General features: G+C 46.8%; 1 long non-coding RNA gene across 1 annotated transcript; it reads right to left on the bottom strand.

Moving 5' to 3' along the window:
* Positions 1 to 50,304: 50,304 nt before the first annotated feature.
* LOC141048999 (uncharacterized) lies at positions 50,305 to 70,260 on the bottom strand. The gene is made up of 3 exons (XR_012220228.1): positions 70,132 to 70,260; positions 50,550 to 50,717; positions 50,305 to 50,468 (listed from the first exon to the last, which is right to left on the bottom strand). It is a non-coding gene; the product is annotated as an uncharacterized lncRNA (long non-coding RNA).
* Positions 70,261 to 72,089: the final 1,829 nt, after the last annotated feature.

The following is a 72,089-nucleotide window of genomic DNA, read 5'->3' as shown; positions in this document are numbered from 1 at the left end:
GATGAGAGACTCTCTATTTTACAAAAAACTTTTTCGCCAAGGGACTAGAATTTATATTAAAAAACAATTATTTTACATTTGATAATGAGTTTTACCATCAAACGAATGGGACCGCGATGGGCTCGAAAGTAGCACCTACGTTTGCGAATCTTTTTATGGGGGTTTTTGAAGAAATATTTGTTTTTAATGAAATTTGGCAAAAATATATTGTATTTTATAAGAGATTTATTGATCACCTATTTTTTATTTGGGACAATACAGAAAACAATATTAATGATTTTATCCAACAAATGAACAACAACAACTGGGGTATCTCCTTTACTGCTTTTTATGATGTTTTTAGCATTAACTTTTTAGATGTCACTCTTTTCGTAGAAAATAACAAGATCTGTAGTAAAACCTTTTTTAAGAAAGTTGACTCTAATAGCTATATCCACTTCAGCAGTGGGCACTATCCTAAATGGCTGAAAAATATCCCCAACAATCAATTTCGCCGTATCAGAAAGAATGGTACCACTGATACTGATTTTAAACACCAGTCTGCTATTCTCAGAAAAAAATTTTTAACCCAGAAATATCCCTCGCATCTGGTAAAACGAGCCTATAAAAATTCTATGAAATTGAAACAGACAGCGCTATTAGAGAATAATGTTAAAAATTGTACTGATAATAAATTTTGCATGAATTTTATAACTCAATATAGCAATCAACACAAGCAAATCAAACACTATTAAAGGGGCTTTTAAATGTGGTACTAAGAACTGTTTATGCTGCCAGAGTATTGGGCATAAGATGATGGATATTATCTCCTTTTCCACTAAAGAGAAATTCAATATACCCTACTTCCTAAACTGTAATTCTGAATTTGTTATTTATATGATTGAATGCCCCTGCGGAAAGCAATACGTAGGAAGAACTACACAACAACTTCATCTCCGTCTGAATTCCCACAGACACAACATAAAAAAAGGTCTTCTTACCCATGGTCTTTCGAGACATTATACCTTAGTTCATAATAAAGATTTGAATAAGTTAAAAATTATTCCTATTGATCATATCCCTGCTCATATTCCAAATAGGATTATGAAATTAAACAGGAAAGAGGTATATTGGATCTATAAATTAAGAAGCCTAAAACCACAGTGTCTTAATGAGATCACAGAGGTTTTTATTTAATTTATTAATAGAGTTCGTTATATGTATTTATATATTTTTTTAATACTTATGGATGTCTTTTAATATTTATTTTTCTGTGGGAGTTTTTAAAGAATTTCACCATAAAATACCTGATGGGTTGATTAGTTAATTGGTACAAAAGATCTTATTCATGTTTTAAAAGGGAAGTATTTTTAATGTGCTTTTATTATATTTATTTCCATCATACTCCTTTATGTCTAGTAAGCCCCTTAAATTTAGAGACTTATTAACTATTAGTGCTCCACAGTAATTGGAATAAACCGATGGTGCTGCGGTTAGAAAATTAGGTGAGTAACCTAGACCCTGTTTGTTTGTTTTTTTTTGTTTTTTTCTCTTCCAGTTTTTTCTATTCCATTCTCCACTCAGAGAAATAGCAGTTCTACAGAGCATTAATTCCTTCCCTCTTTCTGGACTTGTCTTTGGTCCCAGTAAAATAAATACTGGTATATTTATTTATGTTTTTTTTTTTTTTTTGTTTTTTAATAATATTCAACTCAGAAATAATTGTATATTACCAATCATTCCATTGTCCTAAAGAAATCATCCTCTGACATGATTTGCTATCCTCAGGTGGTGTTAATAATGCTGCTGAAGGAGTGATTTTTTTTTTATTTTTTGGTATGTGACCTATACTAGCACTGGTCACTGTATAATTTGACTCTGTGCTGGAGTTTTTAACAGCCATGTGGTATTTGGAGATGCGCTGTGTGCTCCTCCTGTGGTACGATCCTGAAGGTGTATGCAATGTTGCAGGTGTGGAGCACATTGTCCTTCCAACTCTGCCACTGAGCTTTGGCAAATGATTGATTCCCCCCCTTTTTTTTTTTTCTCTCTCCTTTTCCCTTTATTCTAATTCATCATTAAATAGGAATAATAAGCCGAACCAAAATTTTTAAAAAAAATATATATATTCCATATTTTTTATTAATAAAACATTTATTCTTAATTGATTAAAATTTTAGATCCTTGTAATTTAATTTTTAACTAATGGTTTATTTCAACATATGTCTCTTCCACATTGGATACACTTGCAGGAATCTGTTAGCATAGCCGAGTGGTCTAATTGTCAGGCAGCAGATCTGGAGGAAGCTGAGGCATATCTCTAGGAGCTTGTGTCCGAGATTTGCTTTTCTTGCTCAGTATATATGTGTTTTTTAATTTTCCTTATATATTTTTTTTTTTCCTTTTGTTCAACAACCTGTGAAATTAAAATAGACATGTCAATATAAGAACAGCTTCTAACTATTACTATGAATTTTTATACTGTCTGCTAACTATGAACTTTGACATGTGTCATCTGACTGTTTGGAGCTCATTTTTTTTTTTAAATCTGTGTGTACTTAATGCACCACCTATGTATGCTTCATGTGGTATTTCCTGAAGAAGAGGTTGCAAAAAACCTTGAAATGCGAAGAATAAACCACTGTCAAACTTTATTAACCTTCTGGAATTTCATTTGGGCAGCGCGGACGAAATCCACGTATTCCTTAGTGTCAGTGCATGGCTTACCATCAGGTTTCACTCCCTCCTCCACTGATGGAGGCACATTCAACACATTAACATTAGCATTCACAGTAGAGTCATGACATTCTTGGGGAGATGGACTTGGGGGTTCAGTGGCCACATACTGAGACACTAGCCGCCCCAAATCGGTCCCAAGCAACACATTGCCAGGAATATTTGGCGCTACTCCCACCTCCAGCATTCCCCTCCCGGCGCCCCAGTCCAAAAACACCTTGGCGACGAGCAGCGCCGGTTCAACGCCTCCAATTCCTGAGATGGAAAGGGTTTTCCCAGGCACCAAGTCTTGAGGGGGCACCACCTCAGGACGTACCAGGGTTCGTTCAGCGCCTGTGTCCTGCAGTCCCATGACCGGTGAGCGGCCGATGGTGACGGGTTGGTAATTGTCCAGGGACCTCCCACCACCCCCTCCCACACACAAAACAGTGGACAGTTTCTGGGACAGGGATAGGGCCTTATGGCGCTGGGGACACGCAGCCTTAAAGTGTCCCGGCTGGTTGCAATGATGACAACTAGAGTTGAGCGAAACGGGTCTAAAAAATTTCAAAAGTTGCCGACTTTTGGCAAAGTCGGGTTTCATGAAACGAAACCCGACCCTAGGATGAGGTCGGCCACGAGGTCGGCGACTTACGCGCCAAAGTCGCGTTTCAAAAGTTTGTTTTGTGCTCTTTTTCAGCCAATCAGGATCCACGGACACTGTGGGCAACGTGATGACATAAGCAGGGGTCACCACCATCTTTCAGACGGGCATGCAAGTGATTGGCTTGCTTTGGTGGGCGTCACAGGGGGTATAAAAGGGCGTGCACACCGACCGCCATCTTACTTCTGCCGATATCAGTATAGGGAGAGGCTGCTGCTGATTCTGTAGGGAGAGCGTTAGGCAGGGAAGAAGACAAAAAAACTGCTTCTGCTGCTAGCGATTTGGCCTGCACAACACACCAGTCACTGGTGTATCAGTGGTGTTGGTTGTTGGGCTGCCTTCTAAGGCTTCCTGACATTCCTGCATTGCTGTTTACCCACTGCTCCGCAAACTGCTTTTTTAAAAGCAATCCCAATTTTTTTTTTTGTCCTGCTGAGAAGAAAAAAAAACTGCTTCTGCTGCTAGCGATTTGGCCTGTACAACACACCAGTCACTGTGTGTGCAGTGCAAGGGGAGGCTATATTGTGGTGTATCAGTGGTGTTGGTTGTTGGGCTGCCTTTTAAGGCTTCCTGACAGGCTGGCATTGCTGTTTACCCACTGCTCTGCAAACTGCTTTTTTAAAAGCAATCCAATCTCCCTTATCCTCTAGTCACTTTTGTCACAGCTGTGCCATCGAGAATGTGACATAGCGCTCAGATATCAGTGGGCCTCACACAATCCAAAAGTGTCCAGTGTCCACAAGTGTGTGCAGAAATTCAAAATCTCCTTTATCCTCTAGTCACTTTGGTCACAGCTGTGCCATCGAGCCTGTCACATAGCGCTCAGATATTCATTGGGCCTCACACAATCCAAAAGTGTCGAGTGTCCACAAGTGTGTGCAGAAATTCAAAATCTCCCTTATCCTCTAGTCACTTTTGTCACAGCTGTGCCATCGAGCCTGTGACATAGCGCTCAGATATCAGTGGGCCTCACACAATCCAAAAGTGTCCAGTGTCCACAAGTGTGTGCAGAAATTCAAAATCTCCCTTATCCTCTAGTCACTTTGGTCACAGCTGTGCCATCGAGCCTGTCACATAGCGCTCAGATATTCATTGGGCCTCACACAATCCAAAAGTGTCCAGTGTCCACAAGTGTGTGCAGAAATTCAAAATCTCCCTTATCCTCTCGTCACTTTTGTCACAGCTATGCCATCGAGCCTGTCACATAGCGCTCAGATATCAGTGGGCCTCACACAATCCAAAAGTGTCCAGTGTCCACAAGTGTGTGCAGAAATTCAAAATCTCCCTTATCCTCTCGTCACTTTTGTCACAGCTGTACCATCGAGCCTGTGACATAGCGCTCAGATATAAGTGGGCCTCACACAATCCAAAAGTGTCCAGTGTCCACAAGTGTGTGCAGAAATTCAAAATCTCCTTTATCCTCTAGTCACTTTGGTCACAGCTGTGCCATCGAGCCTGTCACATAGCGCTCAGATATTCATTGGGCCTCACACAATCCAAAAGTGTCCAGTGTCCACAAGTGTGTGCAGAAATTCAAAATCTCCTTTATCCTCTAGTCACTTTGGTCACAGCTGTGCCATTGAGCCTGTCACATAGCGCTCAGATATTCATTGGGCCTCACACAATCCAAAAGTGTCCAGTGTCCACAAGTGTGTGCAGAAATTCAAAATCTCCCTTATCCTCTCGTCACTTTTGTCACAGCTGTGCCATCGAGCCTGTGACATAGCGCTCAGATATTCATTGGGCCTCACACAATCCAAAAGTGTCCAGTGTCCACAAGTGTGTGCAGAAATTCAAAATCTCCCTTATCCTCTAGTCACTTTGGTCACAGCTGTGCCATCGAGCCTGTCACATAGCGCTCAGATATCAGTGGGCCTCACACAATCCAAAAGTGTCCAGTGTCCACAAGTGTCTGCAGAAATTCAAAATCTCCATTATCCTCTAGTCACTTTGGTCACAGCTGTGCCATCGAGCCTGTCACATAGCGCTCAGATATTCAATGGGCCTCACACAATCCAAAAGTGTCCAGTGTCCACAAGTGTGTGCAGAAATTCAAAATCTCCCTTATCCTCTCGTCACTTTTGTCACAGCTGTGCCATCGAGCCTGTCACATAGCGCTCAGATATCAGTGGGCCTCACACAATCCAAAAGTGTCCAGTGTCCACAAGTGTGTGCAGAAATTCAAAATCTCCATTATCCTCTCGTCACTTTTGTCACAGCTGTACCATCGAGCCTGTGACATAGCGCTCAGATATAAGTGGGCCTCACACAATCCAAAAGTGTCCAGTGTCCACAAGTGTGTGCAGAAATTCAAAATCTCCTTTATCCTCTAGTCACTTTGGTCACAGCTGTGCCATCAAGCCTGTCACATAGCGCTCAGATATTCATTGGGCCTCACACAATCCAAAAGTGTCCAGTGTCCACAAGTGTGTGCAGAAATTCAAAATCTCCTTTATCCTCTAGTCACTTTGGTCACAGCTGTGCCATCGAGCCTGTCACATAGCGCTCAGATATTCATTGGGCCTCACAGAATCCAAAAGTGTCCAGTGTCCACAAGTGTGTGCAGAAATTCAAAATCTCCTTTATCCTCTCGTCACTTTTGTCACAGCTGTGCCATCGAGCCTGTGACATAGCGCTCAGATATTCATTGGGCCTCACACAATCCAAAAGTGTCCAGTGTCCACAAGTGTGTGCAGAAATTCAAAATCTCCCTTATCCTCTAGTCACTTTGGTCACAGCTGTGCCATCGAGCCTGTCACATAGCGCTCAGATATCAGTGGGCCTCACACAATCCAAAAGTGTCCAGTGTCCACAAGTGTCTGCAGAAATTCAAAATCTCCATTATCCTCTAGTCACTTTGGTCACAGCTGTGCCATCGAGCCTGTCACATAGCGCTCAGATATTCATTGGGCCTCACACAATCCAAAAGTGGCCAGTGTCCACAAGTGTGTGCAGAAATTCAAAATCTCCCTTATCCTCTCGTCACTTTTGTCACAGCTGTGCCATCGAGCCTGTGACATAGCGCTCAGATATCAGTGGGCCTCACACAATCCAAAAGTGTCCAGTGTCCACAAGTGTGTGCAGAAATTGAAAATCTCCCTTATCCTCTAGTCACTTTGGTCACAGCTGTGCCATCGAGCCTGTCACATAAGCGCTCAGATATCAGTGGGCCTCACACAATCCAAAAGTGTCCAGTGTCCACAAGTGTGTGCAGAAATTCAAAATCTCCTTTATCCTCTAGTCACTTTGGTCACAGCTGTGCCATCGAGCCTGTCACATAGCGCTCAGATATTCATTGGGCCTCACACAATCCAAAAGTGTCCAGTGTCCACAAGTGTGTGCAGAAATTCAAAATCTCCTTTATCCTCTAGTCACTTTGGTCACAGCTGTGCCATCGAGCCTGTCACATAGCGCTCAGATATCAGTGGGCCTCACACAATCCAAAAGTGTCCAGTGTCCACAAGTGTGTGCAGAAATTCAAAATCTCCCTTATCCTCTAGTCACTTTTGTCACAGCTGTGCCATCGAGCCTGTGACATAGCGCTCAGATATCAGTGGGCCTCACACAATCCAAAAGTGTCCAGTGTCCACAAGTGTGTGCAGAAATTGAAAATCTCCCTTATCCTCTAGTCACTTTGGTCACAGCTGTGCCATCGAGCCTGTCACATAGCGCTCAGATATCAGTGGGCCTCACACAATCCAAAAGTGTCCAGTGTCCACAAGTGTGTGCAGAAATTCAAAATCTCCATTATCCTCTCGTCACTTTTGTCACAGCTGTACCATCGAGCCTGTGACATAGCGCTCAGATATAAGTGGGCCTCACACAATCCAAAAGTGTCCAGTGTCCACAAGTGTGTGCAGAAATTCAAAATCTCCTTTATCCTCTAGTCACTTTGGTCACAGCTGTGCCATCAAGCCTGTCACATAGCGCTCAGATATTCATTGGGCCTCACACAATCCAAAAGTGTCCAGTGTCCACAAGTGTGTGCAGAAATTCAAAATCTCCTTTATCCTCTAGTCACTTTGGTCACAGCTGTGCCATCGAGCCTGTCACATAGCGCTCAGATATTCATTGGGCCTCACACAATCCAAAAGTGTCCAGTGTCCACAAGTGTGTGCAGAAATTCAAAATCTCCTTTATCCTCTCGTCACTTTTGTCACAGCTGTGCCATCGAGCCTGTGACATAGCGCTCAGATATTCATTGGGCCTCACACAATCCAAAAGTGTCCAGTGTCCACAAGTGTGTGCAGAAATTCAAAATCTCCTTTATCCTCTCGTCACTTTTGTCACAGCTGTGCCATCGAGCCTGTGACATAGCGCTCAGATATTCATTGGGCCTCACACAATCCAAAAGTGTCCAGTGTCCACAAGTGTGTGCAGAAATTCAAAATCTCCCTTATCCTCTAGTCACTTTGGTCACAGCTGTGCCATCGAGCCTGTGACATAGCGCTCAGATACTCATTGGGCCTCACACAATCCAAAAGTGTCCAGTGTCCACAAGTGTGTGCAGAAATTCAAAATCTCCTTTATCCTCTCGTCACTTTTGTCACAGCTGTGCCATCGAGCCTGTGACATAGCGCTCAGATATTCATTGGGCCTCACACAATCCAAAAGTGTCCAGTGTCCACAAGTGTGTGCAGAAATTCAAAATCTCCTTTATCCTCTCGTCACTTTTGTCACAGCTGTGCCATCGAGCCTGTGACATAGCGCTCAGATATTCATTGGGCCTCACACAATCCAAAAGTGTCCAGTGTCCACAAGTGTGTGCAGAAATTCAAAATCTCCTTTATCCTCTAGTCACTTTGGTCACAGCTGTGCCATCGAGCCTGTCACATAGCGCTCAGATATTCATTGGGCCTCACACAATCCAAAAGTGTCCAGTGTCCACAAGTGTGTGCAGAAATTCAAAATCTCCTTTATCCTCTAGTCACTTTGGTCACAGCTGTGCCATCGAGCCTGTCACATAGCGCTCAGATATCAGTGGGCCTCACACAATCCAAAAGTGTCCAGTGTCCACAAGTGTGTGCAGAAATTCAAAATCTCCCTTATCCTCTAGTCACTTTTGTCACAGCTGTGCCATCGAGCCTGTCACATAGCGCTCAGATATTCATTGGGCCTCACACAATCCAAAAGTGGCCAGTGTCCACAAGTGTGTGCAGAAATTCAAAATCTCCCTTATCCTCTCGTCACTTTTGTCACAGCTGTGCCATCGAGCCTGTGACATAGCGCTCAGATATCAGTGGGCCTCACACAATCCAAAAGTGTCCAGTGTCCACAAGTGTGTGCAGAAATTGAAAATCTCCCTTATCCTCTAGTCACTTTGGTCACAGCTGTGCCATCGAGCCTGTCACATAGCGCTCAGATATCAGTGGGCCTCACACAATCCAAAAGTGTCCAGTGTCCACAAGTGTGTGCAGAAATTCAAAATCTCCTTTATCCTCTATTCACTTTGGTCACAGCTGTGCCATCGAGCCTGTCACATAGCGCTCAGATATTCATTGGGCCTCACACAATCCAAAAGTGTCCAGTGTCCACAAGTGTGTGCAGAAATTCAAAATCTCCTTTATCCTCTAGTCACTTTGGTCACAGCTGTGCCATCGAGCCTGTCACATAGCGCTCAGATATCAGTGGGCCTCACACAATCCAAAAGTGTCCAGTGTCCACAAGTGTGTGCAGAAATTCAAAATCTCCCTTATCCTCTAGTCACTTTTGTCACAGCTGTGCCATCGAGCCTGTGACATAGCGCTCAGATATCAGTGGGCCTCACACAATCTAAAAGTGTTCAGTGTCCACAAGTGTGTGCAGAAATTGAAAATCTCCCTTATCCTCTAGTCACTTTGGTCACAGCTGTGCCATCGAGCCTCTCACATAGCGCTCAGATATCAGTGGGCCTCACACAATCCAAAAGTGTCCAGTGTCCACAAGTGTCTGCAGAAATTCAAAATCTCCCTAATCCTCTCGTCACTTTTGTCACAGCTGTACCATCGAGCCTGTCGCATAGCGCTCAGATATTCATTGGGCCTCACACAATCCAAAAGTGTCCAGTGTCCACAAGTGTGTGCAGAAATTCAAAATCTCCTTTATCCTCTAGTCACTTTGGTCACAGCTGTGCCATCGAGCCTGTCACATAGCGCTCAGATATTCATTGGGCCTCACACAATCCAAAAGTGTCCAGTGTCCACAAGTGTGTGCAGAAATTCAAAATCTCATTTATCCTCTAGTCACTTTGGTCACAGCTGTGCCATCGAGCCTGTCACATAGCGCTCAGATATCAGTGGGCCTCACACAATCCAAAAGTGTCCAGTGTCCACAAGTGTCTGCAGAAATTCAAAATCTTCCTTATCCTCTCGTCACTTTTGTCACAGCTGTGCCATCGAGCCTGTCACATAGCGCTCAGATATCAGTGGGCCTCACACAATCCAAAAGTGTCCAGTGTCCACAAGTGTCTGCAGAAATTCAAAATCTCCCCTGTCCTATAGACACCTTGTACCTTGTTTTACATTACTATATAGTTTGTTGGATTTTGTCTACATTTCTACCAAAAATGAGGAAAGCTGGTGGAAGAGGCCGTGGAATTGGGCGGGGGTTGGCAGCTGGTAATGATGGTGTTGGTGGTGGATCTGATGGTAGTGGCAAGAGCAAAATAGGACCGAATGCAGGAGGTGTTGAGCCTGCGTCATCGTCTGGCTATATAAGGCCTCGAACGCTTAGTTTTCTAGGAGTTTTGCAAACCGCTTTTAAAGCCAGAGGATCAGGAAAAAGTTTTGTCTTACATTGCTGACTCAGCCTCCAGCTCTATCGCCTCCTCTTCTTCAGTTGTAAAAAGTAAAAGCACTGAGTCGTCATTGGAGGCTCATGTTCATGAACCACACCTTTCCTTGTGTCCTTCACCCCAACCAAGATTGAAGGATGACGCAGGCCATACTACTGATTACTCCATGGAGCTGTTTTCACATACCATGCCTGGATTATCAAGTCAAATGGTGAATTACCCAGGCCAAGATGAATCTGACGTGGAGTGCACTGATGCACATCCGCTGATGGATGATTCTGCTGGTACATTCACTCAGAGCACTACATTGTCCTCGCAGTGTACAGAGCCAGAATCTGACCCTGATGAGACTCAGGTGCCCCTTCCCGCACACTATACCACCATACACGGTGACACAGAGGAAGGTGCACATGACATAGAAGAGGAGGTGATGGATGACCCAGTTGTTGACCCAGATTGGCATCCATTGGGGGAAGAGGGTGCTGCTTCCAATAGCTCAGATGAGGAGCATCCACAGCAGACATCGACATCGCAACAGCTGTTATCTGGCAGGCCCGGAGCACTCCAAAGACAGGTTCCAAACATCAAAAGAGTTGCTGGACAGCTTGTCCAGAGGGTCAAAAGATCACAGCGTGCTAGGCCGCAAAATGTCTGCCAAAGTAGGAAGAGTGCATTGTGGCACTTTTTTGACCAAAATCCTCATGATCAGGCCAAGGTTATCTGTAAGAAGTGCGCAAAGACCTTTAGCCGAGGGAAAAATCTGAAAAATTTGAATACCAGTTGCATGCTTAGACATTTAACCAGCATGCACTTGCAAGCGTGGACACAACACCAAACCTCAAGTGCCACATGTGCAACTGATCACAACGAAGGTAGTCAGCAACGCTACATTGTTTGCCCCACTGTAAGCCCACCGGTTAGCACAGCAGCAAATGTTGAGGTGTCGTTGCAAGGCCACAGCAGTCAGGGAATCCCACTGTTATATCAACGAAAGACTGATTCTAGGCCATCAGAAAGAACACCAACTCCATCACCATCATCAACCCTCTCTCAGTCCGCCCTGTCCACCGCTACTTCCACCATATGCAGCTCTCAAGTCCAGTTCACCCTCCCAGACACTATGAGTAGGTCAAGAAAGTACTCAGTCTCTCATCCGCGTACACTGGGTTTGAACGCCCACATTGCCAAACTAATCTCGTTTGAGATGATGCCCTTTCGGTTGGTGGAAAGCACAGCTTTCCGCGAACTCATGGCCTATGCAGTACCACGCTATGACCTACCCAGTCGCCACTTCTTCTCTCGCAAAGCCATCCCAGCCCTCCACCATCATGTGAAAGACCGCATTGTCCATGCACTCAAGCAGTCAGTGAGCGGAAAGGTGCACCTCACAACTGATGCATGGTCCAGTCGGCATGGCCAGGGCCGTTACGTGTCCATCACTGCGCACTGGGTTAATATGGTGGATGCAGGGTCCACAGGGGACAGCGGTTGTGGGACAGTGCTGCCTAGCCCACGGTATAGGAAACAGTTGGCTGTAGGCGTTCGACCCTCCTCCTCCTCCAGAAGCGAAAGCTCGTCCACAGAGCGCAGTCGTACGAGCACTCCATCTGCAGCTGCCACTGTTGCACACGATGTGTCCCCCTATCGAGCAGCTAGTGGAAAGCGTCAGCAGGCTGTGTTGCAGATGATGTGTTTGGGCAACAGACACACCGCCGAGGTGCTGGCCGAGTACTTGAAGCGACAAACTGAGTCATGGCTGGGCAGTGTACATCTTGAGGCAGGCAAGGTAGTTAGTGATAACGGCCGTAATTTTGTGGCAGCCATAGCCCTTTCAAAACTCAGCCATATAACTTGCTTGGCTCACACCTTGAACCTGGTGGTGCAGTGCTTCCTCAAAAATTATCCGGAGTTAACAGCCCTGCTCCAGAAGGTGCGAAGACTGTGCGCGCACATCCGCCGGTCACCTGTACACTCCGTTCGTATGCAGAAGCTGCAGCGATTGCTCCAACTTCCCAACCACCGCCTCATTATTGACATTGCAACAAGGTGGAACTCCACCCTGCACATGGTGGGGCGGCTGTGCGAGCAGAGGCAGGCCATAATGCATTTGTGGGAGGATACATGGCCAGGCACTTTGAGAGCAGACATGGAGTTGACAGGTGTGCAGTGGTCGAAGCTGAAAGACCTCTGTAAAGTCCTTCAGTGTTTTGAGGAATGCACATGGCTGGTAAGCGCAGACGACGCCATCCTAAGCATGAGCATCCCACTTATGCGTCTGCTCATGCAAACTTTGACGCACCTTAAGGAGCAGGCGTCTGCAGCCAATGTTGATGAGGAGGAAGAGGAGGAGGGAATCCTTGATGACATTCAGCCATTGTCTGCTCAGGGACCTCTCCTGGACGAGGTGGAGGAAGAAGAGGAGGAGGAGGAGGATGATGGGGATGATTACTTAGGGGAGGAGGATGCATCTCGTGGGGCAAGTGAAAACGTTGGCGTGGCAAGGTCTGGTACAGGGTTTGTGCGTGACTGGAGGGATGTGGATTTGCCAGAAAGTGCTCCTCCACCCAGCACTCGCAGTGCATCATTGACACCGGGAACATTGGCCCACATGTCAGATTATGCCTTGCAGATCCTAAAAAGGGACCCCCGCATTGCCAAAATGATGAACGATGATGACTACTGGTTGGCCAGCATCCTGGATCCACGCTATAAAGGCAAATTACAAAACATCATGCCACAGGAGAACCTTGACCTAATATTGGCTAATAAACAAGCAACTCTGGTAAATCGGTTGCTTGAGGCATTCCCAGCACACAGCAGCGGTGATGGTTCTCACACGAGCTGTACGGGCCGGGGGCAGCTTGGCAGAGGTGTTCGTGGTGCACACAGCAGAAGTGGCGTTGGAGACAGGGGTTTCATGACAATGTTGTGGACTGATTTTTCAAATACCGCTCACACAACTGGTAATACTGCATCGATGGAAAGTGACAGGAGACAGCAGTTGTCAACTGTGGTTACAAACTACTTTTCCTCCCATATCGATGTTCTCCCACACAAGTCATTCCCCTTTGACTATTGGGCCGCTAAACTGGACACCTGGCCTGAATTGGCCCCAATATGCCTTACAGGAGCTCGCTTGCCCAGCTGCAAGTGTGCTATCGGAAAGAGTCTTCAGTGCAACTGGATCAATCCTGACAGAAAAAAGGATCCGTCTGTCAACCCAAAATGTGGATGATCTAACCTTCATTAAAATGAACCATGCATGGGTTTCCAAGGATTTTGTCCCACCTTCCCCTGATGACACATAGGGTGACAGAAAAATGGCTTGCTTTGGTCCACCTCTTCCTGGGACTTGATCTATTTCGCCTTTTGCATCAGCTGAATGTCCAACATCAACATATGCCACTTTCTAAAACTCCCTAACTGTGCTGCATCCCCTCCCCATGGCCGGGGTCACCACCTAGCGCACGACACCGTGCGAGTGCCGTTGCCCTGGACAGGTGGGTAGGCCGACTCTTGGGTGAGGGCACTGGCACAGGGTCCCTCATAGTGCAATCAAGTGTCTCTGACGGTGGTGGTTCACACCCGCCGTCAGACACACCACCGTACTATGAGGGGCCCAGTGCCAGTACCGACGCCCACGAGTGGGCCCCCCTTGCTTGGACAGGGCCCCAGCATTTGCAATCTTTACCTCTCCCTGCTCCTCCGCTGTGTAATCTGGGCCGTCAAATCCATACTGTGCCTGACACCGTCTGAGCCTGCCTCCTGATGTACAGACATATATTTTGAATGTGTACGCTATCCATACATGTTATCCGGGGATACGGTACCCTTTCTAACCTTTGTGCAATCACGTGCAATCCATACTGGGCCTAACACCGTATGAGCCTGCCTCCTGATGTACAGACATATATTTTGAATGTGTACACTATCCATACATGTTATCCGGGGATACGGTACCCTTTCTAAACTTTGTGCAATCACGTGCAATCCATACTGGGCCTAACACCGTCTGAGCCTGCCTCCTGATGTATAGACATATATTTTGAATGTGTACGCTATCCATACATGTTATCCAGGGATACGGTACCCTTTCTAACCTTTGTGCAATCACGTGCAATCCATACTGGGCCTAACACCGTCTGAGCCTGCCTCCTGATGTACAGACATATATTTTGAATGTGTACGCTTTCCATACATGTTATCCGGGGATACGGTACCCTTTCTAACCTTTGTGCAATCACGTGCAATCCATACTGGGCCTAACACCGTCTGAGCCTGCCTCCTGATGTACAGACATATATTTTGAATGTGTACGCTATCCATACATGTTATCCGGGGATACGGTACGCTTTCTAACCTTTGTGCAATCACGTGCAATCCATACTGGGCCTAACACCGTCTGAGCCTGCCTCCTGATGTATAGACATATATTTTGAATGTGTACGCTATCCATACATGTTATTCAGGGATACGGTACCCTTTCTAACCTTTGTGCAATCACGTGCAATCCATACTGGGCCTAACACCGTCTGAGCCTGCCTCCTGATGTACAGACATATATTTTGAATGTGTACGCTATCCATACATGTTATCTGGGGATACGGTACCCTTTCTAACCTTTGTGCAATCACGTGCAATCCATACTGGGCCAAACACCGTCTGAGCCTGCCTCCTGATGTATAGACATATATTTTGAATGTGTACGCTATCCATACATGTTATCCGGGGATACGGTACCCTTTCTAACCTTTGTGCAATCACGTGCAATCCATACTGGGCCTAACACCGTCTGAGCCTGCCTCCTGATGTACAGACATATATTTTGAATGTGTACGCTATCCATACATGTTATCCGGGGATACGGTACCCTTTCTAACCTTTGTGCAATCACGTGCAATCCATACTGGGCCTAACACCGTCTGAGCCTGCCTCCTGATGTACAGACATATATTTTGAATGTGTACACTATCCATACATGTTATCCGGGGATACGGTACCCTTTCTAACCTTTGTGCAATCACGTGCAATCCATACTGGGCCTAACACCGTCTGAGCCTGCCTCCTGATGTATAGACATATATTTTGAATGTGTACGCTATCCATACATGTTATCCAGGGATACGGTACCCTTTCTAACCTTTGTGCAATCACGTGCAATCCATACTGGGCCTAACACCGTCTGAGCCTGCCTCCTGATGTACAGACATATATTTTGAATGTGTACGCTATCCATACATGTTATCCAGGGATACGGTACCCTTTCTAACCTTTGTGCAATCACGTGCAATCCATACTGGGCCTAACACCATCTGAGCCTGCCTCCTGATGTACAGACATATATTTTGAATGTGTACGCTATCCATACATGTTATCTGGGGATACGGTACCCTTTCTAACCTTTGTGCAATCACGTGCAATCCATACTGGGCCTAACACCGTCTGAGCCTGCCTCCTGATGTATAGACATATATTTTGAATGTGTACGCTATCCATACATGTTATCCGGGGATACGGTACCCTTTCTAACCTTTGTGCAATCACGTGCAATCCATACTGGGCCTAACACCATCTGAGCCTGCCTCCTGATGTACAGACATATATTTTGAATGTGTACGCTATCCATACATGTTATCCGGGGATACGGTACCCTTTCTAACCTTTGTGCAATCACGTGCAATCCATACTGGGCCTAACACCATCTGAGCCTGCCTCCTGATGTACAGACATATATTTTGAATGTGTACGCTATCCATACATGTTATCCGGGGATACGGTACCCTTTCTAACCTTTGTGCAATCACGTGCAATCCATACTGGGCCTAAAACCGTCTGAGCCTGCCTCCTGATGTATAGACATATATTTTGAATGTGTACGCTATCCATACATGTTATCCGGGGATACGGTACCTTTTCTAACCTTTGTGCAATCACGTGCAATCCATACTGGGCCTAACACCGTCTGAGCCTGCCTCCTGATGTACAGACATATATTTTGAATGTGTACGCTATCCATACATGTTATCCAGGGATACGGTACCCTTTCTAACCTTTGTGCAATCACGTGCAATCCATACTGGGCCTAACACCATCTGAGCCTGCCTCCTGATGTACAGACATATATTTTGAATGTGTACGCTATCCATACATGTTATCCGGGGATACGGTACCCTTTCTAACCTTTGTGCAATCACGTGCAATCCATACTGGGCCTAAAACCGTCTGAGCCTGCCTCCTGATGTATAGACATATATTTTGAATGTGTACGCTATCCATACATGTTATCCGGGGATACGGTACCCTTTCTAACCTTTGTGCAATCACGTGCAATCCATACTGGGCCTAACACCGTCTGAGCCTGCCTCCTGATGTACAGACATATATTTTGAATGTGTACGCTATCCATACATGTTATCCGGGGATACAGTACCCTTTCTAACCTTTGTGCAATCACGTGCAATCCATACTGGGCCTAACACCGTCTGAGCCTGCCTCCTGATGTATAGACATATATTTTGAATGTGTACGCTATCCATACATGTTATCCGGGGATACGGTACCTTTACTAACCTTTGTGCAATCACGTGCAATCCATACTGGGCCTAACACCGTCTGAGCCTGCCTCCTGATGTACAGACATATATTTTGAATGTGTACGCTATCCATACATGTTATCCGGGGATACGGTACCCTTTCTAACCTTTGTGCAATCACGTGCAATCCATACTGGGCCTAACACCGTCTGAGCCTGCCTCCTGATGTACAGACATATATTTTGAATGTGTACGCTATCCATACATGTTATCCAGGGATACGGTACCCTTTCTAACCTTTGTGCAATCACGTGCAATCCATACTGGGCCTAACACCGTCTGAGCCTGCCTCCTGATGTACAGACATATATTTTGAATGTGTACGCTATCCATACATGTTATCTGGGGATACGGTACCCTTTCTAACCTTTGTGCAATCACGTGCAATCCATACTGGGCCTAACACCGTCTGAGCCTGCCTCCTGATGTATAGACATATATTTTGAATGTGTACGCTATCCATACATGTTATCCGGGGATACGGTACCCTTTCTAACCTTTGTGCAATCACGTGCAATCCATACTGGGCCTAACACCATCTGAGCCTGCCTCCTGATGTACAGACATATATTTGGAATGTGTACGCTATCCATACATGTTATCCGGGGATACGGTACCCTTTCTAACCTTTGTGCAATCACGTGCAATCCATACTGGGCCTAACACCGTCTGAGCCTGCCTCCTGATGTACAGACATATATTTTGAATGTGTACGCTATCCATACATGTTATCCGGGGATACGGTACCCTTTCTAACCTTTGTGCAATCACGTGCAATCCATACTGGGCCTAAAACCGTCTGAGCCTGCCTCCTGATGTATAGACATATATTTTGAATGTGTACGCTATCCATACATGTTATCCGGGGATACGGTACCTTTTCTAACCTTTGTGCAATCACGTGCAATCCATACTGGGCCTAACACCGTCTGAGCCTGCCTCCTGATGTACAGACATATATTTTGAATGTGTACGCTATCCATACATGTTATCCAGGGATACGGTACCCTTTCTAACCTTTGTGCAATCACGTGCAATCCATACTGGGCCTAACACCATCTGAGCCTGCCTCCTGATGTACAGACATATATTTTGAATGTGTACGCTATCCATACATGTTATCCGGGGATACGGTACCCTTTCTAACCTTTGTGCAATCACGTGCAATCCATACTGGGCCTAACACCGTCTGAGCCTGCCTCCTGATGTACAGACATATATTTTGAATGTGTACGCTATCCATACATGTTATCCGGGGATACGGTACCCTTTCTAACCTTTGTGCAATCACGTGCAATCCATACTGGGCCTAAAACCGTCTGAGCCTGCCTCCTGATGTATAGACATATATTTTGAATGTGTACGCTATCCATACATGTTATCCGGGGATACGGTACCTTTTCTAACCTTTGTGCAATCACGTGCAATCCATACTGGGCCTAACACCGTCTGAGCCTGCCTCCTGATGTACAGACATATATTTTGAATGTGTACGCTATCCATACATGTTATCCAGGGATACGGTACCCTTTCTAACCTTTGTGCAATCACGTGCAATCCATACTGGGCCTAACACCATCTGAGCCTGCCTCCTGATGTACAGACATATATTTTGAATGTGTACGCTATCCATACATGTTATCCGGGGATACGGTACCCTTTCTAACCTTTGTGCAATCACGTGCAATCCATACTGGGCCTAACACCGTCTGAGCCTGCCTCCTGATGTACAGACATATATTTTGAATGTGTACGCTATCCATACATGTTATCCAGGGATACGGTACCCTTTCTAACCTTTGTGCAATCACGTGCAATCCATACTGGGCCTAACACTGTCTGAGCTTGCCTCCTGATGTACAGACATATATTTTGAATGTTTACGCTATCCATACATGTTATCTGGGGATACGGTACCCTTTCTAACCTTTGTGCAATCACGTGCAATCCATACTGGGCCTAACACCGTCTGAGCCTGCCTCCTGATGTATAGACATATATTTTGAATGTGTACGCTATCCATACATGTTATCCGGGGATACGGTACCCTTTCTAACCTTTGTGCAATCACGTGCAATCCATACTGGGCCTAACACCATCTGAGCCTGCCTCCTGATGTACAGACATATATTTTGAATGTGTACGCTATCCATACATGTTATCCGGGGATACGGTACCCTTTCTAACCTTTGTGCAATCACGTGCAATCCATACTGGGCCTAACACCGTCTGAGCCTGCCTCCTGATGTACAGACATATATTTTGAATGTGTACGCTATCCATACATGTTATCCGGGGATACGGTACCCTTTCTAACCTTTGTGCAATCACGTGCAATCCATACTGGGCCTAAAACCGTCTGAGCCTGCCTCCTGATGTATAGACATATATTTTGAATGTGTACGCTATCCATACATGTTATCCGGGGATACGGTACCTTTTCTAACCTTTGTGCAATCACGTGCAATCCATACTGGGCCTAACACCGTCTGAGCCTGCCTCCTGATGTACAGACATATATTTTGAATGTGTACGCTATCCATACATGTTATCCAGGGATACGGTACCCTTTCTAACCTTTGTGCAATCACGTGCAATCCATACTGGGCCTAACACCATCTGAGCCTGCCTCCTGATGTACAGACATATATTTTGAATGTGTACGCTATCCATACATGTTATCCGGGGATACGGTACCCTTTCTAACCTTTGTGCAATCACGTGCAATCCATACTGGGCCTAACACCGTCTGAGCCTGCCTCCTGATGTACAGACATATATTTTGAATGTGTACGCTATCCATACATGTTATCCAGGGATACGGTACCCTTTCTAACCTTTGTGCAATCACGTGCAATCCATACTGGGCCTAACACCATCTGAGCCTGCCTCCTGATGTACAGAGATATATTTTGAATGTGTACGCTATCCATACATGTTATCCGGGGATACGGTACCCTTTCTAACCTTTGTGCAATCACGTGCAATCCATACTGGGCCTAACACCGTCTGAGCCTGCCTCCTGATGTATAGACATATATTTTGAATGTGTACGCTATCCATACATGTTATCCGGGGATACGGTACCCTTTCTAACCTTTGTGCAATCACGTGCAATCCATACTGGGCCTAACACCGTCTGAGCCTGCCTCCTGATGTACAGACATATATTTTGAATGTGTACGCTATCCATACATGTTATCCGGGGATACAGTACCCTTTCTAACCTTTGTGCAATCACGTGCAATCCATACTGGGCCTAACACCGTCTGAGCCTGCCTCCTGATGTATAGACATATATTTTGAATGTGTACGCTATCCATACATGTTATCCGGGGATACGGTACCTTTTCTAACCTTTGTGCAATCACGTGCAATCCATACTGGGCCTAACACCGTCTGAGCCTGCCTCCTGATGTACAGACATATATTTTGAATGTGTACGCTATCATACATGTTATCCAGGGATACGGTACCCTTTCTAACCTTTGTGAAATCACGTGCAATACATACTGGGCCTAACACCGTCTGAGCCTGCCTCCTGATGTACAGACATATATTTTGAATGTGTACGCTATCCATACATGTTATCCAGGGATACGGTACCCTTTCTAACCTTTGTGCAATCACGTGCAATCCATACTGGGCCTAACACCGTCTGAGCCTGCCTCCTGATGTATAGACATATATCTTGAATGTGTACGCTATCCATACATGTTATCCAGGGATTCGGTACCCTTTCTAACCTTTGTGCAATCACGTGCAATCCATACTGGGCCTAACACCGTCTGAGCCTGCCTCCTGATGTATAGACATAGATTTTGAATGTGTACGCTATCCATACATGTTATCCGGGGATACGGTACCCTTTCTAACCTTTGTGCAATCACGTGCAATCCATACTGGGCGTGAGAACGGCTGGCGAGCTGTTAAGCAAGCTACAGCACCTGTGGTTTGCACACGTAAGTTTTTCATTTTTTCAGGAATGACGGTTAGGCCTAATTCCGGAACTGTGGTTGACCTGCACTTACTGGGAAATCATTGTTCGCGGGTAATAATTGTCATCAGTGATCCCCATCACTTACGTTGTTCAGCGGGTTATCTGCACCTGTAAGCGAGTAACGCTGGCCTTTTCAGTGTAGCGCACATGCAGCCACGGACATGTAATGGCATGACACACCAGTTATTGGCCAATTTCATGTGCCAGAGCCTCACGTGTCCCTCTAGTAAGCCGGACTCGGACCGCGGGGCATGACGGAGTCTCGTTCGTTAACGGAATTAAGCTTGCAATGTGTGCATCTGTTCTGTAGCTGGCATGGTTGAGGTTTCCCAGGTGGAGTCGAATTTAACCGTAGGCTCCACTCCTGGTGGTGCCCTTCTGGACATTCCTTTAAGGTTCAGCTTTGCAACCATACTGCCCACGTAAAACAAACACTTTGCCTTCATGAACGCTGTTTGGAGGGTCATGACTCGTGGGAATAACGCCGCCCAATCAGTTAACCTGCTAGAGAGATCGTTCGTTGCTCCCAAGCATGACATCACACTCCCTAGGAAGAAGGTAATGCCACTGTGGCGACCGTACTCCTGGGGGCGACACAAGTGCACTGATGCCCAGCCACTGCTCGATGAATCTGCTGGTACATTGACCCAGACCACTACATTCCCCTCGCACGCTACTCGGCCTGAATCTGACCCTGATGAAACTCAGGTTACCCTTCCCATATACAGTTCCATCTTACACGGTGACAAAGAGGAAGCTGCAGATGAAAGTGCAGGTTCGGCCCACCCGCCATCAGACACACCACCGTACTATCAGGGGCCCTGTGCCAGTGCCGTCGCCAATGAGTGGGCCCCCCCCTGCTTGCTCAGGATCACAGCACTTGCAAAGTTGAAATACTGTGCAGTGAGATGGAAGATGGGGACGACGAGGAGTCCAGACAAGTACAGGGATTCCCTAGTGAGGAGACTTATTTGATTGTTTTCAATGTTGGGACAGCAATTTTTGGGGAGCACTATACTCTGGAGAATGATAGATGGTGCCCACCATACACTGGAACATTCCAAAGGTGGACATCAGACACTGGAGCAGCATTTACAGGGCCCATTATACACTAGAGCAGTAGAAATGGGGCCCATTATGTTTGGAGCATTATTTGGGCCCATAAGACAGTGGAGCTTCATCCATGGGGACCAACATATACTGTAGCATTATGTGGAGCTCATCATATACTGTTTCAAACATTATATGGGACCAATAATTCTGTATGGAGAAATAGATGGGCCTCGTCATGAGATGTAAAAAGTGAAGTATTTTTCATTGTACTATACCGCTATTTCTCTGCCGTATCGGAGCATGATGAGTTGTGGTATGTGTTAAAGGGGTGCTCTTTCGCCCAGGGCACATGAAAACCTGGAGCCAGCCCTACCCCCCCACAACTTTAGCCAAATATCCCCCATTTTTCAGTGCGTAACTTGTATTATGAAGTTAATTAAGGTTGACAAGCTTAAGTAAGAAGAATTGATGCTTTTGGCATTCAAATGGGCACTGTAGGTGTGTTTCCTGTCCTCCTCTCACTGCCGACTTTTATTCCCCATTGACTTACATTGGGTTTCGTGTTTTGGGACGACCCCGACTTTTCCCTATAATCGGACGATCTTGCTCGACCCAACTTTTGGAAAAGTCGGGTTTCATGAAACGAAACGCGACCCTAAAAAACCAAAAGTCGCTCAACTCTAATGACAACGTCTGGTGTTGTGAGTTCATTTTCCCCTTCGTCACTGAGGTCTGGTGAACTCCCTATTCTGGTAAAGGAAGGTAATGAGCCTGATCATCAGGCACCTGAGCCTAATGAGGATGACTGGCTGAATGGAGTCACGGACTGGATATAAGGCTGCCGACGCCCTTCTGCCCTGCGGGTCATTTCTCTGTGGACTTCTAGGACACCAGTCTGATTCCTGCTCCTCTAAAGCTAAGTTTTCTGCTTTGCCTGTTAGCTTTTGTGTTTTGTTTTTGTTTTCCTTGCTTTTCTGGATTCTGCCTTTCCCTGCTGGGGTGAGCTGAGTCTCCTTTTGCCTGTTGCTCTGTCTTCAGAATATTCCTGAGTACTGACATAGCTTTTTTGAAGCCTAGTGTCTTCAGGGCCTTTTTTACTGTCAGTCTGTTGGCTCTTATTTTCATAGGGTTTTTCACGGATTGCAGACAGCAGCCTTCCTGTCCTTTCCTATCTAGTTAGCTTGGGCCCTGTCTTTGCTCAGTCTATCTTTCTGTCTGTGTTAGTGTTTTCATCTTGCTTCACCGTCATTATATGTTGGGGGCTGCCTATTGCTTTGGGGTCTACTCTGGAGCAGTATAGATTTCCCCATTCTTTCTTTAGGCCTATTTAATTCTCCGGCTGTGATCGAGGGGTCTAGGGCATCGTAGGAACCCCCCACGGCTACTGCTAGTTGTTGTGGATAAGATCAGGGGTCTGCAATCCGATAGTTGCCAACCTCTCTGGTTTTCTGGACTTAGCTAGCATTTCTGTTTTCGCCTCCTACGGTGACTCAATCATAACAGTCTGGATTCTACTCCTGGCCTGGAGAGGGCAGCAGGGGGTACACCCCTTGCACTCTGGGGGCTGGGGGGACAGGGGTAGAATTGGGCTTACCCCCTCTCCAGGTGCTGCTGGCAGGCTTCTTTGGCTCAGACGCCCTGTTGTTGGCATACTCGTCTGCCAGGTCGGCTGTAGCAGAAGCCCCCTTTGGTTTCCGGTCACGGAGGAACCGCATGTGGTCGGTCCAGGTGTCCTTTGAGCCCCGCTGCAGGCTCCGGAACTTCCTGCGTTACGACTCCGGGGTGAGGTTGTAGTGCTGGATCAGGGCCCGCTTGATGCTGTTGTAGTCCTGCTCCTCCCCGGCAGGTAAGTCCCCCAAAGCTTCCAGGGACTTACCCCTCAAACGGGGGGTCAGGTACCTTGCCCACTGATCCAGGGCCAGATGGTGTTGGAAGCAGGTTCTCTCAAAGGCCAGCAGAAAGGAATCCAGGTCTCCATCCTTTTCAAGCAGGGGGAAGTCCTCCGCCCGGACCTTGGAAGCCTTGGTCTCCGGTGGGGCTGGAGCATCCAGCGGGAGCCTGTGCTGAGACATCTCCAGTCGGTGATGGCACTCCGCAGCTTCACAGCGTTCTGCAGCCTGCAGCACACGTTCTGCATGCTCACACTCTGCTGCTTTCTCTGCCGCCACCAGGAGTCTGTCATGGGCGGCGGCGATACCAGCCTCGAGCTGTGCCATAGCTGCTTGGAAAAGGGCCTCCGATCTGGACAGGCTGAGGCGGGCTGGTTGTGGACAGTCCACTGCGGGACTGAGCACGGGGGTCTGGCTCCTTGAGGAGCCCTGCCTGAGCTCCCCCTCACCTTCATTGGTATTGTCCTCCACCACCTCCTCATAGACCACAACATTGGCCTCCCCTTTGTCTTACTCCTGGTGCCTTCCTCCATCTTGGGAACCTCAGGTTACTGACACAGCTGCAACCCTGACCTCACACACAACTTATTATATTTACACTCTGAGTGTCAGGTGCTGGGCTGACCTTAAGGACCCAGCAGTGAAAGTTACCGCTGGTAGTCATTAGTTTCTGGGACTAGGGGTCCCACGCACACTATTACTCTGAACCCACCTCCGCCACGACTGTGGAGGGAAAGACCGGTTCCTCCCACGTCACGAATGTGACATAACTACACAGGCACAGCTCTCCGGTGCCCCCTTTGTCTCTCAGGTCAGTAAGGGAACTGCACCTAGAGCAAATGGCCACTGGGGAGGATGTCCTGTTACCCACTGGGTATTCTAAGATCCGTAATCAGAGTAAAAGCATCAGCCCAAGATTAATTTTATGGTTTAATTGCCTTAAGGGCGCACTAGATAATTACAGAAATATACAGTAAGCTATACAACAGAATTACAGTGGATTTGCAGTCAGAGTAAAATATAACAATAATGGTACAAGACTTAGATATTAAGCTGGAGGTCAATTTACCAGGTTGTAGGTTGCATGTGGATTCCGGGAGCTCTGCAGTCCACAGGTGCAAGAATCTTAGTTGCTGGACAGACCCCAAAGCGTGGGCCGCTGCTCCCTTGGCAGGTCTGTCCCCAGTTCCTTCTTAGATCATCATCTGGTTCTTCTGTGTGAGTGAGGCTGTCTGCCGTGTGCTCCCAGTTCTTAAGCATGCTGGGTTCCTCCCCCCTGTGTCAGAGGGTGGGCAAATAATCTCCACCCTTTAGCTCCCTGCACAACTTATTCCCAATATCTAAGAAAAGGGGTAACTTCCTCCAGGATGATCGGATCAGCACACTAGAGGTACCAGTGAATGTGGTTTGTTTTGTCTGTCGTGTGGAGAGCAAACATGGCCCCATTGGGTCGCTGTGGAGGGCCAATCTCTATATCTCAGGTCCCAGAGCCCTCACAGACTCAGGAGTCACACTGCCAGATGCGCGATTTCCTCAGGGTCACGCGGATTTTTTTTATGAGTCTGTAGCTCGAAAGGTGTGCTCATAATCCATGATCCTAGAATGGAATCGGAGTGGCTGGGAGAGACAATGGATGTGTATTTCTGTGTCCAGCTGACAGTTATATTCTAATTGAAGCCCCCAGGCACCTTCTTCCTACCCAATGCTGGCGTGGCTCCTACTCAAGCTTTGAAGTTCTGTTTTGGCCTTCTCATTATCATACTAAAAGACCTTGCTATTTAACATTGGAGCACTAAATCCTGCTTTCTTTAATATGCTTACAGGCCATGAGGGGGTAGGAGCAGTTAGCTCCTTCATCACAGACATCATTTTTAAAACAGCCTGCTGCCACTTACCACTAGCTGTTCGATAGTGGGATACTTCGTGTGCAACACTGACAGATGTGGATGGAGTGCTCGTGCGACTGCGCTCTGTCGACGAGCTTTTGCTTCTGGAGGAGGAGGAGGGTCGAACACCTACAGCCAACTGTTTCCTATACTGTGGGCTAGGCAGCACTGTTCCACCACCGCTGTCCCCTGTGGAGCCTGCATCTACCACATTAACCCAGTGCGCAGTGATGGACACGTAACGGCCCTGACCATGCCTACTGGCCCATGCATCTGTTGTGAGGTGCACCTTTCCACTCACTGATTGTTTTAGTGCATGGACAATGCGGTCTTTCACATGCCAGTGGAGGGCAGGGATGGCTTTTCTACAAAAGAAGTGCAAACTGGGTAGGTCATAGCGTGGGACAGCGTAGGCCATGAGCTCTTGGAAAGCTTCGCTTTCAACCAAACGGAAGGGCATCATCTCTAATGAGATCAGTTTGGCAATGTAGGCATTAAAAGCCAGCGTACGTGGATGAGAGGATGAGTACTTTCTTGTCCTACTGAGAGTGTCTGGTAGGGTGAGCTGGACTTGAGAGCTGCATATGGGGGAACTAGCATTGGACATGACGGACTGAGAAGGGATTAGTGATGGTGAGGGTGTTGATGGCCTAGATTCAGTGTTTCCTCATGAAAATATTGTGATTCCCTGACTGCTTTGGCCTAGCGACGACACCTCAACATTTCTTGATGGTGGTGTGCTTACCGGTGGGCTTACAGTGGGGGAAGCGATGGAGCATTGCCGGCTAACTTCAGTCGGAGCAGGTGCACATGTGTGCTACCTGAGCTTTTGTAGTCCGTCCAAGCTTGCAAGTGCATATTGTTTAAATGTCTAAGCATGCAACTGGTATTCAAATGTCATAGATTTTTCCCTCTGCTAAAGGTCCTTCGGCACTTCTTACAGATAACCTCTGCGTCATCAGTAGGATTTTGTTCAAAAAAGTGCCACACTGCACTCTTCCTACTATGGTACGAATTTTCAGGGCTTGCACGCTGCGCTAATTTGACCGTCTGGCCAAGCTGCCCTTGCAACTCTTTTAGTTTTGTTACCAAATTTTTTGACAGCTATGTGCCTGCCGGATAACTGCTCTGCGATGACGATGTCTGCTGCGGATCCTTCTCCTGTTCTGACCTATTGTCACCGGCACCCTCTTCCCCCAATGGATGCCAATCCGGGTCAGCAACTGGGTCATCCATGACCTCGTCTTCAATGTCATCTGCACCTTCCTCTGTGTCACCGTGTAAGGTGGTATAGTATGCAGGAAGGGGCACCTGAGTTTCATCAGGGTCTGATTCGGGCTCAGTAGACTGCGAGGGCATTGTAGTGCTGTGGGTGAATGTACCAGCAGAATCATTTAGCAGTGGCTGTGCATCAGTGCACTCAATGTCAGATTCATCTTGGACTGGGGAATTCAGGATTTGACTTGATAACCCAGGAATGGTATGTGAAAAGAGCTCCATGGAGTAATCTGAAGTGTGTGCTGTGGCATCCTTCACTTTTGGTGTGGGTGAAGGACACAAGGAAAGATGCTGTTCCTGACCAGAAGCCTGCACTGATGACTCAGTGCTTGCAGTTTTTGTAACTTCAGAAGAGGAGGCAATAGAGCTGGAGGCTGTTTCGGCAATGAAAGCCAAAACCTGTTCCTGATGCTCTGGCTTTAAAAGCGGTTTACCTTCTCCCAGAAAAGGGAACTTTAAAGGCCTTCTTGTGCCGGACGATGACCAGGCTCAACACCTCCTGCCTTAGCTGCTATTGTGCTTATGCCAGAACCAGCCGATGCACCACCACCACCATCATTACCAGCTTCGCCCCCCCCGCCCACATCCTCGGCCTCTTCCACCACACTTCCTCATGTTTGGGAAAATGTACCCAAAAATACAGCAGAGAAATGGTACTGTATGAGGAGCGTACAGCTGTGTAAGGTGTATGTAAAAAGTGAACTCGCGGTATATATTTTGTGAGTCACAGACGCTCACTCAGTATGTATTTCACCATAATCCAACAAGCAGATATACGGTACTGTATCAGAAGTGTACACCTGTATACGTTGTTGGTGAAACTGTCAATCTCCGTATATGTATTTACGGAGTGTCACACACACACGCTGACTCTGTATAGATGTGACCGTAATAAGAACAGCAGATATACAATACTGTTTGAGAATCGGACAGCTCAATACGGTGTATGGAGAAATGGAAATGTCCGTATGTGTATTTATGGAGTCTCACACACACACGCTGACTCTGTGTAGATGTGACCATAATAAGAACAGCAGATATCCGATACTGTTTGAGAATCAGACACCTCTATACGGTGTATGTATGGAAAAATGTTAATCTCCGTGTATTTTTTTACGAAATCACACACATATAGCATGTATTTATCCGTGATACCAGCCAGTACATGGTAGTGTGTCAGGAGCGTACACCTCTATACAGTGTGTGCAAAAATTTACGCTCAGTAACTACTGTGCAGAAAAAAAGGAATAAAAGTATTTTTGCTTTGAAAAAAGCAGTCTGCACAGCAGTGTGCACACAGCAGTGCAGCTATCAGGTAGCCTTATAAGGCAGCCTAATAACCACTAGCGCTGCTGTACACAAAAGTGTGAAAAAATGAATGCTTGATAACTGTGCAGAGAGAAGGAATAAAAGTATTTTTGCTTTTAAAAAAGCACTCTGCACAGCAGTTTGCAAACAGCAATGCAGCTATCAGGGATCCTTATAAGGCTAGTTTCACACTAGCGTTTTTGAGCGCAGCGACGGCCTGCGCACGGCCGCCGCTAAGCCCCTCCCCCTGCCGTGCCTCCCCGGTAGCTCCGCCTACCGGCGCATGAAGCTGCATGCACCCTGCGTCCCCTATCTTTATCACTGGGGGCACAGGCCGTGTACAGTATGCGTTTGGCGGCGCATGCGCATTTTTGACAGTGCGCGGGTGCAACCAAACTGCAGCAGGTTGCGTTTGGCGCAGGTCGGCGCACCGTCAAAAGGACGCATGCGCCGCCAAACGCATACTGCGCACGGCCTGCGCCCCCAGTGATAAAGATAGGGGACGCAGGGCGCATGCAGCGTCATGCTCCGGTAGGTGGAGCTACCGGCGGAGGCGCAGCAGGGGGCGGGGCTTAGCGGCGGCCGTGCGCAGGTCGTTGCTGCGCTCAAAAATGCTAGTGTGAAACTAGCCTAAGGCAGCCTAATCACCAACAGAGCTGCTGCACACAAATATATCCTTCCCTGTCACTGCACACTATACTGTTGTGTTGTACAGTGAAAATCGCTATCAGCAGAAGCACTTTTTTTTTCCTGCCTAAACACTCTCCCTATTGAGAACGAGCAGCAGCAACCTCTCCCTATGCTAAGATCGGCAGAAGTAAGATGGCGGTCGGCGGTAACGGCCTTTTATAGCCACTGTGACGCCACACAAAGCCAGCCAATCACTTGAATGCCCTTCTCTAAGATGGTGGGGGCCGCTGCCTATGCAATTGCGCTGCCCACAGTGTGTTTCCTTGATGATTGGCTGAGAAAAGGCACTGGAAGCATTGTGGGAAACGCGACTTTGGCGCTAAAGTCGGCGACCTCATGGCCGACCGCATGCTATGGTCGGGTTTCGATCGGCGAAACCTGACTTTAGCCAAAGTCGGCGACTTCTGAATTTGGCCGACCCATTTCGCTCAACTCATAAGTGAAGTTTTAAAAAAATTTTTTTTTTTCTTTCAAAAATTGATTAGAAATTTTTGGGGGGATAGAATTAGCATATAATCAGGAAAATCTGTATAAATTAATCAGTGAAACTCTTGCACCGCAAATGGTTGCCAGCCATATATCTGGCCAGTCCCTGCAAATTCAGCACTTCCTCACATGTGCAGCCTCTGCGTTGGTCAGGTCAGAAAGAGCAAAACTGCTTGAGAGGATCACAGCAAAATTCCTGACTTTCATTACTGAAACTTTCATTTTATTTCCAAGATTGTTAAAAAATTTGGGGTGAGCGAATTGGCGTGTTAATGGGAAATCTGTTCCCTAATTGGTCAAGTTTTTCAAAGTGGACGGTTGCCAATCTAATATATGACCAGGTAACTACAATCTCCTCCTGCAGAACCAACACTTTCCCTCTTGTTTGGCTCCTATGCAGGTCAGGTCAGAAATGGAAAAATTGTAAAAATTGTAAGAAAGGGCTAAATTGTTAAACCCCTTTAAGACATATGATGTATAGGTATGTCATAGGTCACCTCCTCCTGTTTGATGTGGGCTCATCAGCTGACAAGTGCCCCAAACAGCCGCGGGTGGTATTGCAATCAACCCGCCGCTGTTAACATCTTAAATGCCACTGTCAATCTCTGACAGTGGCACTTAAGATGATTGTGTGGTGCCCTGTGTCTTTACCACCACAAAAGGGTTAAATATGTACTGTTTTGTAAACAATGGGAGTTATGCTTTCTCTGCTAGAGACCACACACACACACAATTTAACACACTCCCTTACTTGTCTGAAGCTTAGAGCTTTGCAGACTTACCCTAACTGGGAGGGGGAGGAGTCAAAAGTTATTGTTTCAGTGAAGAAGAAGCAAGTGAATGCTCCTGGCTGCCATGATGACATGTGGCACCTCTAGGAGCAAAGCAAAGAAGCATCAGGGAACCAGCACCTAGGCCATCCATGCTTTCAGAGCAGGGTGGTAAGCTGAGAGACTGTGTGAGTTTATACAACCTACAGTGGAGTGTTTTCCCTGGGAATACAGCAGCAAACTAGGATCAGTGAAGGATTTTGCAAGAAGGAACTTCACACAGGATCCAAGCTACAAGTTGCTCGAAGAGGAAAACACAGTGAGTAGTGGCTATACTAGAAGATCCAAACTCTGGGAAGCCTTGGTCCCTGAAGGGATTAGAATAGCAGGAAGCTTACACTGAGTCACGGCAGAGGAAGGATAACTCCCATTCTCCAGAGCAGATTGTAACCTGTTGAGAGTTGTAATATCTCCTCTGAACTGCACCTGAACTACAGTAAATGATAAAGTGACTTTTCTTATCTCCTGCCTTATTACTCTGTGCCTTCTACTTCCATCACAATCTCTGGGGGTCGGCCCTGGTTCGAGAGGGTGTAACATCTGCACTGCCATCACCATCTACTCCCCCAGGGATCATCAGCAGTGCTGGCTATACTACAGTCGAACACTCCAACTGGCGTCACGAATGACTACATAAACTTTATCCCTAATCAATACTCCCCTTTTTCATGACCGCCTGAGGCCACGGACCGGGTCACTGCCACTGTGACATTTCCCATTGAAGTTAACGGGCCCGGCTCAGAGTATCCCATGGCTTCTGGGGTGCGTCATTTTGGTGTCACGAACAGGATTTGAACAGGATTACCGTGCGTGCCTAAAGTCCTACAAGAGCAAAGACCTGCAGCAACTGAAGTGGTGAGTCATACCCTTGCAAGGGTTAACTAGGGGGAAGATGTCTCTGGATGCAGTAGCTGCAGCTCCCATATTGCCTCTCACCATGCCTTATATACCTGGTGTGACATGGCTGCCACAGTACTCAGATGAATCACACACCTTAAGTGACTTCAAGGAGAAGCTGCGCAGCATGTTTGAAATTTACCCTATGTCAGAGGAGCAGAAAGTCAGTATACTTACAAGTCATCTCAGTGGCGCTGCTCATAGAGAAGTTAAATCTTGGCCAGCGACTGATAAAAAAACTGTAAAAGACATTTTTGCTAAATTAAGGGATACTTTTGACACCCGTACTGCTTCAGAAATAAAGATGCGATTTTTCAGCTGCAGACAGAAATCACAGGACACTATTAGAGACTATGCTCTTAACCTACAGGAGGCGCTGCAGGCCATTAAACAAATTGATCCAGACAGTGTAAGAAATGAGAACAAAATGCTGAAAGAGCAGTTTATTGAAGGTCTTCTGTCTGATTCCAGTAAGGCACAACTGCGCATGATGTCATTACAGAACCCTGACATGGACTTTAAGGACAGATCCATCTGTATCTTAAGAGAATCTACCTATGCTTGCACTGAGCCAGTTAAACATCTAGCAGTTACATACCACCAGGGGGCAGTATCCTCACCCCAGGTGCCTGCAGTACAGCATATGCAGACTCCAGTTGATGATTCTATTGCAGATTTATGGCTGCAAGTGCAGGAACTGATTAAAAATATGGCTGGTCTGTGTAAAACTGTTCAGACTCTCCAGACTTATTCCCCCTCAGAGAGGACCCAACTAGCATCAAGCCCGGATGATCTCCCATGGCGACGGCCAAAGAGGATGCCGCAACATCAGCGACGACTGACTCGCACCAGCAGGAGAACAACAGACCGATTTGACTCTTCTGGGAGACCCATCTGCAGACGGTGCCATAAGGTTGATCGTATTGAAAGGGAATATCCTTTAAATGGGTGACCCCTGGGGCCGAGGACCAACCCCCAGGAGTAAGACAATCTGGTCCCACTAACTGGAGAAACAGGTATGTTGGAGGATGTCCACTTATACCTGTGGTAGTGGATGGTATCCCCTTCACCTCCCTCATGGACACTGGATCACAGGTAACCACAATGCCTCACACACTGTACCAGAGTTATTGGACTGATGCTGATTTCACCCAACTTCCTGATGGTAACTTGTCATTAATAGCAAGTAATGGTCAACCTCTGACACAGGTGGGGTACAAGGAGGTTGTGATTAAAGTGGGGAAGGTGGAGCTCAAAGCTCAAGGTCTCGTGGTGGTAGAGGTGGAAAGAGGAGAGTGTCCACCTGTCATAACATTGGGCACAAATGTGATTGAAAACTGTTTAAGTGAGGTCATCACCATTTTGAAAGACATAGCCGAGTCGGCCCCGTACAAAGAACAGCATGCCCTCAATAAAGATATCAAGGCCCTTGTGCAGCAACAGCAGGTGGTGTTAACTGGTGGAGAGATTGATAGTGTAAGGGTGAGTGATCCCAACTCCATTATGCTTTCCCCTAGGAGTGAGACCCTCATCTGGTGCAGAGCAGCCATAGGCATCAGAGGACGGGACTACCAAGCTCTTCTTGAACCAGTCTATTCAGATAGCAGACCTACTGTGCTGACGGCCAGAGGAATTGTTTGATGTTAAAAGGGGCAGGGTTCCGGTACGTGTTCTGAACTGTGGAGAGGAGGAAGCTTGCTTGCCCCGTTATGCAACCATAGCCAAACTATTCACAGTCAGCAACAACAATATTCAGGCTGTAGAACCCTTGACTCCGTCAGAAGCGGCGGATGGCAATGACACTTCTGTTCAGATGGAGGAATGGTTCCAAAAGATACATGTTGGCACCGACTCCACTCCTGTACATCAGAAAAATGGAGTGCAGCGGGTGGTACAAGAATACAAGAGGGTTTTCAGTAAGAATCCCTTGGATTTTGGGCAGGTAAAAGGGTTTCAACATAACATCCCCATAGGAGATCACCCACCTATCAAAGAGAGGAATCATCCCATGCCTCCAGCTCATTATCAGTGTGCAAGAGGTATGCTAAGAGAAATGAAACAAGCAGGGGTAATCAGAGATAGCTACAGTCCTTGGGCAGCTCCCCCAGTGTTAGTCAAAAAGAAAGATGGTACAATGTGCATGTGTGTAGATTACAGACAACTTAGCAAAATTACTCACAAAGATGCAGACCCCTTATTGCGCATAGAGGAGTCTCTAGCAGCGTTAAAATCAGCTAGGTACTTCTCCACTTTGGACTTAACCAGTGGGTACTGGCAGGTTCCTGTTGCTGAGGCAGACAAAGAAAAAACTGCGTTCACTACCCCTATGGGGCTATGTGAGTTTAATTACATGCCATTCGGATTGAGCAGTGCTCCTGGAACCTTTCAGAGAATTATGGAATGTTGCATGTAACATATGAACTTGAGACTGTGCTATTGTACTTTGATGATGTGATTGTATATTCCAGGACCTATGAGGAACATCTGCAACACCTGGCAGAGGTCTTGGAGGGTTTGTCCAACTTTGGCTTAAAGGTAAAACCATCTAAGTGTCATCTCCTAAAGCCCAAAGTGCAGTATTTAGGCCATGTCGTGAGTTCAGAAGGAGTAGCACCCGACCCAGACAAAGTGACTGTCATCAGAGACTGGCAAGTATCCATCAACATCCAAGAGGTAAGACAATTCCTAGGCCTAGTGGGATACTACAGATGCTTTATCAAAGACTTTACTAAATTGGCAGCCTCCCTTCAAGAGCTCCTAGCTGGTCAACCCAAAAAGGCCAGAGGCAAGAGTTCCCTGACTGAGTGGAATGCTAGGTTGGATGAGTCATTCAACAGCCTTAAGCAAACACTTACTGGAGAAGAGATCTTAGCGTATCCAGACTATGATCAGCCATTTATCCTGCACACCGATGCCAGCAATGTTGGGTTAGGAGCTGTCCTATTTCATGTGCAGCAGGGTAAGGAGAAAGTCATTGTTTATGTCAGTCGGAAGCTTTGTCCTACTGAGAGGAACCCTACCCACTATAGCTCCTTCAAGCTAGAATTCTTGGCTATCATTTGGGCAGTGACCGAGAGGTTCAAGCACTATTTGGCCTCATCCAAATTTACCATCTATACGGACAACAATCCAATAACCCATCTGGAGACCGCCAGGCTTGGCGCCTTGGAACAAAGATGGATGGCTCGGTTGTCAAATTATGAGTTCATCATTAAATACCGAGCTGGCACTAAAAATGCTAATGCCAATTCCTTGTTCCATATGCCAAATGCTCCGGTTCCAGCAGAAGATCTAGAAGACCTGGAAGAAATAGAGATGCCGGCATTCCACCGCCACGTTGCCTCCCAAGACTCAAACCACATGACAGGGGGAAGTCTTGCCGTTAATGAAGTTTCCCTTAATCCACTACCTCACCATGGTTGGGCAGAGACGCAGAGCAGTGACCCGGCTATATGTATGGTCAAAGAACTCCTTGGAGAAGCAGATTCATCTCCAGCTCCTGATGTGCCTGCGGAAGTCCAACAGTTGTGGAAAGAGAGAAAGAAGCTGTTCCTTTATGAAGGCAAATTGATCCGAAGAGCTATTAACCCACGTACGCATGAACTGGTATGGCAGATCGTAGTCCCCCAAAAGGATGTGCCGATGGTATTGGAAGCTTACCACAATCAAGCGGGACACTCTGGTTAGAAAAAGCTGCAAGTAGTCATCCGCGACTGCTTCTTCTGGACAGGTATGAGACGGTCCATTGAACAGTGGTGTAGGGAATGTGGCCAATGTAATCTCAGAAGAAAGAATTCTGCCAATCAAAGGGCCCCCTTGAAGCCCATCATCACTGAACAACCTTTGGAACTGGTGGCCCTAGACCATGTGCAACTTACCCCAAGCCAATCAGGGTATACCTATGCCTTAACAATAGTGGATCACTATTCCTGTTTCCTAGTGGTCGTTCCATTGAAAGACCAAACAGCAAGAACAGCTGCAAAGGCATTACAGGAATATTTATGCAGACCCTGTGATGTACCATGTCGGCAAGATATGTTTTCTGTTGCAATGTGCTAACAAATCCTCCATCCTAGGACATTGTAAACTGTCAGTAATAGGAATTCCTTCCCCCCAGGTTTTATCAACCCTGCCACTTCCTCTGGAAGAGCAGGAATGTTAATTAGCTAGACCATCTTCCTCACACCATTCTCTGGCTTCTCTCAGCTGAAAGAGAAAAAAAAGTGCGGGAACTAAACTCTTTGTTTGAAACCAGGAGTTTGAATAAAACAATAAGGGATTGTCCCGCGAAAACCATACCCAGCAGAAATATAAAAATCATATTTCTGCGATCCGAGCAGACCCAGCTTCGCTGTGGTGCCTGTTGCAAAACTCTCGGATGTCCAGAACCTGAGATATGATTTGCGCCCAAATGGACGGTCATATCGCATAGATGTTTGATGTTTTCTTGATGGGCTCATTACGCTGGGAAACATGATACCACTGATGAGTCCATACCAGCTTCTCCCATAAAGTTATAGCTAATCTAAGTTTTGTAGCCAAAACATAACTTGGATAAGAGAGGTGGGATCAACCCAGAATGCACCTCTCTGTGATGTCACATAGGAAAGTCTATAAGGCATTCCCTGGCAGAACCAGCTCAGAACAGCTCAAGTCGTCGTGCTAGAAAGATCCAGATGAGCGGAGAAGTGCAGCTCCGCCTCCACCCACCTTAGCCGCATGGTCTGCCTAAGGAACAATATGGAACTGTGAGTGTAATCTCTTTGTTTTCTCCACTTTTATTTTATACCTGTACTGTACATATTTTATGTCTCAATTTTATAGCAACTTTTTTCTGTAATCACTGTCCTCTTTCGGAAAATAAATGAAATAATTATTTAGATCTGTCTCCATGCTCTAAGACTCGAACTATACGCCTTTGATAGATAATCGCTACTAATTCAAAGGGTTTGCCACGGACCCTCTTAATTTAACACTGTGAATTAAGTAACCGTGACTGGTGGCAGCGCGTTGTGTACGGCTATTACGGCTTGCTGGCAGTACAGAAGGGTCTTATATTGCTGAATAAGGGTCTGCAGCCACAGCATTGATAATTCCCTTACTGCAGAAGCCTAATTGCCGGTTCACAACAGGCAGCCCGTCCGGCGACCAATTATCCTAGGTGCAGTTCCCTGACTGACCTGAGGGTAAGGGGGGCACCGGAGAGCTGTGAGTTCCAAAGTGGAACTGAGAAAGTGGGATATACATAAATCCCCGCAGTACTTGGAAGATTGATAGCAGTGGTGGGGCATCCAAATTAAACTCCCCCTGCGGCAAATTGTAGAGCGAGATTAGCTTGCTGGATATTTTTGTCACATGGTGCCGGTGGTGGGATTGTGACATAGTGGTGACACAGGGTCCGCTGTCCGTCGCGTTTTGGTGGCAGCGGGACCCCCGTTAGTATCGCCCGTAAGTAGACGAACGGCGGTGGGCTGTTCGTCACATATTGGTGGCAGAGCGGTGGGATAATCCTAGAGCATTAGTGATTTGGTTTGAGCAATCATTCCTCTCACTAAAAACCTGCACGGTTCCTGCGGGAATCCTGCATCATAGGTTTTGGAGAACAGACTCAGTGGTTACTAGTTCTGAGACATTTGTGTGTACATACAAGTATTCCCTCCCATTTCTTCGTTTTTCTTTTTCTATCTTTTATTTGGCAACCATGGCGGCAAAAGGAGAACCTTGGTACAACCGGCAGACAAAGGAAGTTCTTGCTGGGTTATGCACGTACCAAGGCCTTGACGCCACGAACAAAAACAGAGCTCAAATGATCGCGGCTCTAGTGCAGCTGGACAACGACCAGAATCCAGCGAGCACAGAAGTTGGCCCAAGTGGCAATGGGGCTGCAGCAGAGGCTCCACTCCTGAGCGCTGGCCCCACATTCAACCAGGACGGGGTGGACCCCTATCTGCAAATGGCCTTGGACGCACTCCCCGCCGAAGACAGTGATGGGCGGGTGAGGCTGATCCAGCAATATCGGCAGGAGGCCCAAGCCGAGCGTCAAGCCCAGGCTGAGAGAGCTGAGCGCCGAGCGGAGGCTGAGAGAGCAGAGCAGCGAGCCGAGAGGGAGGCGCAGAGGGCCCATGAACTGGAGGTACTCCAGCGGGGTGGGAATGCCCCCACAGCCCGAAGCAGTGAGCCCAGCAGCGTCCAGACTCCTAAACCCCGGCCAGAGCATTTTCCCGTGATGGAAAAGGATGGGGACTTGGACACATTTCTGCGAGCCTTTGAGAAAGCCTGCAGACAGTACCAGCTGCCTAGAGACCAATGGGCAAGGTACTTGACCCCAGGGCTAAAAGGCAAAGCCCTGGAGGCATTTGCTTCTCTTCCGCCAGAAGCCGATGATGACTATGACGCCATAAAGCAGGCGCTGATCGCCAAATACCGGCTGACACCTGAGGTATACCGAAAGAAGTTCCGACACCTCCAACGTGGCCCACACGATAGCTACAGTGATGTGGTGCAAGGACTCAGGACCCACTTTGACCAGTGGATCCATGGACTGTCCGTTGAAACCTTTGAGCAGCTACGGGACCTGATGATCAAAGACCAGTTCCTGCATCTCTGCCCAGCTGAGGTCCGACAGTTCATCCTGGACCGCGAACCAACGAACGCGGACAAAGCGGCGCATATCGCCGACAACCACGAGGCCAACCGGAAGCCCGAGATGCGGAGGCCAGTCGCCACCAGCTGGAAAGGGGGTAAGCCAGCAACCAACCCCAATGCCCCAGCTAGCCGTCCCTCCGGAGGCCCTGTCCCTGTTGCCAACAACAGGCCGGCTACTGACAGTCGCCTGTGTCACCACTGCCAGCGGCCTGGTCACTTCTTTTACACCTGTCCGAACAGGCCGAAGAACCCCCCAGCCAAGGCCCCCGGGCCCAATGCCTCTGTTCTTTTGGTGGGAGGTGTGGTTGGGAGGGCTGACGACAACGTTCAACCTGTTCAGGTGGGGGCCCGTCTTGCTACAGGCCTCAAGGACACCGGGGCTGAACGAACCCTCATCCGTCCTGGACTGGCGGCCCCTGAAGAGTTTGTTGAGGGGAAAACCCTGACTGTCACCGGGATTGGAGGCACCCGTTGTCCCTTGCCAGTGGCACGAGTTTTTCTTGACTGGGGTGCCGGGAGCGGGTTGAGGGAGGTGGGAGTGTCTGAAAATTTGCCCACTGATGTTTTATTGGGGACTGACTTAGGGAGGATGGTTGCATACTATGTCCCTGACACCCTTCCCCAAACTGATAATAAGGGTAACGTTAACCCTGATGATGTTGATGATGGGAAACTGAATGTGTTACCTGCTAATGCCTTGATGAGTAATGATGCAACTAACAACCATTCTTTCCCCAGGTACGATGCTGATGCTGATGTGAATGTACCAAAGCAAACTGATAACCATTCTTCTCCTAGGAAGGATGATGATGATGTTGATGTATCTGTGCCGACTGAACCCGTTAACCCTTTCTTTGAAGCGGTAGATGTGTCCACAGGTACCGAAGTGCTCAGCCCCGTCACTCTGCGGAGTGAGACGGCTGAGGAACCCCTGGCAGGAGTAAGCAACGGTGCTCAAGGAAATGGGGAGGTGCATGGGGACCATGAGGAAGGTAATGCCATGCAGCTGACCAGTGCCACCGAGGAAGGTAACTGGCCCATAAGTAGCACTGCTCCTGAAGTGTTGGGGGTGGATGGGGAGGTAGAGCCCAGGGCAGCACCAGCTGGTGGGTCTGAAGAAATCCCCAGGGAGACAGCATACATAGCAGCTGTCACACGCAGTCAGAGTTCCCAGATCGCAGGTAACGCACTGTCTTCTGGACCCTCTGCTGCTACAGGAGAGACTGAACCAGAGGTGAACCCAGAGCCGGTTCCAGAGGGTCCCAGTAAAGAGGGGACCCTGACGTCACTTCTGGCAGCCTCCAGCATGGAGTTCCAGGCTGCTCTGCACTCAGATGCCAGCCTGGAGAAATTGAGAGGTCTCGCCGAGACGCCCACCTCCAAGTCTGATAAGGAGAGGGTGTTCTGGGAACGAGGAAGGTTGTACCGGGAGACAGTACCCGGAGATCCTAAAAAGGAGTGGTTGAGGGAAAGACAGCTGGTCGTCCCCTATCAGTTCAGAACTGAGTTGTTGCGGATTGCCCATGAGATTCCACTCGCTGGACACTTGGGGATCAGCAAAACAAAGGCACGGCTGTCTCAACACTTCTATTGGCCCAAGATGGGGACAGATGTAACACACTACTGCCGCTCCTGTGCCACCTGTCAAAAAGTGGGTAAGGCGGGGCCTGCTCTTAAGGCTCCCCTTATTCCTTTGCCGGTGATAGAGGAGCCTTTCCAGAGAATCGCGGTGGACATTGTAGGACCGCTGTCCGTCCCCAGCAGCTCCGGAAAGCGATACATTCTCACCGTGGTAGACTACGCTACCCGGTACCCAGAGGCAGTAGCTCTGTCTTCAACCAGGGCAGATAAGGTGGCTGACGCACTGGTGACCATCTTTTCAAGAGTAGGATTTCCCAGGGAGATGCTTACCGATCAAGGGCCCCAATTCATGTCTCGCCTAATGGAGGCTCTCTGTGAGAAAATGCAGGTGACGCAGCTGGTATCGAGTCCGTATCACCCACAGACTAATGGTTTGTGTGAACGTTTCAACGGTACCCTCAAACTGATGCTCCGCATACTGGTTGAGACCCAAGGGCGCGACTGGGAGCGGTACCTCCCACACCTGCTGTTCGCTTACAGAGAAGTTCCGCAGGCCTCGACCGGGTTCTCCCCCTTCGAGCTCCTGTATGGCAGGCGAGTCCGGGGACCCCTTGGGTTGATAAGAGAATCCTGGGAAGATGAGCCAAACCCCACAGAAGTGTCCATCGTGGATTATGTCATGCGCTTCCGTGACAAGATGCAGACCTTGACGCAGTTGGTGCATGACAACATGACGCAGGCTCAGGCTGACCAGAAGCGCTGGTACGACCAGAACGCCCGGGAGCGGACCTACCAGGTGGGTCAAAAGGTGTGGGTGCTGGTCCCTGTACCAACGGATAAGCTTCAGGCAGCCTGGGAAGGCCCGTACGTCGTCCACCAACAGCTCAACCCGGTCACCTACGTGGTCACGCTTGACCATGCTCGGGGTAGGCGCAAGGCCTTTCACGTCAACATGCTGAAGGCGCACTACGAACGTGAAGCTTGCGTCCTACCGGTCTGCAATCTGCCAGAGGATGGGGAGGAAGATTCCCTCCTGGACATGCTGGCCCAGGCCAAGGCCAATGGGTCCATTGAGGACATGGAGATAAGTGGTTCGCTCACCGTGTCCCAGCGGTTGCAGTTGATGGCCACCCTGGAACTCTTCCGGCCCGTGTTCACCAACCGTCCTGGGAGGACGGAGTTAGCGGTTCATGAGGTGGACACCGGGAATCATGCCCCATTACGGTGAACACCTTATCGGATCTCTGAAACGGTGCAACAAGTCATGCGCCGAGAGGTCGATGAGATGTTAAGGCTGGGAGTGATTCGACGGTCAAAAGGTGCGTGGGCTTCACCTGTAGTCCTCGTTCCTAAAAAGGATCGAACCACCCGGTTCTGCGTGGACTACAGGGGGCTCAACGCCATCACAACCTCTGATGCCCACCCAATGCCGCGCATCGAGGATCTGCTCGAGCGGTTGACAAACGCCAACTACATATCCATCATGGATTTGAGTCGGGGATACTGGCAGATTCCCCTGAGCCCTGAGGCGCAGGAGAAATCCGCCTTTATCACCCCCTTTGGACTGTACGAGTCCACGGTCATGCCCTTCGGCATGAAGAATGCCCCTGCCACTTTCCAGCGGATGGTCAACCACCTGCTTCGGGGACTGGAGGAGTACGCCGTGGCGTACTTAGACGATATTGCCGTCTTCAGTTCCACCTGGGAAGAACACCTTCAGCACCTCCAGGAGGTGCTCAAGCGTCTTCACCAGGCAGGCCTGACCATCAAGCCGGGGAAGTGCCAGATAGGCATGCGCAAGGTCCACTACCTGGGGCACCGGGTAGGCGGGGGTTCCATGAGTCCGGAGCCAGGAAAAGTGGACGCAATCGTGTCCTGGCCCACCCCCAGGACCAAGAAACAGGTGAGGTCCTTCTTGGGCACTGCAGGGTACTATAGGCGGTTCGTACAGGACTATAGCGCCCTTGCCAAACCCTTGACTGACCTCACCAAGCAGAGGCTACCCCAAACAGTCAACTGGACAGATGACTGTGAGGCGGCTTTCCAAGCTTTGAAAGCAGCCCTGTGCAACTCTCCAGTGTTGAGAGCAGTCGACAGCAGTCGCCCGTTTCTGGTACAGACCGACGCCAGCGAGTTTGGCCTCGGTGCTGTGCTTAGCCAGGTCGACTCGGGGAACCAAGAGCACCCCGTGTTGTACCTGAGCCGGAAACTTCTGCCGAGGGAAGTGGCATACTCGACCATCGAGAAGGAGTGTCTGGCCATGGTGTGGGCACTGCAACGTTTGCAGCCCTACCTGTACGGGCGCGCCTTCACGGTGGAAACCGACCACAACCCTCTGAGCTGGTTACACACAGTGTCCGGAACCAATGGAAGATTGCTCCGCTGGAGCCTTGCCCTTCAACAGTACGATTTTACTGTAAAACACAGGAAGGGCAGTGAAAACGGCAATGCCGATGGGTTGTCCCGCCGGGGAGAATAAGCTGAGGTGCGCATGGCCGATTACCGAGAGGTAATGCCTCCTTAGCGCCCTCTTAAGGGGGGAGGTGTGATGTACCATGTCGGCAAGATATGTTTTCTGTTGCAATGTGCTAACAAATCCTCCATCCTAGGACATTGTAAACTGTCAGTAATAGGAATTCCTTCCCCCCAGGTTTTATCAACCCTGCCACTTCCTCTGGAAGAGCAGGAATGTTAATTAGCTAGACCATCTTCCTCACACCATTCTCTGGCTTCTCTCAGCTGAAAGAGAAAAAAAAGTGCGGGAACTAAACTCTTTGTTTGAAACCAGGAGTTTGAATAAAACAATAAGGGATTGTCCCGCGAAAACCATACCCAGCAGAAATATAAAAATCATATTTCTGCGATCCGAGCAGACCCAGCTTCGCTGTGGTGCCTGTTGCAAAACTCTCGGATGTCCAGAACCTGAGATATGATTTGCGCCCAAATGGACGGTCATATCGCATAGATGTTTGATGTTTTCTTGATGGGCTCATTACGCTGGGAAACATGATACCACTGATGAGTCCATACCAGCTTCTCCCATAAAGTTATAGCTAATCTAAGTTTTGTAGCCAAAACATAACTTGGATAAGAGAGGTGGGATCAACCCAGAATGCACCTCTCTGTGATGTCACATAGGAAAGTCTATAAGGCATTCCCTGGCAGAACCAGCTCAGAACAGCTCAAGTCGTCGTGCTAGAAAGATCCAGATGAGCGGAGAAGTGCAGCTCCGCCTCCACCCACCTTAGCCGCATGGTCTGCCTAAGGAACAATATGGAACTGTGAGTGTAATCTCTTTGTTTTCTCCACTTTTATTTTATACCTGTACTGTACATATTTTATGTCTCAATTTTATAGCAACTTTTATCTGTAATCACTGTCCTCTTTCGGAAAATAAATGAAATAATTATTTAGATCTGTCTCCATGCTCTAAGACTCGAACTATACGCCTTTGATAGATAATCGCTACTAATTCAAAGGGTTTGCCACGGACCCTCTTAATTTAACACTGTGAATTAAGTAACCGTGACTGGTGGCAGCGCGTTGTGTACGGCTATTACGGCTTGCTGGCAGTACAGAAGGGTCTTATATTGCTGAATAAGGGTCTGCAGCCACAGCATTGATAATTCCCTTACTGCAGAAGCCTAATTGCCGGTTCACAACAGGCAGCCCGTCCGGCGACCAATTATCCTAGGTGCAGTTCCCTGACTGACCTGAGGGTAAGGGGGGCGCCGGAGAGCTGTGAGTTCCAAAGTGGAACTGAGAAAGTGGGATATACATAAATCCCCGCAGTACTTGGAAGATTGATAGCAGTGGTGGGGCATCCAAATTAAACTCCCCCTGCGGCAAATTGTAGAGCGAGATTAGCTTGCTGGATATTTTTGTCACATGGTGCCGGTGGTGGGATTGTGACATAGTGGTGACACAGGGTCCGCTGTCCGTCGCGTTTTGGTGGCAGCGGGACCCCCGTTAGTATCGCCCGTAAGTAGACGAACGGCGGTGGGCTGTTCGTCACAGACCCCATCGCTACCCAGATCAAGTTCTGACAGACAGAGGTCCAGCCTTCGAAGCAGAAGTCTTTCAAGAATTTTGCTCCCTCTATGGATATAAAAAGATCAGAACTACACCATCCCATCTACAAGGCAATGGTATTTGCGAAAAACTGAACCATCTAGTAATCAATTTATTGCAGATCCTACCACTAGAAGAAATGAACCAATGGCCTGAGAAATTGCCTGATTTGATTGAAATGTACAACCATATCCCAACCAGTGCACCAGGATATGCTCCAGCGTACCTGATGTGTGCACGGCCAGGTAAACTCCCCATCGACCTAGAAATGGGAATCCTAACTCCTGAAACCATATCCAGCCAATTGGACATGAATTGGAATACAGAAAGACAATTGCAGTATCAAAAAGTTCAGCAATGTGTAGAGGAAAGTCTTGCTCAAGCTAGGCAAAAACAGGAAAGGAACTTTAATATACATGCTGCGGCAACCCCCTTACCAACAGGTGAACAAGTGCTGAAGAAAAAGAGAAGAAACCACAAGTTAGATGACCAATGGGAGTCACAGCCTTACACTATTTCAACCATCTAGTCATGACAACAGCAAAGTGTGTGCCATCACAGAAGACAGCAGAAAAACGTATACTACTGTATCCAGAGACAATCTGAAAGTATGTCCAGCACAATTGTGTGAAAGAAATGAGACTAAGGAAGATTCTCAGCTAAAAGAAAAGACTGATACCAAGATTTGCACTGTTCTAGGTGAATTCCTAGTTCGTGGCTACAAGTTAACAACGCAGTGCTAGTTCCAGTGATGGTGTTCCCACAAAGGTCTTTACCAGAGATACCAAATTGTTCTGGAAGTGATGAGTCGCTAATGCCAACCACTGACACTTTGCATGTGGAAGAATCAGAAAACTTGCCCACAGTCAGCAGTGAACCTGTTGTACCCATGGTAGGTTCAAAGATTCATAGTAAGCTGCCTAGTATTCCTATTGTGTGCAGATCGCAGCGTAGCACACAGGGCCAAACCCCTTCTCGCTATATAAATGATTTGTAAAAATATTCGGAGATTAATAATTTAGTTTTGAGTTGTACTTACGTTGAACTTTGCCTTAGGTAACGTTATTGAAAATGTTAAAGATGCTGTGCCCACATGGACTAATGTGAGATTTCAGTAGTTAATATGTCTTTTTCTACTACAAAAACTCTTGTAAAGACTTTTAAACTTGAGAAGAAAAACTGTTCACCGTGCCTTGGCAGGAAGCCATATGAAACAGCCAGTGCAGTGAATTTCATATTATGGTCTGTGTGCCCTGCAGCTGCACTCAGAGATGATACAAACAATCAGAAGTGGCTTTGGGCTGTAATCCACGACTCAACTCAGGTTAAGTGTTGTCATTTTGTTATACGCTTATGTTCAGTGGTGTAGCCTGAGGATGTGCTACCTTTAACTAGGGGGGAATGTGGTGCCCTGTGTCTTTACCACCACAAAAGGGTTAAATATGTACTGTTTTGAATGTGTTTTGTAAGCAATGGGAGTTATGCTTTCTCTGCTAGAGACCACACACACACAATTTACTGCACTCCCTTACTTATCTGAAGCTTAGAGCTTTGCAGACTTACCCTAACTGGGAGGGGGAGGAGTCATAAGTTATTGTTTCAGTGAAGTAGAAGGAAGTGAACGCTCCTGGCAGCCATGATGACATGTGGTCCCTCTAGGAACAAAGCAAAGAAGCATCAAGGAATCAGCCCCTAGGCCATCCATGCTTTCAGAGCAGGGTGGTAAGCTGAGAGACTGTGTGAGTTTATACAACCTACAGTGGAGTGTTTTCCCCAGGATTACAGTAGCAAACTAGGATCAGTGAAGGATTTTGCAAGAAGGAACTTCACACAGGATCCAAGCTACAAGTTGCCCGAAGAGAAAAACACAGTGAGTAGTGGCTATACTAGAAGTTCCAAACTCTGGGAAGCCTTGGTCCCTGAAGGGATTAGAATAGCAGGAAGCTTACACTGAGTCATGGCAGAGGAAGGATAACTCCCATTCTCCAGAGCAGATTGTAACCTGTTGAGAGTTGTAATATCTCCTCTGAACTGCACCTGAACTACAGTAAATGATAAAGTGACTTTTCTTGTCTCCTGCCTTATTACTCTGTGCCTTCTACTTCCATCACAATCTCTGGGGGTCGGCTCTGGTTGGAGAGGGTTTAACATCTGCACTGCCATCACCTTCTTCTCCCCCAGGGATCATCTGCAGTGCCAACTCCAACTGGGGTCACGAATCCCTACATAAACTTTATTCCCATTCAACTCTACCCCTTTTTCATGACCGCCTGGGGCCACGGAGCGGGTCACTGCCACTGTGACATTTCCCATTGAAGTTAACGGGCCTGGCGCTGAGTATCCCACGGCCTCTGGGGCGAGTCATTTGTGCCATAAGCTCGCAATTTGCTGTGCCATTAGTGCCCATGTCACATGACCGCAGTTCACCGATGTGTTGGCATGACAACCAGGGGTCTGCAGGAAATTCCTGTGGTTGTCATTGCCTCACTGCTATGATCACCACCCTCAGCGCTCATAGCTGATGAGCATTTGAGCTACATAAAGCAGATGATTGCAACGAGACTTTTAAAGCCAGTAAAAAGTAAAAAAAAAGTTCACATCACCCCTTCCTTTTTCCCCATTCAAATTTAAACAATTAAAAAAATAACAAATACAAATATTCGGTATCGCTTTGTTTGGAAAGGCCTAATCTATCAATATATAAAAAGAATTAATCCAATCTGTAAATGGTGTAATGAGAAAAACAATCAAAAAGCCAGAATAAAGTTTTATTGGTTGCCACAATATTGCAATAAAAGGCCATAGCGGGTGATCAAAACATCGTATCTACCCCAGAAAGGTATCAATAAAAATGTCAGCTCGGCATGCAAAAAATAAGCCCTCACCCAGCCTCAGATACTGAAAAATGGAGACACTACAGGTCTTGGAAAATGACACCATTTTTTTTCACCACTTAAATAAAAAAAACCTATACATGTTTGATACCTACAAACGCTTAATGACTTGGAGAATCATAATGGCAGGTCAGTTTTGGCATTTAGTGAACATGGTAAAAAAAAAAAAAAAACAATTGTGGAATTGCACTTTTTTTGGCAATTTCACTACAGTTTTAATTTTTTCCTATTTTCCAGTACACTATATGGATAAAGATCATCCTGCAAAAAAAAACAAGCCTCACATGGCCATATTGACAGAAAAATAAAAAAGTTATGGCTCTGGGAACAAGGGAAGCACAAAATGAAAACTTAACAATGGAAAAACACAAGATGGTGAAGGGGTTAAAATTATCAAATCAAATTTTTTTTAATTTCATGATTGGGGTAAGTTCACACTACACATTTTTAGTTTTTTTTCTGCAGCAAAACTGATCTCTTGGCAGGAAAGAAGCTGCAGAAAAAAGCTGGTTTTTCTTCTGTTTTTTGCTGTGGTTTTGGCATGCTAAGTTTGTCTCTTGTGTATGCTGATAAACTAGTGGTGTTGAAAAAATGCCCTATTCTGTAGAGTGAGCTTTTGGCACAAAAAAAATGAAGCAAAACCTGATACCTGTGTTTTTGGTGCATTTTTTCAGCATTTTTTCACCACCCATTCATTTAAATGGGTGAAAAATGCTGAAGAAACGCTTAGAGAAATGACATACTCCATTGTGTAAAAAAACATTCAAATCCTGATGAAAAAAAAAAAGCTGTGTGCATGAGATTTTTGAAATCTCAGACTTTGCTGGTACTGAAAATTTGCATTAAAAAAATGCTTGAAAAAAGCTGCAAAACGTGTAGTGTGAACTTAGCCTTAGGCCAGGGTCACACTTGTGAGAAACTTGTACCTCAATACCCAGCACTGCCGCCGTCACTCGGGATCGGAGTGCGGAGTGTGCGGCTGCATGTATTTCTATGCAGCTGAACCCTCCGGTCCCGAGTGCCGGCGGCAGTGCCGGGTATTGAGGTGCGAGACTCGTGCGAGTTTCTCGCAGGTGTGAGCCCAGCCTAAGGGTACCGTTACACTAAGCGACGCACCAGCGATCCTGACAACGATACGACCTGGTAAGGATCGCTGGTGCGTTGCTAAATGGTCGCTAGTAAGCTGTCAAACAGTCAAATTTACCCAACGACTCAGCAACGATCTCCACGGGATCGCTGGTGCGTCGCTTAGCGTCACACAGCAGCGATTCTGATGACTCCCGCCTGCGCCCATGATTTCTGAGTTGCTAACGAGGTCGCTCATTGGTTTCAAACACAGCGATGCATGCTGGCCAGCGGGACACCAGCGATCAAAAAATGGCCCACGATCAGCGACATCGCAGCGGGGGCCTGGTCGCCGCTATGTGTCACATGTAACGAGATCACTGGCGAGGTCGCTGTTGCATCACAAAATCGTTGACGCATCAGCGATCTCGCTAGTGATCTCGCTTAGTGTGAAGTACCCCTTAGCCTAACATAGGGCCCCATCACACATAACGACGCTACAGCGATCACGCTAACGATACGACCAGATAAGGATCGTTGCTGCATTGCTATGTGATCGCTGGTGAGATGTCAAACTGACAGATCTTCCCAACGATGCAGCAACGATACAGCGACCCATAGCGATATTTGTAACGATGTCGGCAGTCGTTGAAACCCTGTCACACTACTTCTCTTCTGACGACGCAGATCACAATGTGGGCTGTTCTCTGTGACGTTGTAGGCACCCAGGCGTGGTTTAGCGTTGCTTTTTCCGCGCCCTCTTATGTCCGATTGGTGGTCACTACTGCGTTCTGATTGGCGGCGCTTCTGTTCTTTGTTCCTGACCCCGTGAACAAAGGCAACCTAGCAGCGCTTGTTATTTGTTCCTGCCTGCGTGTTGGTTTACAGATCGTAGTAGCATTCTCCGACTGCGACTCCAAGCCGAATGCTATATTCTTCCATGTTATTGTTGGACACCTATACTTTGCGCATGGTGGGTATCTTTGGGGTCTCAAATAAGATGTAATTTAAAGAACAACTTCCAATTATCAGCTGTGATCGCTTGTGAGGGAGGGAGGGCATGGCATCTCTCTGTGTCCATATGGTTTTGCATGGGCAGCCATTTTAGGTGGGCTTGTGTGCACACACCCGTAAAAGCCGAAAAGTTGCGCGCTTCCAACCTTTTTTTTTTGGTTCTAAAAGTACCGTTTGTGGTCTCAAATGCATTTCCATTTGATCAATTTTATCGAACAACTACAAGTTCTCTGCTATCATTGCTCTTGAGGGAGGGGCATTTTTTCTATCTGTGGATGAGCAGCCATTTTAGGTGGACTCGTGTGCACATACCCACGATTTCACGACTACAGTAGTGCGCTTCAAACGTAATTTTTTTTTTCTTCAAATTTTCCATGTATGCTCACAGTATGCTTTTCTTTATTTCAGATGTCTTACAATACTGAGGAGTTTGTTCGTGAACTTATCGAACTGTATCGGTCTCTGCCCTGCCTTTGGCAAATTAAGTCGGCCAATTATAGTAATAGAATTAAAAAAAGGGAGGCATACGAGAAAATGATTGCCCTCTTTAAGCGGCATAATCCATGCGAGAAGGTGGATGAAAGCCTTGTTCGCAAAAAAATTCAAGATCTATGCACGGTGTATAAAAAGGAGCTCAACAAGGTGGAGAAGTCAAGGAAGTCTGGTGCCGGCACGGATGAGGTTTATGTGCCCTCATTGTGGTACTATGACTTGCTTGGCTTCACCCGTGACCAGGAGCTACCACGGGCAACGGTATCATCGGTGCGGACGACCCTGGAAGAAGACCCTGCAATCCATAATGATCCAGACTCCCCGGTTGGAGATGTAAGTACCTTCTTTGCTTCCCAGAATACAGCAATTTAAATTTGTATGTGCATTCCTATCGTTGAATTGAAAATAGTAACTAAGGTTTTACCTGTTTAATTCTACCTCGTCGACAACAGCTTTCTTGAAAAAGAAAGGCCGCCGTGCTGCCATCTCCTGATCTTCTGTCTTTGGCTGATCAAATTTTGCCTAATCAGGCCAAGACCAGCATGGACACTTTTGCTAACTTTGCGGCTGATAGACTAGGTAAGCTGGATGCTAGACAAAGGAGCCACGCCGAAAGGGTGATATTTGAAACTTTAAGTAAAGCCGCAGCAGGTCAACTGGATGAGTCTTCAACAGTACGAAGTGTGCTCGACCGTGATCCTTCTGAGCAGTCATGGACACAAATGCCAGAGCCACTTCGGAACATGCCTGTGCAGAGGATTGGTCCTCCGCAAAACCTGACGATCCACCCCCCCCAGTATCCTGCGTTTCCACAATCTTTTTTGTCCCAAATTTTGTCTCCGCCCAGGCGAAGTTATTTGACTGAAGAAAACCAGTACCAGGAATTGTAGCGCCATTTTACTTTTTGTTTTGCTTTGTATTGTAATATTGTAAACTAATTGTACATTTAACAGTTTATTAACTTATGTTATTGTTGAAATAATAGTTGTATTTAAATAAAAAAAAATTTTTGTCTTATAACTTGCTGTGGGTTTTGATGAATTAAGCATATGCTTTTTCCAGGACAACTTGGCGGGGTAATGGGCTTGGTGCATCTATATTGATGTGTAGATATTATGGATGTGAGTAGACGTAATGGATGTGCTAGATCAGGGTTCTCAAACTCGGCAGAGTAAATGGGCCGCACATAAAAAAAATTTGACACGGAGGCCCCTGATCATGTGACCCCTGACTCCTCCCCCTCCTGTGACTTCATCCCAGGTCCTGTGCTGAGTGTGTACACAGAACAGCCATCGTGGATCGCACGCTCCCAAATGCATGCTTTCCCACTGCCTCAGGGACTGAGACATGTGGTGCACCGCGGGCCTCAGATGAATGTCTCAGGGGCCGTGTTTGAGACCTCTGTGCTAGATGAAACGTAACATTTAAAAAAAAAAAGACCACAACACAGCAGCGGATATGAACTATAATTATTTTTTAATAACAGAGGTAAACAAAGCCCAGACATGGCAACATAAACAAAAAGGGAAAACAAAAAAAAATAATTAGTTGGTGGTGCCGCCCTTTTCTTGGGCCTCCAATGAGCGCAACAGCAGGGCTCTGTGTTGCTCTAATGCCTCAATGGCTCTCCCCAGCGAAGCCACCAGGTCTTCATTAGTAGGTATTTCTAAAAGGAAAGGAATTGTTAAATCTTAAATTCTATACAAGGATCAAATTCACAGGTACGTGTTTGTTATTTCACACTTACGGTTTTGTGGTTCCAGCTGTTCAACACTGGATGCCGCGCCAGCCGTCGCTTCGGGTGGGGATGAGCTGATGGACCACCCTGATCCTCTGGCATCCTCGGGCTGTGGGTCGGCAGTCGAGTCCTGCTGGTGCTCCGGCTCATCATTTGCCTCCTCCTGGGGCTCCGGGTCTGCAGGTGCAGGAGGAAAGAATACCCCATTATATACAATACGAAGGCCGAAGATTAATCTAAAGTTTAATTAATTAGATTTTTATTATTATTAATTACAATTAAAGATGAGCGACTTTGACGTTTTTAGGGTTGAGTCGGGTTTCATGAAACCCGACTTTCTCAAAAGTCGAGTCAAATGAAATCGGCCGACTATAGGGAAAAGTCGGAGGTCCGACTGAAACATGTAACCCAAAGCAAGTCAATGGGGAAGCAAAGTCGTCAGGGAGTGGAGGACAGTAAACACACCTACAGTGGCCATATCAATGCCAACAACATCAATTCTTATTACTTAAGCTTGTCAACCTTAATTTACTTTATAATAATAGTTGCGCATTGGAAATTGGGGGTTATTTGGGTAAAGTTGTGGGGGGTAGGGCTGGCTCCAGCTTTTCGTGTGCCCCGGGCCAAAGAGTGTCAGTGCGCCCCTTTAACACATACCACAATTCATGATGCTCCGATACGGCACAGAAATATAGGTATAGTGCAATGACAAATACTTCACTTAGTTCTTACATTACATGACTAATATCTATTTTAAATTGTACAATAGCTCAAAAACCAGACAGTATATTACTCCATACAGTAGTATGGCCACCACATAGTGCCCCATACAGAATAATGAGCCCCATATATTTCTCCATACAGAATAATTTGTCCCATATAATGTTCCATACAGTATATGTTGAGCTCCACATAATGCTCCAGTATATGATGGGCCTCATGGATGATGCTCCAGTGTATGATGGGCCCAAATAATGCTCCATATATAATGGGCCCCATTTCTAATGCTCCAGTGTATATTGGGCCTCATAGATGCTGCTCCAGTGTATGATCTGCCCCATTTAGTATACTCCAGTATATGATGGGCCCCATGGATGATGCTCCAGTGTCTTATGGGCCCAAATAATGCTCCATACATAATGGGCCCCATTTCTAATGCTCCAGTGTATAATGGCTCCCATAAATGCTGCTACAGTGTCTGACGTCCCCCATTTGGAAGGCACCAGTATATGATAGGCCTCATGGATGATGCTACAGTGTCTTATGGGCCCAAATAATGCTCCATATATAATGGGCCCCATTTCTAATCCTCCACTGTATAATGGCCTCCGTAAATGCTCCTACAGTGTCTGATGTCCCCCATTTTGACTGCTCCAGTATATGATGGGCCTCATGGATGATGCTACAATGTCTTATGGGCCCAAATAATGCTCCATATATAATGGGCCCCATTTCTAATGCTCCAGTGAATAATGGCCCCCGTAAATGCTGCTACAGTGTCTGATGTCCCCCATTTGGAATGCTCCAATATATGATGGGCCTCATGGATGATGCTACAGTGTCTTATGGGCCCAAATAATGCTCCATATATAATGGGCCACATTTCTAATGCTCCAATGAATAATGGCCCCCCGTAAATGCTGCTACAGTGTCTGATGTCCCCCATTTGGAATGCTCCAGCATATGATGGGCCTCATGAATGATGCTACAGTGTCTTATGGGCCCAAATAATGCTCCATATATAATGGGCCACATTTCTAATGCTCCAGTGAATAATGGCCCCGTAAATGCTGCTGCAGTGTCTGATGTCCCCCATTTGGAATGCTCCAGTATATGATGGGCCACATGGATTATGCTCCAGTGTCTTATGGGCCCAAATAATGCTCCATATATAATGGGCCCCACTTCTAATGCTCCAGTGTATAATGGCCCACGTAAATGCTGCTCCAGTGTTTGATGTCCCCCATTTGGAATGCTCCAGTATGTGATGGGCCTCATGGATGATGCTACAGTGTCTTATGGGCCCAAATAATGCTCCATACATAATCTGCCCCATTTAGAATGCTCCAGTATATGATGGGCCTCATAGATGATGCTCCAGTGTCTTATGGGTCCAAATAATGCTCCATATATAATGGGCCCAAATAATGCTCCATATATAATGGGCCCTATTTCTAATGCTCCAGTGTATAATGGCCCCCGTAAATGCTGCTACAGTGTCTGATGTCCCCCATTTGGAATGCTTCAGTATATGATGGGCCTCATGGATGATGCTACAGTGTCTTATGGGCCCAAATAATGCTCCATATATAATGGGCCTCATTTCTAATGCTCCAGTGTATAATGGCCCCCGTAAATGCTGTTACAGTGTCTGATGTCCCCCATTTGGAATGCTCCAGTATATGATGAGCCTCAAGGATGATGCTACAGTGTCTTATGGGCCCAAATAATGCTCCATATATAATGGGCCCCATTTCTAATGCTTCAGTGAATAATGGCCCCCGTAAATGCTGCTACAGTGTCTGATGTCCCCCATTTGGAATACTCCAGTATATGATGGGCCTCATGGATGATGCTACAGTGTCTTATGGGCCCAAATAATGCTCCATATATAATGGGCCCCATTTCTAATGCTCCAGTGAATAATGGCCCCTGTAAATTCTGCTACAGTGTCTGATGTCCCCCATTTGGAATACTCCAGTATATGATGGGCCTCATGGATGATGCTACAGTGTCTTATGGGCCCAAATAATGCTCCATATATAATGGGGCCCATTTCTAATGCTCCAGTGTATAATGGCCCCCGTAAATGATGCTACAGTGTCTGATGTCCCCCATTTGGAATGCTCCAGTATATGATGGGCCTCATGGATGATGCTACAGTGTCTTATGGGCCCAAATAATGCTCCATATATAATGGGCCCCATTTCTAATGCTCCAGTGTATAATGGCCCCCGTAAATGCTGCTACAGTGTCTGATGTCCCCCATTTAGAATGCTCCAGTATATGATGGGCCTCATGGATTATGCTCCAGTGTCTTATGGGCCCAAATAATGCTCCATATATAATGGGCCCCACTTCTAATGCTCCAGTGTATAATGGCCCCGTATATGCTGCTTCAGTGTTTGATGTCTCCCATTTGAAATGCTCCAGTATATGATGGGCCTCATGGATGATGCTACAGTGTCTTATAGGCCCAAATAATGCTCCATATATAATGGGCCCCATTTCTAATGCTCCAGTGTATAATGGCCCCCGTAAATGCTGTTACAGTGTCTGATGTCCCCCATTTGGAATGCTCCAGTATATGATGAGCCTCAAGGATGATGCTACAGTGTCTTATGGGCCCAAATAATGCTCCATATATAATGGGCCCCATTTCTAATGCTTCAGTGAATAATGGCCCCCGTAAATGCTGCTACAGTGTCTGATGTCCCCCATTTGGAATACTCCAGTATATGATGGGCCTCATGGATGATGCTACAGTGTCTTATGGGCCCAAATAATGCTCCATATATAATGGGCCCCATTTCTAATGCTCCAGTGAATAATGGCCCCTGTAAATTCTGCTACAGTGTCTGATGTCCCCCATTTGGAATACTCCAGTATATGATGGGCCTCATGGATGATGCTACAGTGTCTTATGGGCCCAAATAATGCTCCATATATAATGGGGCCCATTTCTAATGCTCCAGTGTATAATGGCCCCCATAAATGATGCTACAGTGTCTGATGTCCCCCATTTGGAATGCTCCTGTATATGATGGGCCTCATGGATGATGCTACAGTGTCTTATGAGCCCAAATAATGCTCCATATATAATGGGCCCCATTTCTAATGCTCCAGTGTATAATGGCCCCCGTAAATGCTGCTACAGTGTCTGATGTCCCCCATTTAGAATGCTCCAGTATATGATGGGCCTCATGGATTATGCTCCAGTGTCTTATGGGCCCAAATAATGCTCCATATATAATGGGCCCCACTTCTAATGCTCCAGTGTATAATGGCCCCGTATATGCTGCTTCAGTGTTTGATGTCTCCCATTTGAAATGCTCCAGTATATGATGGGCCTCATGGATGATGCTACAGTGTCTTATAGGCCCAAATAATGCTCCATATATAATGGGCCCCATTTCTAATGCTCCAGTGAATAATGGCCCCGTAAATGCTGCTACAGTGTCTGATGTCCCCCATTTGGAATGCTCCAGTATATGATCTAGCGATTTTTGTTTTACGTTATTCACATTTTTTTTATTATTACATTGTCCTGGGGAGGCATTGATAGCATGTGTCAGATCACCGATCTCGCATGTCACACAGCGATGTGTCAGATCAGCGATGTGAAAAGCGCAGCACAAGACTTCCTCATGCCTCTGCCATTTATATATCAGAAGTGCAGTGAGTGCTGCTGATGGAGGCAAACTGATGATGGGCTATTTATAACAACACTCACCACGATGGGATTTGCTCTGTGAGCGTATGTTGGCAAGGCGGTCGCTCAATCTGTAACGTAGATCTGCCAGCTTTTTCCTTATCTGAGTGTTGGAGCGATGAATCCCGAAGTGTGTTGCCAGGCTACGCTTAATCCTGCACAGCACAGCCTGCTTGTGCAGAACAGGATGTTCATACTGTTCTGCACAGTGGTAATCTCGGGCATCCATTTCTTCGATGAGGTAACGCACCTCAGCCTCCCCCCACGGTGATGCACGTCGCCTGGCTGCCATTTTAACACCTCTGAAAGCAGACTAGGCTGCAATAGCGTTGTAAGACATGCCCACGACGCATCAGCTCTGCCCAGTGTTATCAACGTGCTTCGGCTCTTTGAGAACGCTAATGCGTTCCATAAAGAATCGCCTGTGATTTCCCTTTCATAACTGCGATGCAATTGCGTCCTGAATTTGATGCTTCATCTATATAGCTTCTGAGGTCATAAAATAACACTGGGATACTGGATGCTGACTAAACGTTGTTTAGTGAATGGATATATATCTCTTATTGTAAATAGATAGCCATATGACTATATATGTATTCATACATGTATGTCTGTGACTATGAATGTGTGTATGTGGGTGTGTGTATATGTGTGTTTGTATATATGTGTGTAGATGTGTATGTATAGGAATATGTATGTTTTTATGTATAGTTCGGTATACAATTGAGGATACGTTGGTTTAAGAGCAGCACGTCCACGCTGAACTTTCCTCCCATCTCTCATCTAACCTGCTCTTTGACAATCTACAATATAGATTCCGCCCCCATCACTCCACTGAGACAGCCCTGACCAAAATTGACTACTTGACAAAATTGACAGTTGACCACTGCCTCCTAATACAGATCCTTTCCTGCTTTGGCATTAAAAACCTCGCCCTTTCCAACCGCACATTCAGCGTGTCCCACTCCCACACTATCGTCTCATCCCACCCTCTCTCTGTCTATACACTTGGCCTGGGGCGACATAAAGTCCCACGGATTCCAGTACCATGTTTATGCCAATGATAATAATAATAATAAGGGCCCTTACAACAGAAACAATGAGAAACCAAGGTTTTGTTAAGTAAAAAACAAAGTTTATTAGACAAAACATTGCAACACTATAAAAATACTGAAGAGAAACATAATTATCCAAAAGCAAAAAACGCATTATATTATACAAATCTGTACAAAAATGAAAGTACGGTTAACTATCTCAGTAGTAGTCCACTACAAGTTCTGGTGCTGCCAATTAACAGCACCGGGACTGTTAAAATAATAACAGTAATTGTCTCTGCAGGTCTTCGCATCCTGTGTGTTTCTTCTGGGTCCCAAAGGTCGAAGGACAGCAATTGCGTGTTCGTTTGCCCGCCATTCGCCGAGCTGAACTTCTCCGTTACTTTGGTTCACAGAGTTCACAAAGCCAGGAGGACAGTATGAAATTGAATCACGCTGGCGAAGAAAATTGTGAAGCGCACAACAGGTCAAAACAACAGAGTCAATAGACTCAAGTTTCATGTTAATGGGTGTGTGCAAAACCTGAAAGCAATTAGCCATGATTCCAAAGGCATTTTCTACAACACAATGTGCCCTTGATAAACGGTAATTATAAATTCTCCTTTCCGGTGTGAGACTTTTTTGAGGGAAAGGTTTTATTAGATTGGGATGAAGCGGGAAGGCCTCGTCGCCAATAAAAACAAAGTTCAGGTTTCCTCTGGTCTCAGAGTTGGGAGGCAAGTGAAGTTCAGAGTTATTTAAACGCTCTCCAAAAAACGTATTCTCCAAAACTCCACCATCGGAAACCTTTCCGTTCATTCCAACGTCGACATAAATGAATTCGCAATTAGCGTTTACAAGGGCCATCAGGATAATGCTGAAATAGCTCTTGTAGTTGAAGAAATATGATCCGCTGTTAGGTGGTTGAGTTATATGGACATGTTTACCATCCAAAGCCCAACCACAGTTAGGGAACTGCCACAGCTGAATCATAATCGTTGCCGATCTTGCTCCATTCCGCTTCTGTGGTGGGAAACTCGATGTAGCTCCGTAGACAACTAAAAATTGCCTTACACGTTTCCGGAATGACAACGCTCAGCAGTGGCCTTGAAATGGCGGAAGAAAAATGCAAGTCTTGCAAGGAGCATCCAGTGGCCAGGAATTGCAGCGTGACTGCCAATCTTTCATCTGCTGGAATGGCAGCACTGTTGTGAACTCTCTTAATCCGACTTTTGAGGCAAGGCTCCCTCTGGTGGATACTGCTGGTAGTGGAGCTGGTCAACATGATGTTAACCCAACAGCTGCAGAAGATAATTGGAGGAGTGGGGGTAGTGACTGGGACTACATAAGCGAGCAGACTTCTCTCAGTGGCTGCCGGTGATACTCCTATCTTTGCTTTTTGAGGATTTCTGTCTCTGCTTAATCCTGCATTTTTCAGCTAAGTGTCATTTGCTAAACCCTTTGCATCTGATTTTGCCTTGCTGTCAGGGGTCAGCTTGCTCCCCAGGGGCTGCTGGCTCCTGCCCTGTATTTTTTGTATCTTGTGTTTGTTTGCTCAGTCCCTGCTGTATTAGCCTGTTGCTAGCCGCCAGTTCACACCTGAGTGCTGATATAGTGGGAGCGAGGTTTGTGCAAACCTCAGTATTTTTGTACATCAGTCGTGTTGGAATTGTTAGGGTTTTTGCGTGATTGCAGACAGTGCCTTTTCTGTCCTGTCCTATCCAGTCAGTGTGGGCCCCATCATTTGCTCAGTCTATTTTCTGTCTGTGTTTGTGCTTCATCTTGTCTCACCGACAATATATGTTAGGGGGCTATCTATTCCTTTGGGGATCTGCTACGGGGCAGTTTAGATTTCACCTTTCTGTCTTTAGGCTTAGTTAGTCCTCCGGCTGTGACGAAGCATCTATGGGAACGTAGGAACGCTCCACGGCTACTGCTAGTTGTGTTGTTAAGATCAGGGGTTTGCAATCCGCTGAGCGACCAACCTCTCTGGTGTTCTGGTGGCATAGCCTATTGAGCTCTCCTCCTCGGTGACCCATTCAAAACACAGCATGCATCACTGTATCCTTGCGTTCGATTAGTGGAGTAATTTTTTCAAGTAAAAATGTGAAGGATTCCTCAGACATCCTCAGATAATTGCGGAAATCATGAGGATTTTTATCCTGAAGCTCTTTCATCAGCTGCATGTGGGACAGTTCGGACATCTTCTGCATCCATTTTCTTTCCACATGCAACGCTTTCTTTTTGAACGCCTGCATCCGTGACTCATCTTGACGCCGAGCTTCCTCAACAAGCAATGCAGCAACCACGACAGCACACTCCGCATTGTTCATGATGGGCCAAATTGAAACAAAAAAAAAAGTTACAATAGTTGTTTTGTTGGGGGTTGGGTGTGTGGCACCCCCAGGAGTATGGTCGCCACAGTGGCTTTGCCTTCCTTCAGGGAGGGTAACGCCAGGATTGGAGGCAATGAAGGGTCTCTCTCGCAGTTAACCTATACATGCAACACAGTTCCACTCCAGGCCAGCAGGGGGGACTCTGAACCGGAATTATGGGGAAGAGTGCTCTCTGAGGGCTAAGAGGAAGGAGTGGTCAGTTAGTCTGTGGTGGGTGAAGTGTGCAGATGTGAGGAAGGAGCGCGGAGATCGAGCAGAGAGGAAAGGCTCATCTCCAGTGAGAGCGCATGAACTGGAGCCTGGTCTCCACGGTTGTATGGATACTAATGGTCCTGCAACAGACACCAGAGGAGTAGAGGGCTGTAAATGCACTACTCCCATCTAAGACTTAAGGGCACAACAGCAACACTTAGTGAGCCGGGACTTAGGAGTGAGGAGTCCCTGGAACAGGCTACAGCTGTCTGCCATACAAGTAGAGTTCTTGGGAACATCTGACAGGAGGAACTTCAGTGTAACTCGGTACTGGAGATCCCTCAAATAAGCGCTAGGAAGGAGACTGCACAGCCCATCTGCTGAGAGAGAATCCCTGAGTTGCTGCAAGGCTAGCCTGCTCCGATACCATCTGTAATCAGGACCCTGGACTGCATTTATCAAGTAAAGGTACAGAAATTGCACCCCGCTGTGTCTTTGTCTGCTTCCTACCCTTCCGGCACCGCTACATCCCCGTGCCAGCCACATCTACACTGCCCTGGGACTACAGCTTCACCTGTGGGGAGCTTTTACATCTTTGCTGCACCATACCATCAGTCCCAGCGGGTCTGCATGCAGCGCCGGCTTAACACCTCCCTTGCCGAACACCACAGGTGACGTCATGAACTATAAATTTAACCACATTCCACCATTTCAATTCCCCCATTACTTGGGTGCCCATGGTCACGGACTGTGTCACCGCCGCTGTGACATATCCCGCTGACACCGGCCCGGTACCGAGTACCCCACAGCCCTGGGAGGGCGACCCAATTTGGTGTCACAAACAGGATTACGGAGCCCGGTAACCCCCGGGTCCTGTGTGCCATAGACTGTGTTTGTGTTAAACACTGTGTGAAATTAGCGCCATTGCTGCCATTATCCCACTCATTGGCGCGCGCAGGAAGAAAAGAGGCAGGCCTTCATGGGAGGAGCCCCTCAGAGAGCGCGAAGCAGTGAAGTCCTGTGCGGGAAGAGGAAAAAGCATGTGAGAGGTGGGAGGAGCTGAGGCCTGCAGCCCAGAGCATCGGGCCTGCGAAGCGGCCGCCGGTAAGCTCACCCAACCCCCGACCCTGGCTAACGTTAACTAGGGGGGGAGAGAATGTCCGCGACACACAGCAATGCAGCGGCGGATGCCGCCGCCAACTCCTCTGCAACGCAAGGAGCAGTCCCCATAATGCCGCTGTCTACAGTCATGGCCAAAAGTTTTGAGAATGACACAAATATTAATTTTTACAAAGTCTACTGCTTCATTTTTTCTAATGGCAATTTGCATATACTCCAGAATGTTATAAAGAGTGATCAGCTTAACAGCAATTACTTGCAAAGTCAATATTTGCCTAGAAAATGAACTTTATCCCCCAAAACACATTTCAACATCATTGCAGCCCTGCCTTAAAAGGACCAGCTAACATCGTTTCAGTGATTGCTCCATTAACACAGGTGTGGGTGTTGATGAGGACAGGGCTGGAGATCAATCTGTCATGATTAAGTAAGAATGACACCACTGGACACTTTAAAAGGAGGCTGGTGCTTGGCATCATTGTTTCTCTTCTGTTAACCATGGTTATCTCTAAAGAAACACGTGCAGTCATCATTGCACTGCACAAAAATGGCCTAACAGGGAAGAGTATGGCAGCTAGAAAGATTGCACCTCAGTCAACAATCTATCGCATCATCAAGAACTTCAAGGAGAGAGGTTCCCTTGTTGCCAAAAAGGCTCCAGGGCGCCCAAGAAAGACCAGCAAGCGCCAGGACCGTCTCTTAAAAGTGTTTCAGCTGCTGGATCGGGCTACCAGCAGTGCAGAGCTTGCTCAGGAATGGCAGCAGGCAGGTGTGAGTGCATCTGCACGCACTGTGAGGCGGAGACTCTTGGAGCAAGGCCTGGTCTCAAGGAGGGCAGCAAAGAAGCCACTTCTCTCCAGGAAAAACATCATGGACAGACTGATATTCTGCAAGAGGTACAGGGAATGGACTGCTGAGGACTGGGGTAAAGTCATTTTCTCTGATGAATCCCCTTTTCGATTGTTTGGGACATCTGGAAAACAGCTTATTCGGAGAAGACCAGGTGAGCGCTACCACCAGTCTTGTCTCATGCCAACTGTCAAGCATCCTGAAACCATTCATGTGTGGGGTTGCTTCTCAGCCAAGGGAATGGGCTCTCTCTCAGTCTTGGCTAAAAACTCAGCCATGAATAAAGAATGGTACCAGAATGTCCTCCAAGAGCAACTTCTCCCAACCGTCCAAGAGCAGTTTGGCGATCAACAATGCCTTTTTCAACATGATGGAGCACCTTGCCATAAAGCAAAGGTGATAACTAAATGGCTCAGGGAACAAAACATAGAGATATTGGGACCATGGCCTGGAAACTCCCCAGATCTTAATCCCATTGAGAACTTGTGGTCAATCATTAAGAGACGGGTGGACAAACAAAAACCTTCAAATTCAGACAAAATAAAAGCATTGATTTTGCAAGAATGGACTGCTATCAGTCAGGATTTGATCCAGAAGTTGATTGAGAGCATGCCAGGGAGAATTGCTGAGGTCCTGAAGAAGAAGGGTCAACACTGCAAATATTGACTTGCTGCATTAACTCATTCTAACTGTCAATATAACCTTTTGCTACTCATAATATGAATGCAATTATATTTCTGTATGTGATAAAAACATCTGACAAACACACATAAAAACCAGAGGCCAGCACATCATGTGAAAATATAATATTTGTGTCATTCTCAAAACTTTTGGCCATGACTGTATGCCCTACCTTCCGGGAGCAGCATGGCTACTGCAGTATTCAGGGGACTCACATACCCTGAGTGAATTCAAAGAGAGACTGTGCAGTTTGTTTGAAGTATACCCCCTGTCTGAAAGCCAGAAAGTGCACATACATATTGGACAGCTAACGGGTGCAGCACAGAGAGAAGTGAAAGCCTGGCAGGACACTGATAAAGAGACTTAAAAAGATTCTAGCCAAGCTGAGAAGCACTTTTGACACCAGCACTGCAGCTGAAATCAAGATGCGATTCTTTGGATGCAAACCGAAGGTGCAGGACAGTATAAGGGACTATGCTCTTAACCTGCAGGAGGTGCTGCGAGCAGTTAAGCGAGTTGATCCTGACAGTGTGAAGGAGGAAGATAAACTGTTAAAGGAGCAGTTCATTGAAGGACTCCTATCCAGTACCCACAGAGGACAGTTGCGCATCATAACCCTACAAGACCCTGATCTGGACTTTGCTAATTTCAAGGACAGGGCTATTCGGGTACTTCAGGAGCCAACTGACAGCCGTCCAGCACCCCCTAGGCGCCCAGCGATCACCTACCACCAGGAAGCAACACCTTTCCCTTCCATCTCTGTGGAGGCTGATGCACAGACTCTGGATAAAGATCCAACTGAAGAACTGCGTCTTCAAGTCCAGGAGTTGACTAAAGGAATGGCTGCACTTACTAAAACTGTGCAGTCCCTGCAAGTGTCCTCCAAGGAGAAGATCCAGCTGGCTTCCAGTCCAGAGCTTGTCTTGTGGCTCCGCAAGAAGAGGATTCCGCCCCTCCGAGGGAGAACCAATGATCACTATGACCAGGATGGACGTCCCATCTGTAGTAACTGTCGCAGGCCAGGTCACATCGCCAGGTACTGTCATTTAAACGAGCAACCCCTGGGGCAGAGGGCCAACCCCCAGGAATAGGATCCCCAGGCCCAAAGAACTGGAGAGCCAAGTATGTTGGAGGGAGACCAATCCTTCCAGTGGTGATTGACGGTATCCCCATGGACGCTCTGCTGGACACTGGCTCCCAGGTGACCACTATGCCGTACATTCTTTACAAGAGGTATTGGGCTGATTCTGAACTTACCCATGACCCAACTGATGAACTGACCGTAGTTGCCAGTAATGGTCAGTCTTTGCCGCAGATTGGATGTAAAGAGATTACAGTTAAAGTGGGTCGGGTAGAGCTAAAATCTCAAGGTCTGATAGTTGTGGATATTGATCGACATGAATGTAATCCCATGATGACTCTTGGTACCAATGTAATTGAAAATTGTCTTTCCGAGGTTATTGTCTTGTTGCAACAGGTGGATGAGACTGCTGGTTCCAGTGAACAACGAGTCCTGCAGAAGGAGATCAGAGCCCTGATAGAAAGACAACAGGTGGAACTCTCTGGTGGAGAAATTGGCAGCGTCAGAGTTAGTGATGCTTTTCCCATTGCAATACACCCCAGATGTGAAATGTTGATTTGGTGTCGGGCAGCCATAGGTCTCAGAGGGAAAGATTACCAGGCATTGGTAGAACCAGTATACTCTGATAGCAGGCCCACTGTCCTGACAGCCAGAGGGGTGGTTGATGTATGAAAAGGGAGAGTACCTGTACGCCTTTAGAATTGTGGGGAGGAGGAGACCACAATACCTCGGTACGCCACAGTTGCTAAGCTGCTCACCGTTAATAACAACTCATTGCAGGCAGCAGAGCCCTTGGTCTCATCCGATCAGGTGGACGACAATGGCTTTGTGAAGCAGCCAGAGGAGTGATGTCAGCAACTGCAGGTGGGGACTGACTCTACCCCTTCATACCAGAAAAATGGGGTTTACAGAGTGACACAAGAATATGAGCGGGTATTCAGTAAACACCCACTAGATTTTGGGCAGGCAAAAGGGGTTCAACATCATATTCCCACTGGAGATCATCCACCCATTAAAAAAAGGTACCGGCCTATACCCCCAACACAATACCAATGTGCTAAGAGTATGTTGAGAGAGATGAAGGAAGCTGGGGTTATCAGAGACAGTTGTAGCCCCTGGGCAGCTCCCATAGATTTTGTAAAGAAAAAGGATGGTACCATGAGAATGTGTGTTGATTACAGGAAAATTAACAGCATTACACATAAAGATGCCTACCCATTACCTAGAATTGAGGAATCATTAGCTGCACTTAAAACTGCTAGCTACTTTTCCACCTTGGATCTCACTAGTGGGTATTGGCAGGTTCCCGTGGCAGAGGCAGACAAGGATAAAACAGCATTTACCACTCCAATGGTTCTCTGTGAGTTCAACTATATGCCATTCGGGCTCTGCACCACTCCAGGAACATTTCAACGGCTGATGGAGTGCTGCCTGGGACACATGAACTTTGAGACAGTCCTGTTGTACCTTGATGATGTCATTGTTTTCTCCAAGACGTATGAGGACCATCTGGAACACCTGTCTGAAGTGTTTGAAGCTATGTCCAATTTTGGCCTGAAGGTGAAGCCTTCCAAATGTCACCTCCTGAAGCCTAAGGTACAGTACCTCGGTCATGTAGTGAGTGCCGAAGGTGTGGCACCAGATCCGGACAAAGTCACAGTCATCCGGGACTGGCCGAAGCCCAGCAACCTCCATGAAGTACGCCAATTCCTTGGACTGGTAGGCTACTACCGAAGATTCATCAAGGGCTTTACCGAAATAGCCACCCCTATGTAAAATCTTCTGGTGGGGCAGTCCAAGAAGGCCAAACAGAAAAATTCCACATTTGAATGGACTGAGGAGTTGGAGAGGTCCTTCACCTGACTGAAGATGGCTCTCACAGGAGATGAAGTTCTGGCCTACCCAGATTATGACAAGCCCTTTGTGTTGTACACTGATGCCAGCAACGTGGGACTGGGAGCAGTGCTGTCACAGGTACAGAATGGAAAGAAAGAGTAATCTCCTACGCCAGCAGAAAGCTGCGTCCCACTCAAAGGAACCCTGACAACTACAGTTCTTTCAAGCTGGAGTTCCTTGCCATAGTCTGGGCTGTCACCGAAAGATTCAAACATTACCTAGCCTCAGCCAAGTTCACCATCTTCACTGACAACAACCCGTTGACTCACTTGGAAACTGCAAAACTGGGTGAACTGGAACAGCGATGGATGACTCGACTATCTAACTATGAATTCACCATCAAGTACCGAGCAGGGCACAAGAATGCCAATGTTGATGCGCTGTCCAGGATGCCTAATTTGCCTGATGCAGGAGAAGATCCTGAGGCTCTTGAAGAAATAGAGCTACCTCCCTTCCACCGGCCAATTGCGGCCCAACGGGCCCAAGGAGTGAGAAACAGACGGTCTGGCTTGAAACAGGTCACCCTAAATCCATTGCCCCATCATGACTGGGCAGAAACTCAGGATGATGACCCCGCAGTCCGCCTGGTGAAGGAGCTACTGTCACAAGCTGACTCATGCACAGAGTCGGATGCTCCTGAAGAAACCCAGCAGTAGTGGAAGGAAAGAGGTCGGCTGTTCATCTATGAGGGAAAGCTGTGTAGGAGGAGTATCAATGCCTGCACTCATGAGCTGGTATGGCAGGTAGTAGTCCCAAAGAGAGAGGCATCAATGGTTTTGGAAGCATACCACAATGGAGCTGGACACTTCGGATGGAAGAAGTTGGAAGCATTGCTCCAGGAGAGGTTCTACTGGGCTGGTATGATGGAAACCATTGAAAAGTGGTGCCGGGAGTGTGGACAATGTAACCTGCGCAGAAAGGATCAAGACAGCCAGAGAGCTCCTCTGCAGCCAATAGTAACCAAACAGCCACTCGAGTTGGTAGCCCTGGACCATGTGAAGCTGGTACCAAGCCGGTCAGGCTACATCTATGCTCTTACCATTGTGGAGCACTACTCAAGATTCCTGGTAGTTGTGCCTGTCAAAGATCAGACAGCCAGGACGGCAGCCAGAGCCTTCCAACAGCACTTATGCAGACCACATGGTTACCCTGAAAGAGTGCTTACAGATCAAGGTCCAGCTTTCGAAGCAGAAGTGTTCCAGGAATTCTGTAACTTGTATGGTTGCAAGAAGATCTGGACAACCCCTTAAAAGTGGCTGGGACCCTAGGAGGTAGCAGCCATGCTATTTTAGAATTTTGGATAACTAGAGGAGGAAGACCTGTGAAGACTCAGACGTCAAGGTTAGATTTCAGAAAGGCAGATTTTAAGGGATTCAGAAAGAGAATTGGAGGGATCCAATGGCTGGATATCCTTAAAGACAAAAATGTCCAGGAAGGATGGGAAATCTTGAAAAATGAAATTCTCAAAGCACAATTGTTAACAATTCTGAAAAGAGGGAAGAATAGGAAGCATTTAAGGAAACCAGGATGGATGAACACAGAACTTAAGCACATGCTAAAAAGGAAGAAAAAAATGTTTATAAAATGGAAAGAGGGAGGCACATCTAAAGAAGAATATAATGCTGTCTGCAGAACTTGCAGGGCACAAATCAGATTATCTAAAGCTGACAATGAATTGAGGCTTGCAAGAGATGTCAAAAGCAATAATAAAGGATTTTGGGGATATGTCAAAAGTAAAAGAAAAGTAAAATATGCTATAGGATTTTTACAGGATGAAAATGATGAAATGGTAAGACAGGATGTTGAGAAGGCCGAACTTTTAAATTCCTATTTTGCATCTGTTTTCTCTCAGAAAGGAAATGTAACATCAACTGTTCTTCACTCTCCTATTAAGGGAATAGAAGAATCCAGGATATCTATAAACAGAAAGATAGTGAGGAAACACTTAGAAATTTTTGAACCCCTCTCCATAATCTTTGAAAATTCTTGGAGAACAGGAGAAGTCCCAGAAGACTGGAGAAGAGCAAATGTTGTTCCTATCTTCAAAAAGGGAAAGAAGGTGGACCCAGGCAACTATAGGCCGGTGAGTCTGACTTCTATACCAGGAAAGATCTTTGAACAAATTATTAAACAACATGTATGTCAGTACCTGGATAAGAATGAAGTGATTAAACAGAGTCAGCATGGGTTTGTAACTAATAAGTCATGTCAGACTAACTTAATTTCCTTCTATGATGGAATCACTGATTGGGTGGATCAGGGAAATGCTGTAGATATAGTATATCTTGACTTCAGCAAAGCATTTGACAAAGTATCTCACACAAGCCTTATTGAAAAAATGCTAAGTATGGAATGGACAAGGCAACTATTAGGTGGATTCATGACTGGCTTAGTGATCGGACCCAAAGAGTGGTCGTAAATGGCTGCACATCCAGTTGGAAGAATGTCTCAAGTGGGGTACCACAGGGCTCTGTCCTGGGCCCTGTATTGTTCAACATCTTTATCAGCGATTTAGATGAAGGAATTGTGGGTAAACTGATTAAATTTGCTGATGACACAAAGCTAGGAGGGATAGCTAATACTAGAGAAGAGAGAGAGAGGATTCAAAAAGATATAAATAAACTGGAGCAGTGGGCAGCAACTAGCAGAATGGTTTTTAACAGGGAATAATGCAAAGTACTACATCTGGGCAAAAAAAATGGGAAAAGCATATACAGAATGGGAGGAATAGGGCTAAGCAACAGCACGTGTGAAAAAGACTTGGGTATACTAATAGATCACAGACTGAATATGAGTCAACAGTGTGATGCAGCAGCAAAAAAGGCAAATGCAATTCTAGGATGTATTAACAGAAGCATACAGTCTAGATCACGTGAAGTCATTATTTCCCTCTACTCCTCTTTGGTCAAACCTCATCTGGAATATTGTGTCCAGTTTTGGGCACCACATTTTAAAAAAGGCATCAACAAACTGGAGCAAGTTCAGAAAAGAGCGACCAGAATGGTGACCGGTCTGCAAACCCTGTCTTATGAGGAAAGGTTGCAGGATTTGGGAATGTTTAGTTTGCAAAAGAGAAGACTGAGAGGAGACTTAATAGCTGTCTACAAATATCTAAAGGGCTGTCACATTGTAGAAGGATCATCTTTATTCTCATTTGCACAAGGAAAGACTAGAAGCAATGGGATGAAACTGAATGGGAGGAGACACAGATTAGATATTAGAAAAAACTTTTTGACAGAGTGATCAATGAGTGGAACAGGCTGCCACGAGAAGTGGTGAGTTCTCCTTCAATGGAAGTCTTCAAACAGAGGCTGGACAGACATTTGACTGGGATGATTTAGCGAATCCTGCTTTGAGCAGGGGGGTTGGACCAGATGGCCCAGGAGGTCCCTTCCAACTCTACGATTCTATGATTCTATGATCCACAGACCAATGGCATGTGTGAGAAGATGAACCAGGTAGTGATTGACCTACTGAAGACATTGCCTTTGGAGGAGAGAAATCTGTGGCCAGAAAAGTTGCCAGATCTGGTAGACCTCTACAACCATATCCCTGTGAATTCCACCAACAGTACCCCAGCCTACCTAATGAGAGCAAGACCTGGTAAGCTGCCTATTGATTTGGACATGGGAGTCCTGACACCTGAAGTAACGTCACCAGATGCTGACTGGGATACAGAAAGACAACAACGGTACAGAAGAGTTCAAGAATGTGTGGAGAAGAGTCTAGCTCAGCCAAGACAAAAGCAAGAGAAGCTTTACAATCAAAATGCGCCTGCAGTTCCCTTGTCACTAGGAGAACAAGTCCTCAAGAGAAAAAGAAGACTGCATAAATTGGATGATCAATGGGAAGCTGAACCTTACACTATTGTACCCTCAAACTTTGACAATACCAAGGTGTGCCTTATTAGCAAAGATGGAGGAGAAACCTCAGCAGCCGTATCAAGGGATCATTTGAAATTATGCCCTGACTAAGAGAAAGAATGGAAGAATAAGATAACATCCAACCCCTAGCAGAAGAAAAGGTCAGCACTATACTTGGAGAATTCCCTGCAAGTTGGACTAAAGTAAATGATGCTATAGTGGTGCCAGTGTTGACATTTCCCCAATTGGTAGCACAGGAAGATGTGAATCAAGAAAATCCTGAGGATCAGGAAAATCAGGCAGCAGATGCCACACCAGCAGTGGAGCCAGAGAACCCTCGCCCTGCCAGTGGTGAACATGTGGTGCCCATGGTGAGTCTAAGAGTTCCTAGACAATTTAGTATCCCTGTGCCATGCAGAAGCACCAGTAGTGTATCCAGTGCATTACACACTACACCAGTATTACGCAGGTCTACCCGTACCACATAAGGTATACCACCCATTAGGTTCCGCATATAAAGTAATATAACTGTTAAAATGTATATATGTAACTGTTTTCAAGTTTTGTGCCTACAGGTAACCTGTAAGAGTTTTCCTTAAAATTTTCCAGTTTTTACCTTGTTTCATGGACACTCAATCACAGGACTGTGCGTGGTCAAAAACTTTCTTTGTAATTAGTTCACAATTTGCCCAGGAATGGACCATGGACATTGGTGCTTGGACTTGTCATCATAGGACTGTTTTTGGAGCTTGTGGTTTTTGTACATTTTTCATTTTTCAAGTCTTGTAACCTTCATATTGTTTATTTGTTATATGTTATTCATGTTTTTCATCAGCCCAGGAGTGCTGACTTGCACTAGGGGGGAATGTGGTGCCCCCAGGAGTATGGCCGCCACAGTGGCTTTGCCTTCCTCCAGGGAGGGTAACGCCAGGCTTGGAGGCAATGAAGGGTCTCTCTCGCAGTTAACCTATACATGCAACACAGTTCCACTCCAGGCCAGCAGGGGGGACTCTGAACCGGAATTAAGGGGAGGAGTGCTCTCTGAGGGCTAAGAGGAAGGAGTGGTTAGTTAGTCTGCGGAGGGTGAAGTGTGCAGACGTAAGGAAGGAGCGCGGAGATCGAGCAGAGAGGAAAGGCTCATCTCCAGTGAGAGCGCATGAACTGGAGCCTGGTCTCCACGGTTGTATGGATACTAATGGTCCTGCAACAGACACCAGAGTAGAGGGCTGTAAATGCACTACTCCCATCTAAGATTTGAGGGCACAACAGCAACACTGATAGTGAGCCGGGACTTAGGAGTGAGGAGTCCCTGGAACAGGCTACAGCTGTCTGCCGTACAAGAAGAGTTCTTGGGAACATCTGACAGGAGGAACTTCAGTGTAACTCGGTACTGGAGATCCCTCAAATAAGCACTAGGAAGGAGACTGCACAGCCCATCTGCTGAGAGAGAATCCCTGAGTTGCTTCAAGGCTAGCCTGCTCCGGTACCATCTGTAATCAGGACCCTGGACTGCATTTATCAAGTAAAGGTACAGAAATTGCACCCCGCTGTGTCTGCTTCCTACCCTTCCGGCACCGCTACATCCCCGTGCCAACCACATCTACACTGTCCTGGGACTACAGCTTCACCTGTGGGGAGCTTTTACATCTTTGCTGCATCATACCATCAGTCCCAGCGGGTCTGCATGCAGTGTCGGCTTAACACCTCCCTTGCCGAACACCACAGGTGGCATCACAAACTATTCATTTAACCAAATTCCACCATTTCAATTCCCCCATTACTTGGGCGCCCAGGGCCATGGACCGGGTCACCGCCGCTGTGACACATCCACTGACACCGGCCCGGTACCGAGTACCCCACAGCCCTGGGAGGGCGACCCAATTGCGTGCACACAAGACCCCATAAAATGGCTGACCAGGCATTACACATACGCACAGACAAAGAAACCACACCCTCCCTCCATCCAGAGCAATGAAAGCAGATAATTGGTAGCTGTTCTATAAATTTGTGAAAATGAAAATGCATTTGAGACCCCAAATGATACCTACTGTGATCAGAAGAACCGTTGATGAATAGAAAAATCAGTGTGGAGTCGCAGCCGGAGAACGCTACTTCGATCTGTAACCAGCAAGAAGGAACAAAGAACACAAACGCTGCTATGTTGCCTTCTTCACGAGGTCAGGAACAAAGAAGAAAAGCGCCACTGTGTTGCCTTCTTTAAAGGCAAGGGCGCCAATCAGAATGCAGTAGTGACCACCAATCGGAGCTGAGGGGCGCGGAAAAGGCACCGTTTAAATACGCCTATGTTTCTCACTTCAAGTCGCTAGCGAGGTCATTGGTTAGGAGTCAAACAGAACGATGCATGCTACCCAGCGGGGCCTCAACGACCAAAAAAATGTCCAGACTATTCCTAAACCACCAGCGATCTCACAGCGTGGGCCTGGTCTCCGCTACCTGTCACACGTAGCGAGATCGCTTGTAAGGTCGCTGTTGCATCACAAAACTTGTGACTCAGCAGCGAACTCGCTAGTGATCTCGCTGTGTGTGACGGGGGCTTAAGGCAGCAGTCACACCAGTTACAATGCAAGTCAAGTGATGGACCAGATGGATTATCTGCCGGTGCAACAACTGATTCACATCAGCAAATAAAGTTACACCACTTGAAAAAAAGGGTTTAATCACAGCTGCTCTGTGCCCTTTTTCCAGCAGATACCCTCAGTTCTGATCCCATGGACTTTGGGCTCAGCAGAGTGGACCAGTGGAAAGAAGTGAAAATAAATTGGGCACGGATCAGCGTTGATGTTCATTCATCTGTAGCAGTGTTGTAAACATCTGTTTTTCAAACAATTTGAGTTTTTTGTTAATTATGCAATTCATGCAAATTTATCCACCGCTAATTGAAAGCTTTGGGAAATACTGAATTTGAATTTCAAACTCTAATTAGCACCTAAAATGTATATATTCATTTTTCAAATGCTTTGTACTATGTGTAGTAACTCCGTTGGGGTCTGGGTCCAGAGATAGACTTCCGCAAGGTAGTTTTAGGCCGGGATCACACATGCGAGAAACACGGCCGAGTCTCGCATGTTAATACCCGGCACTGCCGCCGTCACTCGGGAGTGGAACGTGCGGCTCCATGTATTGCTATGCAACCACATGCTCCGATCCGAGTGCCGGCGGCAGTGCCAGGTATTAACATGCGAGACTCGTCCAAGTTTCTCGCATGTGTGATCCAGGCCTTAAGGTTATCATGGACAGTGAAAAGCAATAAAGGAACTGATTGCAGATGGGATAAATGTAATGCAAATAATGTCATGTCTTCATGTCTTAAAAATGAAAATACTACTTCTCTCTATAAAAATTAAAAGCAAACTTTTGTAACAACTTCATGTTTGTTTTTTATTTTATCTCATAGTGCAAGTTAGGCAGACAGTTTAGTAGCACAAGGCTATGTGCACACGTTGCGGATTCTGCTGCGGATCCGCAGTGGATTTGGCCCTGCGGATCCGCAGCAGAATCTCCTGCAGTGTACAGTACCATTATATTCTATGTAAAACCAAAAACACTGTGCACATGCTGCGGAAAAATCCGCAGCATGTCAATTCTTTGTGCGGATTCCGCTGCATTTTTACACCTCTTCCATTGTAGGAATCCGCAGGTGTAAAAACGCAGGTGAAATCCGCACAAAATCTGCAGAAAATCCATAGTTAATCTGCACTAAACCGCAGGTAAAACGCATGTAATTTTACCTGCGGATTTAGCAAAATCCGCAGCAGAATCCGCAACGTGTACACATACCCTTAAAGTGTGATGTGTAAGGCCAGGTTCACATTACATTTTTGCCACACGCAGTTGACCACGCATTTTTGTCTGCCTCAAAAAGGAGGACACTGACAAAAAGAAGGTCGGACAACGCATAAAGTGACTCCGTCTGCTTCATCAAAGTAAATGGCACCCCTTGAATGCTGTTTTTCAGGGCTTCAGACGGATCCGCAACAGAGCCACT

The sequence above is a fragment of the Dendrobates tinctorius genome, unplaced genomic scaffold (genome assembly GCF_039654945.1).
Source record: "Dendrobates tinctorius isolate UK_male_01 unplaced genomic scaffold, ASM3965494v1 ptg000140l, whole genome shotgun sequence".
NCBI classification, from domain to species: Eukaryota; Metazoa; Chordata; class Amphibia; order Anura; family Dendrobatidae; genus Dendrobates; species Dendrobates tinctorius.
Note: the sequence above shows the minus strand (reverse complement) of the source record. Positions and strands in the feature narration are given on the sequence as shown.